Here is a 72,089-nt window from a genome sequence, read left to right as displayed (position 1 = left end):
CTTCATCATGATATATCTATGTGTGTGTGTGTGTGTGTGTGCATGTGTGCGTGCGTGCGTGCATGCGTGCGAGAGAGAGAGAGAGAGAGAGAGAGAGAGAGAGAGAGAGAGAGAGAGCATAACCTAAATTCACCTAGCATGTTTCCCCCCATTTCTCCTTGGATTCACCTAGAGTCAAGAATATGGGAAGAGTTGACTAACATTGAACATAGGATGTAGAGAGTTAGGTTTGGGGTGGTGCTGAAGGAGTCGAATCATGGCAAGAGAAGAGGAGTGGTGGGTAGTTACAACCAAATGAGGTGAATAAAACTTCAAGGACATGGTAGGAAAGATGTGGGAAAGAAGGCTTGCCCTAGGAGACGACATAAGGAGAGTTCCCATATGGCACTACCCTCTATGTGCCATGTGAAACCTCACAAAAAAGGAGATGAGACAAAAGATGAGGTTATGAAACCAATTGAGAAACAACAAAGGAACCTCAACTAACTTCACAATCCACCACAAAGTATTGAAGAAGATAAGAAATATCGGTGGATCTCAAGGCCACACATGCACATCAAAATTGCATAACAGGCTCTCCGTTTGTAATTGCCAACATCATCTTCACCTCATTCCTTTTCACAGGCACAAACCTTGCCCAGTGATATGCCCACATGCTCGAATACTCATAGTGCACCTCTACAAACTTGTCCCCAATGTCAATCATCTCCACATCCTCCATTCACCTACTTAGAATTAGCCACATCCTCTATTCACCACACCATGTCATTGACATTTAGTATATTGATGAATTTAGTGATGCCCTTCACCTCATCATTCCTATCAGATACAATGTAGTAAACAATGATGTAATCCAACATCCACTAAGGAATGCGTTGTCCTTGCTTCATGGAAAGAAAAGGAGAAACTTGTTGAGTAACAAGAAAAAGCCAAAAACTTGTGGAGATCACAATGGAGACGGTTTCCACTAGAAGCTTGTAGAATGCATTGTTGTTTCCCATCATCTACTTCAAATTCATCACCTGCTTTATTCTACTTCAAATCTTCCCCTTGTTTATTTTCACTACCAAGTTACCAAGTAAGCATTGTTTCCTCTCTCATGAATGATGAATAAAGCCAAAACCTCTACACCTATGCCACTATGAATAGAGTGACAACCACAAAGTTATGTGCATGTGAGGATTCAAATGTGTATCCTTGTTGTTTTGCTAAACTTACTATGCGGGACGAGAAAAGGGGAGATGAAATTGCCCAATGTAAGAAGCATAGAAAAGACCTTCTAAAGACCAACTTTTTAGGAAATTTCAAGCTCTTGCAAGCAAGCTCAAGCTTCTTAATATTTATATCATTGTAAATGCAGAGATACTTGTTTGAATTTACTTTACATGTTGAGATGTCTCAATGTAGTCTTGTACAAATATTGAGATCAAAATTCAAAATAACTCTTGAAATTGCTGCGCCAGAGACAATCTCATCCAGCAAACGCATGTACAATCGATGTTTACAATGTATTCAATGTTTTCCTGCAAGTCACAATGTGCTTCGAATGCTTAAGGTCCTTACTGCATCACCTTCACAATGTGTGTCGAATGCTGACGGTCCTTACTGCATACCTTGGCACACCTTGAAATATTTTTGAGCACAGAGATCCCGGGCAAAAGATTTTGGTGTTGGATGCTCCCCCTACTTCTGTTGTAGCTCCAAAAGAAACCTTCTCCAAGGAATCTGCTGCATGCTCCTCTATCCTTTCGGCCTGTTGCCTATCTACCACTCCTCGTGCCTTTGCTACCATGATCGATGCTCATCTTGCACTCTTCAGATCCCTCTAGTGTCTCTCAATCTCTCTTTAAATTCAGTATAAGGCAATCCCCCCCCCCCCCTTGCCTTATTAACTTGGCGCTTGCCCTGCCCTTTGGGCGTTATGAGCCTCCGCAGGTTCTTTTTACTCTGCCTTTTTCATGTAGTCGTGAGTTGCTGCCAACCATGTCCCTTATCTCCTCTGCTCATAGGCCATTTGAAAACTAATTGGATGCTATAGCTTGTGTACTACTCAGGCTTATGCTAACGTTAAGATCCAATTCCATTGAACCGGCCTTAGCTTCTCCAAACCCCTTTCTTCCCAAAATATCAATAGCCTCAACATCATTTCTGATAGTCTCATTTTCTGAGTCAATACTGTTGATTGCTGGCCTAGAATTCATGAAATCATTGGCAGATTGGCTACATACGTTAGTGTGTGGAGCATCAGGGACCCGAACCGACGTATGCATCTCCGTAAAGAGTCACACCAGAGCTACGGCTTACAGGACTCCTACCAGCTACTTGATTCCCACTCCTATTTGTAAAGGTGTGCAAAGGCTGCTGCTGCCATAGATGGGAGAAAAGGTGAGGCTACCCCTCGAGATGGCTACTACCTAAACAGGATCGTAAGGAAATCCTTGCGCAAAGGAGAATGGAGATACCTTGATTTGAGGAAGTGTTGAAAGGAGATGTTCTACTCGTCCAGAAGTTTCCCAAACAAAAGGAGGCAAGTTGAAAAAGTGTCGATGAACAAAAGGAGGCTCAGGCGATGAACTGTTATGTAGGACACCAAGAAGGCCTCCATCCATCGCGCTCTATGCAAGGAGGGCTAACAAACTTGCTTGTAAAGTTCCTCATGAATAGTCCCCATAAACTAGACTTTTGTGAAGCAGGCATGCGCGAGCTTGGCTTCCATCTGATTTCGTCGCTTATCATCATCAGCATGACGGCTCCATGGCCGCTTAATGGCAAGAGATATTACAAATTCGGCACACTATCAGCTCTAAGGACTCATCGGCAGACAAATGCCAAGCCTTTTGTTTTGCGAAGACATATTCGAGAGGAATTGAAGGCAGCTCCAAGATCTCATCAACAGGCAAATACAGGGCTTGCAGCATCTTCTCCAAGAGCTCTTTTGACAGCGTCTTCTTGTTTTTATCACTGATGGTGCCAATCAGAACGGAGATGGAAGGCACACTCCAGGATCTCAATAGGCCAAATCTTACTTCAATTGATGGAGAGACTCCCACTGGAACTCCCCCATGTAGCTTGGCTTAGCACCAAGCATGAATCCTTCAAATTGAGAGAATCCCATGAAGAGATATGCACCCGAGCAAGGTTTCTCTTTCGTCTTTCCATTTCAACCTCCCATCCATGAATTCCAACTCGCCTGCTGGCTTGAGCTCAAAGTCTCGCTACTGACAAAAGTAAACCTCAAAGGAGGAGGATTAACACTCTCTCCAAGGGAGGGAGAGACGATGGAAGCGAGGCTAATTAGCAATTAGCCCAAGTAGAGTATGAAGGAGACTGGGGAGATTTTCATGAGAGAAAGAGAGTCTTGGAGGGCTGTGAGCTTGCATGCGTGAGAGCATGAATTCAAGAGAAAGAGATAGCCATAGAGAGAGAGTGTCTTGGCGGGCAAAGAGAAATTTAAAATGGCACACCACATGGCAATGATGGCACCTCTTTTTGCGCAATCGTGAGCGCTTAAGCGCCTTCTGACTCCTTACGACCCATGGCAGCCTTCTAACAGAGTGACACGTGGTGCTTGGAGGCTCTCCCTTGATGGACATGTGGCAACTTCTTGTGCCCTCCCACCCTCTTTAATATATAGTAAGAAGTAAGATAAGAAGTAAGATAAGATATAAGATAAGATAAGATATAAGATAAGTAAGATAAGAAGTAAGATAAGATAAGATAAGCAGAGGGGTTTGATATGGTGTACACTCTACATAGGAATTTTCTTTTAATAAAGAAGGTATTTTCTTTGGACATTTAATTATTATTTGGGATTTTCAAGAAGAACTCCCTTGAATTAGTTAAGTATCAATAATTTGGGAGGTTGAGAAATTATAAATGCCATGGATATTTATGTTGCCCCATAAAGATTGCACTGTGCTCTCTATGGTTTCCCTTGGCAGAATGTAGATTTGTTACTTTTATGAGGCACTAGGTTTGGCTACTAAGTGCCCTCCTTACTATTTGTGGACTATGGTAACAAGTGCTTTGTCTTATCAAGTGGATCTTGATAAGGCTTCACAAGAAATATTAGAGATTTTGGATAGATGTTTAAATATTTGAAATATCTTTAATTTTTCTTTATTAAAATGGGAGGTCTGCATTTTTAATGCTATGGCATAAATGTTTTCTAACTTAACACTGGTTTGGTAGCACAACAGGACATAAAAGCGTCCTTTTGAGGTTTTGGCAAAAAAATCACAACTTGTTGTAGATGTGTCTTTGGTGATTTTCTCTCTTGAGCTTAAGGTAGACTCATAGGACTATTATCTAAAAATATAAGGAGCATAAAAAACTATTACATGTGATTACAAAATGCTCACAAATGTATGGTAACACAATCTTTCACTGAGACAGTACTCAAATTTGAAATTTTATGTAGCATGCCTGAAAATAAAATTGATTTCAAGGAGCTAGCATTTTTTACAAAGTGTTTATAAGTATATCAAACACCTAAGAGTGACAAACTTTCTTTAAAAATCATTTTGGAAGATTTATTTATCAATTAACAAGAGTGGTTAGCCTAGCAGGTTGCATCATAAGTCGCATTTCATAAATAAGCATCTTTATATACTACACATCAAAGTGACATATCTTAACTATAACAATATTATATCATACGGAAAAGTCACCACATCATAATAAAGGCTAAAACTAAAAGAGATTAAGTGCTCGTAATATCAACTACCAAAACAGGTTCCGCATTAAATCTCACTTTTATTATTTTGAATTATCACGTATTTAAGTGTTCTGCATATAATATTTTAAAATTAGTATCACTCGTTCATGATTAGAGGAACTCTATAAGTATAATTTAAACATATGAAGGTTCTTAAGATATCCTTTAACCCCTGTATCGTTCATAATGTAGATGATTCTCGACAACAAAAACACTTGATCTTGGATGGATTTTTTCTCTCTTTACCATTCTTACCTATGTCCTTCTGCTCAGCGCGTGGTGGCTTACCATTCGGTGGCCAAGCATCAGTTGTCACTTGGTTCATTGACACTTGGTAATTTTTACCATTGAATCAGTCGTCCGAGTCATCATGCCCAAACTTGTTACAGGTATTGCAATACTTAGTTTTGCACTCTTCTTCTAGCTGTCCACGCCTAGAACACTTATTACACCATTTCTCATTATTGCATGGTTTTCCTCGAATGCTCAATTCTTTCAAGACCTTCTTCACCTTGATTTAGAGCTTATCTTTCTTTGCTGGCATCTCCTTGGTGTCACTATAAGCATCTTCTATTGACTATCTCTGGCTTGTGCGTGTCTACCTAAATGCATCTTGTGTGATCAGCCAGGCTTGCATAGACTTATCATCTAGTACAGTATTCAACTAATTGATAAGAGCTTGCATCCTAAGCACAAAGTCTTGGATAGATTCTCCTTTGTTTTTCTTCAGTTCACTTAGCTTTGTATGAACATATTCTTCGTTGATCTCCTGCCTAAACCTCGATAGGAATGCTTTCGACATTGTACACCAATCAAGAAAATACCCAATCGAAACTGGTTGAACCATCTCTAAGAATTTTTTATAAGGGTACACAGAAAATAGTCCATGTATTCCTCATCTGTCATGGCACCATTGATGTGGTAAACTCGCAAGAAACTATGCAAGTGACTGTATGGGTCTTCATCCATCAGTGCCCTTAAAGTTTTAAAATTTTACCTTGATGTTAGTGCCAAACTTAGATTTCTCCACTTGTTCAAAGGTGGTTCCATCCTTGCTACATAGCTCGAGTAGATAGTTCTTCCACTTAGAAGGACCAAGCCACTAGTTCTCCACCTATCATACATGGCTTCATGCACATGAGGTTGTTGTCGACTATCCCGCAATCGGTCCATTACACTACCTTCACACCTTAGAGGTGCTGGTCATTGTATGTTCATAGGCCGAGTAGAAATTATGCCCATGGTAAGAGGAACTCAAGAAAATTGCCTTAGCTTCTCCACATTCACTTTAGGTCTTTGGTGGCATCTCTCTCCATCAGAAGCATGTCGCTCTTCCTCTCGATGGATCCTTTTGTGGTGGCTGGTCTTCTTTCTTCGTATCTTACTCGACGTAATTCCTTTGGAATACCAGCCGAGTATTGTCAAAGTCTTCCTCTTAGCTCCCTAGTGTGGTCCTCACATTCATTTTGATATTCCACAAAGGAAATGGATAACTGCTCAAAATCCAAGCTTTCTGTGGTAAAATGCTTAGACTCCACTTGCTATGACAGACCTTCATCTGCCAATTTTCTGGGACACCTTAGCCCAAGACCGCTAGCGTTCCGTCCTTCTGACTCTGCATAGTAATGAACTTTCACCCCTACAGTAGCGTGGTTGAGTCCTTGTGCTCTTTGCTCCTGCCTCGCTCCTGTTGGATAATTGATGCTTCTACCAGTCTCCTTTGGTCATTGAAGACTACGCTAGTTCTCATTGAAGGATGTAGCTAATTCCTTTAGCGCAGGAACTCTTGGCGTCTGGCCACATATCTTTGTCTTCTTTCCGAGCGTGTGTTAGCCACTGGCTAAGGTAGAAAGTATCCGAGTAGCAATTGAATACTTTGTGTCTCCCACAGGCTGGTCTTCAAGCACACCAAACTAGGCCACTCATCTGGGGTTACTTGGTGAAATTTATTGTAATAGCCAACACTTCCCAGGAACTTTTTCACTTTCTCACTAGTCAACATGAACCTCATTGACCTCTCAATTCTAGGCTTACTACCTCAGTTCTCTAGATCTCCTAGACTAATAACTTTTCAATTTGCAATTCAATTGACCCCTCCCTAATAGGATCGCCAAAATTGTGACGCTTAGGTTCACTCACCCCCAAACTACTAACTTATGGTGCTCGGTGCCATCCTAACCCTGTGCAGTGTTTAATGAAGGTGCTCGCTCTTGCAGTCCTTAGGAAAGCGTTCTTCGATGACAAAACTGATGATAACATTAAACACTCCGAGTTTAGGGTTAGGGGTTGCAAGAAGAACCGTATGGTGATGGGAGAATCTGAGTTCATAACACTTAAGGAAAACAATATAGAGTGCACAACACCATAAATGAATAGACGATATGTATAAAGGAATTCTTGTATTGATATGATCTTACAACCAACCCACCTCAGCTTGCAATGAAAATTCAATAAAGCTTCCTATCTTAGCAAGCTCAAGTGAGAGGGAGAGAACTCAACACACAACTCTCTTGTTCTCTACCCTTCTCCCTCTTACAAAAGCTTTCTACTAACTATGCAAAATCTCCTTTCAAAATAAATCCTACTCGATACGCCACTCTACTACCTACTATTGGTTGAACAATCATCTGCACCTCCAACTGTAAATAGTGCTTGGTCCATAATGTTCTCACCACTTCTGAGAAATTTTGCACTCGATAACTGCACTTAAACTCTGCCCATGTTGTCCTGACCCAAGGGCCAACATACATTACAAAAGAAGTGGCATCCACTTGGTTACTGTCTTGTTCATGCAAACTATCAATCCATACATCACAAAACAGTCGATATCCATGTACTTATATACTCCACACAAGTATGTTTTTAGTCCACACTACCCTCCAATGGAGTTGGGTTGCATCGATATCTTGGCAAATTTGTTGTGCTCTAATCCATACTATCAATGGTGATGCACATGGACTTATTGATATTTGAAATAGCTTCCTCCGTCCAATAAGTATACAACGTTCTAGCATTCTACACCTGATGTAAATGGATTTTTTGCCATTTTATATATCTTCCTCAAAGTTTCTCACATTTACTATCCTCAATGGCATTTTTCAATTCATCACATGTCTTGCACTTTGACATCCTTTTCCTTGACAATCCATGCCAAATTTTATACAAGGTTGACCTGGAAACCATGCTTTCTTCTTTGTCTTATAAACTTTTATTATCAATTTCTAATACAACCTTCTTTGTCATTCCCCAAGGGAGATGATGTTGGCATCCTACGCTTTTATCTGGCATTGTTTGGTGAAGATAAGGCTATGGGAATGCATGTTCTTCAAGGATTTTCTTTAATGCTACAGATGCATTGCTAGTGCTTCCATTGCATTCAGCCATGTACGCATTTCCATGAGTTTTATGGCCCACTTTGTCTTTCACCTCTACCAAAATGCAATTAACCATTGATATCGATGATTGCAATTAAACATCAATATTGATGATTGCAAATGGCTATCCCATTAACCCATGGGTTTCAATATAGGTTTACAATGGCCTATCGTCAAAGGAAGCAAGAGAACTCTTGATGAAGATGGTTATGTTGACTAGGCCCTGTCTTACTCCACATACCTAGGCGTATGGCCTCACAATCCTCTTTTGTAGCCTTTTTAATCCAAAGTTTCTTACAACAAATACGCATAAGATTCCTTTTCATATTCTCATTAGTTAACATTACTTATCTCTTGGGTTATAGAATTGGTGCCATGGTTCATCGCCTCTTGACACGCACATACTTCCTTTTTTAGAATAGTGTCTTGCATTTCTGAGACCATTACCATTGAACCCATTTCTCTTGAATACTCATCTTTGAATTATTTGAATACCCATCTCTCTTGAATACTCATCTTTGAATTCAAATGCTGAGTAGAATCTTGGGAATTATTTGATGCCTTATAATATCTTGGAAATGGAAATCTGGCCCATAAGTTCATTAAAGTCAATCTATTGCCAATGCTTCTTAAATTGTGTAGTTGAACTGTTTCTCCTTCACAATTACACGTTCTGCCATCTATATGCTCCACACCAATAAGAACATTAGCACCAACATCACAAGTCCTACACGTTCTACCATCTCTTCCCTCCACTCAAGTGGGAACATCACAAACATTATCAATAATATCATCAATTCCTCAATTCCATCGATCACTTCATTCATTTTCCTTTGTGGTCCCATCTTGTCATTCTTAACAAAAGACAACTCTTCTATACAAGTGAGCATATTTGAGTCAATTGCAACACAAGGCAAGTCTTCTATAGAATGAGCATATTTGAGTCACTTGCAACACAAGACAAGTCTTCTACACCAGTGAGCATGTTTGAGCCATTTGCCAAACAAGACAAGTCTTCTATACCAATGAGCCTATTGGAGTCACTTATAATACATGCAACGTTTTTTGTGCCAACATCACCTATTATAATGTCCTCAGTACCTGTCAGCATGTCACGATTTTAGCCTTCACAACTGCTACGGTTTCTTGATTTGGAACCCACTTGTATATTACTTTTCTCTTAATAATTCTTTTCTAAAAATTTCACCACATTGAAGGAAACTATCTAAAGGCAAATTTGATTTCAAGAAAGCTAACCCCCATTTGATAATATTATGGATCTATAGATGTGACCTACTATCCATTGCATTTTGAATGATGTGACCTACTATCCATTGCATTTTGAATGATGCCCTCATATGTCAACTTAATTATCTCCACCATACAAAGAAGATTCTGCACATAGCCCTCCAATTAATGCTCCTCTGTGAGCAAATGAAGAAGAGCACTTTCAGATTCCCTACTATCCAATACCAAGGACATGTTGTCCTTACTCTGAAAGAGACAACAGAGTTGCAAAGATCTTTGGAGGTGATGGTGGCTACAATTTAGAACTTTCCCCCAAGTGATTTCAAGGCAATGCAGTATTTCCCTGCTTTAGGAAATATTTACTTTTTTAGGTGTGCACATTTTATGAGTCTTAGTTTGCAGTGTGTTGAAGTATTTAGATGTCCACAAGTCTTGTGCCACTACTTTTTGAGACATGATGGCTGAATTAACTTGTTCCCCCCAATGTCAACCAAGCCTCCTGTCCTTATGACCACATGCGTTGCCAAGGTATCCTTGGTGTCTCAGAAGTAATGTGCTACCACCGAGACATATTTCTAGTATGCACCTTGACATGTACATGATTTGAACCTTTGAGACTTGTATTGATTATCTACCTCTGTCTCTCGCACACTGGTGTCTAGAATGTCCCAATGTTTAACTTTTGCAGTGCCTACAAGATTGGACGGACTTGCTTGCAAGGCATGTTTTCGATGTGTGCAAGGATCTCCACACGTCTTGCACAAGTACTTAGGGAGACAAATAGCTCAATTAACACGATGCCAAAATTTACATGTCTCCCCCAGTGTCATCCATAACATCTATCCCTTGTGTCCATGTCTCACCTTCTCTCACTGGTGTCTACCTACCTTTGAGATATGCATGTCTTGAACGGTTTAGAATCGTCTAACATGTGCATTCCTTTCACGCAACGTCAGCAAGAGAGTGATTTACCTGCTTGCAAGCCATGTTTTTTATGTGCGCCGAAATGTCCACATGCCTTGCACAAGAACTTAAGGAGACATGAATGTTGAATCTAAATAATGCTTGAATTTACAACTTCCCCAGCATCATCAATGGCATTTGACCTTGTGTCTCTCTCTGGTGTTTGAACATTTGAGACTCGTATATGTTAACTACAATATGTCTCCACAATGTGTCTAGCATGTCCATATGTCATTTCACAAAGTGTCTACAAGAGAACATACTTACCTACCTGCAAGCCATGTTTTCAACATGTGCCAAGATGTCCACATATGTGAGTTTCACGAGTACTTAGGGAGACAAGATGGTTGAATTAATAGGATGCCTAAATTTACATGTGCCCCCCCCCCCCCCTCCCCGTGTCATCCGTAACATCTATCCCTAAGTTCATATGGGTGACGAACCTCTAAAGTTGATCCTGTTGCCTATCGTGCTAGTTTTCCTTTCATCTGCTACTTTGGTCGACACAAATTTTCCTCACCTTCACACGTAAACAACTACTTGGTCATTTAAATATCCTAATTAAAACAACTACTTCACTATACGTATCCTAAACATTGCCATAATCATTTTTTAGAATTGCAAGTATATTAGTTGATTACCTTCTTTTGTTGTCCATTGATTTTATGGTACGTGGTGTGAGTGTTTGACACTAACTTAAATTTTTCTTTCTTTACATGCTAGATAATGAAGTCATTAATTGACTAGACTAGACAAATAAGACTTTCTTGATAAGACCTAACCCTACCCAAGCAATGGGGGCTTTGAGTTGGATCATGTTCGCTAACTCTTGGGCGTTTCGGAATAGATGGAGGGCACTCACCACGTTGTAATGATATGAACAGAAAACATAATATGACAAAGAGTCCTTATAATCACAATGCGTTGTAATGTTTTGAATGACAAACATAATACGACGCAAGGGCATTATAATCACAATGCGAACATCCAACCGGTCTCGAAATCATCACAACCCAATAAGGGAGTTTCAAAATTGTCGAAGGGATTTTTAATATTGCCTTCAACTTGGAGTCACTTCATATCAACATGAAATGGACACTTGTTGCTAAAAACTTGTCATTACTAACCTTTGGTAAATGCATTCTTGAAGAGAACTTATCCTTAGATTTTAGTATTGTACATTGTGTGTGTGCACATTCAAGCATGGAGATATAGCTAGCTAACAATGTTAGACTTGGACTCTTTTGATCCAAGCTTTATTGTCCAAGCATCAATCATTTCAAGAAACTAAAAGTAGAGCATGAATTGGCATTCCATTATTTTCAAACAAAGCATCTCCAATGGAGTATCTAACTAGACTAGAGGCAGCTTATAGAAATATACAGAGCAACTCAAACCATGAAACAATAAGGTGCCATGGTTACAAGACATGAAAAACATAAAAGTTCAGGCCAACGCCAGCATACATCATATCAATTTTTCTTCCTATTAACATGTGGCAAGGCATGTTTAGTACAGAGATTAAATAACTAATATATAAACTTGTCGCCGACACACACACAGAAAGTGCGCCAAGGTTGTGCAACCTCCTTTCACTTTTAACAAGATCAAAGGTGATACCATTAACTTTGCCCCCCACAACAAGAGGGAGCAGAAGGGTTTTGCGGAGTTTCAACAGCATATAGCCAAATCAGCCGCAAGGAGACAGAACCCAATGGATTCTCATCTTTGCAATCGAACCATGATCCTGCCTTGTATTTAGTGATTCATCATCACTGTCATTAGCCTTTTTGTCATTGTTTGCCCAAGGGTTTTGGCAGGTTTTAACTCCAACAGCACATAGCAACTCAGCCGCAAGGAGTAAGTTTTTTATTGCCTGAACCACGTGGATTCTCATCTTTCCAATCGTCCCAAGATCTTGCCTTGTATTCAGCTGCTTCATCGTCACTATCATTGCCCTTTTTGTCATCGGTTGCCCAAGATGAGTTCGCTTCTTCTTGAAGCTTGGCATTTCCCTCTGTCCATTTCTTCATTATGTCCATCTCCTTCAACCCAGCCTCTTCGATACTCATCGTTGGAAATCTGAAAGTTGTCACCATGTCAAGACAGTTTTCAAATCCAGATTGCCCCCCCAAAGTAATGTTTTTTATAGAGCCCCTGTTACTAATGCTTCGAGAATGTAAGCAACATCACAGCACATTTTTACTCAATTCAATCCCTAGCTTCACCTTGTCTCGAGATTGCTGCATCATATCCATTGCAAGCATGAAACAATTTTTTTTAAGCCCATAATGAAAAAAAAAAAAAAAAAACCTGTGACTTGGTTGAAACACTTGCGCAGCAATATTTTGCCTTTCTGTTGTAATAGGACCCCCCACAACACTTGCTGGACCGAATAGAGGTTGATTGTTATGTTGATGGCCTTGCCCTACTTTTGCTCTTCCCTCTAGCACATCTTGTGCAAATGTGGCACATGTGATTGGTTCCACAGGTTTAGAAACCTTCGCCTTTACAGCAGCACTTTTGTGCCATGCCTCAGCTTTGGATGTCCTCTCATCCAACATGGCTCGTGTAATTACTTCCTGACCATTCTGTTGCACCAAACTAAGACTTGTGAATCCCTCACATCCCAAAGATAAAGAACTTAAGCAAGTTAGAAAGAGAGAATCTACATCCCCTGGTTGCACAGTGTGAAGAGGAACGATGGGTCCATTCGTAGGTGGCCATGGAGTCTCCTTTTTATCAATTTCAACACTATACTGAAAAGTTCCAATCGCCAACTAGTTCACTTCTGCAGAAATCCAAATCCTACAGCAATGTCTAGAGAAACAAACCTCACTGTGGCTTACACCAAGCAACCCTTCTTCCAACTTCAACATCTCCACAAGGTCTAAAGCCTGTGGCACAATGATCAAAGCTCAAACAAATAAGTAAACCCAATGATTTCAACATTCACAAGGTTTCAATAAAATCTCTTACACCTCAACCACTAGAAAGTAATTTAGTAGCTCACCTTGCATAGAGCCAAGGATATCTGTGTAAGCCATGCCTGCATTCACAGAAAAACACCACATGCAGAAGCAAGGTCACAACAGTTCCCCAAAGATCATACAGCATCATGAGAGAGAAGATTCATCTTTCTAGAATGTCCACCCTCACAATTCGCAAAAAAAAGGAAGAAATTAAAAAGCTACAACATATAAGACAGCAGGATAGCCCTAGCCCTTATTAACTTGGCCCAATCCTGGCCTTCATTACAGGTCTTATGCCTGTGGTGAAGGAATGGGTGTCCAAAGGACTGCTCACGTGTCTATATAGTGTGGGTGCTTGGCACCCTTTGGTCATGAAGGGGTGTGACAAATCATATCAGGTAGGATCTGAAGAGGTTTTTCAGGAGGGAACAGTCCACAAATAAATTTGTTTTTGGGTCTACATATTTCTGTCGTACCTAGTTGCGTTTGTAACATCACAAAGGTGTCCTTTTGCAGGTCAGTTTAGGCTATCGCTAACAATCTTTGCAATTTGGCTGCTAGTTCAGTACCCCTTCTGCAATGGCTTGAAAATTTTACAGTAGCAGCTATCAGCAATATATCCCAGTCAAATTATTTTGCATTTATTTTGTAATTGGAGGTAGATTGATGGCATGGTTGTGCCTTCTCATTTCACTTGTTCAGCTTGCAAGCTGTAAAGGGTATGACTTTTCTGAATACCTCATGGCCAGCATGCTAGCAGAAGCTCATGACAGCATGCTAGGGCATGTTCAGGCCCAGAGAGGGGCAAAAGAGAGAATACCCCACCCTTTGTACAAACCATTTGATGTGACATCTAATCCTATCCTACCCTCCCTCCTCCTCCTTGCCTACTCTCTCTCTCTCTCTCTCTCTCTCTCTTTCCTTCTCCCCCCTCCGCTCATTTTTTACCCCTTTCTCTAATCTGCCCCTACCCCCTTTTCTACATTTGTATCAGAGCATCAGTTCTCATCTTTGCTTCCATTGCCTCCCTTTTGAATTCCAGCAGCACCCAACGCCAACACCAACGGATGACTGCAACAAAGACAACAGCGCAGCTTCCATAAGCAGAACAACAGGCAAAGGACTACAACATGCAGCCAATGCAATAGGCTGACAAAGCTCCAGCGCTGTAGGCAGACAGAGCTCCAGCACCAGCAGTGGAACTCTCATTCACTCCATCCTCCACCCGATCGCTTGTGCTTCTGTACTTCGCTTGCAGCAGTTAGTCCACGGCCTTGGTCACACAAACACGAAGGAGGAGAGGGCGACCAGATGTCATGCCATTTCTGAACTGAGCAAGATCAAGAAATGCAGATGTTTCTGCAGTAAGGGTTCATAGTGCGTGGTACTCTCAAGATTCCAGATCCTTGAGCCATTCATGGCTCTCAAGTCACCATGATTGAAACCTCTGGGGTTGAACACATAGTTCTCATCCTCCACCTCATCATCTCTGAGAACTCCCTACCCACAATCCTAAAACTCCTCTGCACCACTCATACTCAGATTCTGAAGCCTCTATAATCATACTCAATTTACCTAAGACTGATTTCGCTTTGCATACCTTTGTAGCCTATCTCATGGGCTATCCATAGATGCCACTTATACCTTGGTATGAGCCTTGTAGGCCTAGTTATAGTCAGTTAGGACTATTGGTACAGTTAGTTTATGTACCATCTAGGTCAGTTACAACACTTAGTCCAGTTAGGACACTTAGCCCTAGGGTTTTGTTATGTTGGCTCTCCCTTGAGCCTCCACACTTCAGCTTTGCAGCAATCTATTACAGCATCTCGTTTTTCTCCATTGTGCTTCCATTTTTAAGCTTCCATTGCTTCCAACACCGAACAGTGGTATCAGAGCAGGTCGAGAATCTATTCCCTCAGCCATTGACAGCTTTCCCAAGCTGTTTGGCAGCCTCTGGAGCTCTCATTCTTGCTGGTCTTGTTGGTTTTCACACTCCCACGAGTGATTGAGACCTTTCCAAGCACTTACGTCGTGAAAAACCTCATTTTGTCACGAGAAGACCGCACTTTGGAGCAACTCTCGCGAAGGGAACTGTTTTTCGGTGCATTTTCCAGCCTGCTACAGCAAAAAACGACCACACGTGAACATTTACAGCATCTGTACGAAATTCCAAACCTATCAAAAAAAAATCCGTACATGCGTCAAAAATTGTACGGAAATCCACACATGCGTCAGAAATTGTATGGAAATCCGTACATCTGTCAGAAATTGTACAAAAATCCATACTTCTATCCAGTTTGTCAAAATTTTACTACATTCACTGCAGTACGGGCTGCCTCGGGGTGCGCGGTAGTCATCTCTCAAACTTTTCAGCATTTCGGAGCTGCCTCAAGCTGCGTGCCAACATTTCGAAGCTGCCTCGAGCTGCGTGCCGACGTTTGGAACCATTTGGAGCTGTTGAATTGATCCGGAGACTTCTCTTTGAGCCCTTCCCTCCTCATTTGGCATCCCTTTGCCTCGGGCTGCGAGCTTCTCTCCATTTCTACGTGCTCTCCTCCTCGTGGGAGCACTTCTTTTGCTGTAATTCTCATTTCCAGCCCTCATTTGCTCGCTTTCAGAGCCTGTCACTACTGTACATCATTGGGTAAGCCGTTGTTGCATTGGCTTTTTCCAATTTCTGCTTCATTTGCATTTTGGAAAGGCCTCGTGTTGCCTTGGAAGGCCTCGTGTTGCCTTTGGGGATTTTTCTTGCAACAAGTACACCTTGGGACAGCAAAGTCTAGAATAATTTTCAACTTGAAACTTGGATTTCCCTATGATACCTTAGGGCTTTTAATCTACGTAATGATACAAAAATTGTCAAAATCTGAGAGCTTTGGAAATTAGGGTTGTTTCCAAGACGACAAGTGGCAGAACAGAATCCAGGGCACTTCCAGCAAAGAAATTCTACACAGAGGTAACCCTTGGGCTAAAGATAGGATGCTTGAATTTTTGGGACGAGATAATGAATGTTCGCCCACAAATTCCCAAAAAAGGACTCTGATACCAAATGAAACAAGACCTACACTATAACAGCTATCTACCACTAGATTTAGGGTCCATTTTGGCAGAAATAGCAGTAAAGTCAAAAATTGTAGCAAAGGGTAGGGTTAGTGTCACAATCCTATAAAACTTGTATCCACTTGCTTGATAATTTTTCTTGTGAATTTCCATTTATTTCAAAATATGTTTGCATGCTTTGCAAAAGAGGGTGAATGTTTTTCCTACAATTCAGTTAGGTCATGGGGGCTAGGTCTAGTCTAGCATTTGAGGGTGAACCCCTTGCTTAGCGTTATGGGCATTAGTGACCCGCAAGAGTGATGCTCTCTCCTTAAGAGGGAACATCAGGAAATCACACCCCACCTGAGTACCCATTTTTGGGACCAGTCGAATGCACAGATTGTAGACCAACCTAGCAACCATCCAAGAGAATGTTCTCAAGCCTAGGGTGTGAGCCAGGAAACATGCCAAGAGGTATGGAGATATAAGATAAGATGACAAACAAATACTCTATCTGTTGAGGTCAAAATGTCTCAAATATGCTTTTAGAGTGTGTCATTGTATAGGTCTAACTGCTAAGAACCCGTGGGTGCAGTCAGAATTCAATTCCGAGCACTTTTAATTTTAGGTTTTTTGAAATTACACGTGGCAGGATGACGTGTGTTAGCTGAGCTGGCAGCCAGGACAGCTGTCCCACACGTGGCAGCCAGAAGAGCAAGTGGCTAGAGCCAAATCAAGAAGGATTTGGGGCACGTTCTTCTCGCCTCTTTGGTCCAGCCAGCCCACCAACTACTCCAGCCAAGTGTCCACCTTCTATCCTGGCCTGAAAGAGGGGCTCAGCCTATAAAAGAGGGGCTTCCCCCCTCCATTCCTCCATGGAAAAAACTTGCAGCAGCTCCTCTCCTCCTGCTCCCTTGATGCAGCAGCCCTCCTCCACCCTTATGGGTTCAGCCAGCTCCTCTCCAGGCCCTTCTCTCTCTACTGCAGCACATTCCCTCTCTACTGTTCCAGGAGGAATCAGCCTCTTCTTTGCATTTCTGGAACAGCAGCCTCCCCTCTCCTTCTCCTAGCCTGTGAGCAGCCATAGCATCCTCTGCTCTCTTGCTGCAGGCTTTCTCTCTCCTGCTGCAGGCTTTCTCTCTCTACAGCAACATACTCTCTCTCTACTGTTCCAGCCCCTTCTCCATGCAGAAATCAGTCTCTCTCTGCACTTCTGGAACAGCAGCATGCATCTCTTTCAACCTCCTAGCTTGAGAGCAACCATAACACACTCTCTATTACCCCCTTCAGGTTTTCTCTCTCTAGCTTGCACCTCCCATTTCTCAGTTTTCCCCTCTCCCAACCCAAGCTATCATCTATTCCAGCAAGAGGGACTGCAAAGGCATCAAGTATCATAACCAAGGCAGCCAATGAGGGCAGGGAGCCTGAATCTGAGATTTATGGTTTGAAATTCAGTTTCGCATTGTGATTTCTTTTTCCTTCTAGAGATCAAAAGTGTGCAACTAATGTGGGATCAAGTGGTGATTATGCAGGCCTCTTCCTTGCGGATTGTGGTGCCCCTGGAGTACAGTTCTCACTAGTTCCAGCCATTGAGTCATCTCTTGTATAAAGCTCAATTCGAGCATTCTAGTTCTGCAGTTGTGTCTGAGTGTTATCTCTATCTCAAGAGTCTGAGTCTTAAGTTTGTGAGGTGTATTGCACCTCAGTGTTGTATCTCCATTTGAGCAATAAAAGAGTTGGATCTATAGGGGGAGAGGGGGGAGGGGTCTTAGCCCCTCAACCCAAGAACAAATTTGTGTATATCTCTCAAATGTTGTTCTAAAGTTCATTTCGGCATGCAATCTTCCATTCCAACTTGCATCTATGAGCATATTGAAAAGTCTGTAAAAGAAAGACAGCATATAAATTCCTTGGTTTAAAGTGTCGGAAAGCAGAGTGGTTTCAGTTAGATCTCTCTTACAGGCAGAGGACATGAGATCCAACAGCTCTCAGGTGGCTGGCAAGCTGAAAGCTTGATGGTGTCCTCCTTGGCATTAGCAGCTGGTAGGCTGATGCTTAGGAACAATGAAAGCAATGAGTGTACTTTGCATAAGTGTAGAATCAGTGAAGAGTACAGCTGAGCCCCTTTATATATTTTTGGGAAAGTGGGCGAGCACACATATGCTTATGGGATTAGTACACCAGGCTGCCGCGTGGCAAGCCTACAATTAAACCTAGAACCTCTATTAAAAGTACAAGAGAATACTAGAGTATTTACAATGAATGGGACCCCCCTTTTAGGCTAACTGGGCCAATTTAAATGGCTGACTGCTAACCCTAGAGTTTCCTACTGTTACAAACACTTAATTATTACTTGGGATATTACAAATCGATGACATTTGTTGATAATCAACTGTAACATCAGTCAGCCTATTATCAACCAAGCTTACAATGTACAGTCAAGTTGCTTACTGCTTGGATCGATCAAACACCTGAGCTCATTGTCAAAGTAAAATCCATGCTTTCCAGAATTTCCTAGCTGCAAATGGACTATGATAGTGGCTCCTTCCTACTTCGAATTAAGAGTACAGTTGTGTACCTCACGCTCCTCCCCAAACTCATCTATTACTTCTTCCCCATGTTCCACTGAGGTTTCTATTGCAGCAGCTTGCACTGAACGTCCCCGTCTTTCTTTTCTTTCTCTTATCTCTTGTAATTTTGACTCTGCAGCTTTCATCCGTTTGAAACGGGCTATCTATGAAACAGAGGCAAACATGCTTTAGGATATTTTATGAAGATCAGATACATGTGTAAATCTTTTTTAGTTCTAAGCTAGATAAGCTACATACCTTTCTGGCCCTTCGTGCCTCTGCAGTAAGTGGACCTTCTTCGCTCAGAGCCCTCAACTCTGCATCTGGTAAAAGCTCTAATCTTTCACAGGATGATATGAAAACCTGATGGTTTAAAACAACATTCATGTGAGTAATTTGTAGCCCACGTATAAATCCCTTGAAGAATATCTCATGAGTTTATCTCTTTTATAAAAGGTGACTACTATATCTTAACCCTAAATACAACTTTTTTCCGAATCACCTTCAAGTATGATTGTGCAGATTTCAAAGTTTGAAGACGTTCTAGGCTGGCATCTTTTTCAGCAAAGTTTCCCAGAAAGTAGGGGACCTGACAAGACGAGCTTCAGGGTAAGACTATATACAATGTAAGAGTTAGTCAGCATTCAATGCTAAGAAAGCCATGCAAATGAGAAGAAAGAATCATACTCAAGACATGAATGTATGCATACACCAACAGTCATATTTCAACGTGGATATAGAGCTAGGCAGAAAAAGATGCCATCTATAACGAAACCAGAATATACACGACCAAGAGAAAATTCAGTATTATAACCCGAAAGACCTCTGAAATGACGAGGAAATAACCACATCCAGGCCTTGAGCTCAGCAGTCAGATATCCTTGACATGGATCATATGCTTTGCTCAAACGAGTCATAAAGTAAAACCCAACACACCACAGCAGAGACTAACACATGATGGAATACCAAATGCAGCAGAGACTAAGGTTATGGCCTCAACACATAAAAATCACACGCCTCTATACTACCTAAGGTAGCAGAACGGCACAGATTTTATAGAGTGTAGATGATATCTAAAATGGGGGAAGATGTCTGGAATATCTTGCAGCTCTCAAGTCAATACAGCTCAGAAGTGCAAATTTCAGAAATTTTTCAGACCATCAGACTCCAGTACCAGCCCACGTGCTTCTATACCCTACTTGATGCGTACGCTCATTTGTGGAGCAGCAAACTAAATGCCCTTTATCTTCCCTGCAGCCATCATTCCTCAGTCAAGCCATCCTTCATTCATCCATTGGAGATCCTAATAGGTTTAGTTGGATCAGTTTATGCAGCTAGAGGGACAGAAATAATCAAACCTGCAGCCCGTCCATAAGTTCATAGTCTTTCTGTGCTGCAATTCCTTTCTCGACTCTCTTTCCTTTTCGTTTACCTACTATTCGTCGTGCTCATGTAATCTGCAAAAGGGCAATATTCACATCAAGGACAAATTGCCAACTTCTACGCAATGGCCTTGATTTCAAAAGTTTACGATTGAGTCCGTGGTATGGCTTTTGACGGTGGGCGGATTGCTAATCTTCTTCACTAGCCATAGTTCCAGTCCAACAGCTGATTGCGAAGGGAGTTGCTATCTTAAAGGAAGCCTGCTGCATTTGAAAAACAATTCTTTTAAAATGAGATTTCTCGGCATCGATGAAGGGATGTGCCTCAATACACTCGCACTTTTGTCCTCCCAGCAACAACGTTTCTCAACACTGCAGCCTCAAATATGTCTCTATTTTTACTGGCCAATCATACGACTGTTCTATTAGTTTGATAGTTTGCAATAGCAGGGCATAATTTTAAGTGCAACCTGTACATCGGCTTGCTCGCATGCATCGTTGGTGAAGAACGGAAGTCCCCCTGTGTCATCAACAAACCCTCTTTTGGTGACAGCTATGCCCAAGCCAAGCTTACTCGAGAATTCGCCCATAAAGAAATCTATGAAGCAGTCTTGAGAAAAGCTTTTCAGACTGCAGCTGAACAAGCTTATGCAGAAGGCAGATTGTCCTTGAGACTCCACGCTTCAATCTACTTGTGAAAGTTTAGGATAAGCCATGGAAAGGTTACGTGTTCTTCAACAGTAAAAATTTAACGTGCCGACGAGTCAAACATTAAGGTTCGAAGCACCATTCATATTTTACTCGAACGTGTAGTTGCGAAATGCGGCAAGCAACACGAGCAGCCATGAGGAAACATCCATGATGACCGATGTGTTAGAAAATGAAATCCCACCAAAGGGTATCCCGCAGAGCGGAAGACTGATAGATAGCCATAGATAGCCCAAGAATTACACACGGAAGTTTTATGGAATCAAGCTTCATCAACATGTGTGTACTTTGCAACCATTCATACGTGTGCAGACTAGCAAATAGATTGTGCTCAAAGACAATATAGAAGACATATTTATATATTTCCGTCCGTCCACAAACTGGACAAGATACAATACCAAAAGGTTCTCCTACTATATGCCTGGCACCTCTAGATCTCTGAGCCCGCGTGCTCCACTGAGCATATGAAGACTCCCTGTCCAAAGGATCTCTTCCACCTTGCTGTCCGGAAACTCAGCCTACGTGGGCAGCTCTCCCAGCTCTTAGTCTACAGCTCCCTATGCTCCCTTCACCTCCTAAACATAGGCCTAAGGGAAGCTGCTTCTATCTGCTGTATTTGCTGCTGCAAGTGATGATGAAAGAGGCCAAGGGGCCTCCCTTTTATAGGACTTTAGGCCCTCCAAAAATACCGACCAGTAGGGGGATACGGACCGACCCCCTGACACGTCCCAGCACTCCTGAAACCTCTGATCTGCAAACAAACACAACAACACACACAACGTGAGAAACTGAGCAGGCTGCTCACCACCCAACCATGACATCTACGGAATGTGATCCCGAATCAGGAGATGTCCCCTCCGAGCCACGAGCTGAGCTACTGGCACGAACTCCCAATCAGATCCAAACCAGCCTGGTGTCCCATACCACCAGGTGGCGCTGTGAAGCTTGGGATCTGCCACTGGGCCTTGGGCTACGCTAAGATGCAGGCGCGCGTCCGTGACTCAATCCAGGAACAGACCTAGCACCTGGGAGCCAAACTTGCTCCCATCGGCACACTGAGAACTGAACCCCCTGGGCCCCTTTTATAGACTCGGGCCCCGAGCGCCAAAAATAGCGAAGACCTATAAATAGTCCGTACCCTTGCCACTCAACCCGAGAATCAAGCCTGCCTAGCTCTAAGCCTCCCCAGGTTACCTGAGCTAGTCTTGTGTACCCAGTACACGTCAAATACTAATCCGTGCACATGACATACTCCCCCTTCTCTGAGTTCGCTAAAAAACCCGGATATGTTCTCTGGAGGTTTTGTAATGTCTCCCATGTTGCATCCTCCTCAACACGATCCTTCCACTTGATCTTGTATTCCGTGATAGATCGATTACGAATCTGTCTGTCACGAAATTCAAGAATACACTCAGGTTCGTGTGGAATAAAAGTCAAATCTGTAACTTCTATTATCTCGTGAGGAGAAACAAGTTGATCATCTGCACCCAAGACTTCTTTCAGTCTATTGATATGAAAGACTGGATGGACTTTAACATCAGGAGGTAATTCTAGTCGATATGCAACTGGTCCAATTCTTTTAATGACCTTGAATGGACCACAGTATCTGAAGGATAATTTCGGAACCAAACCAGTACTTAAGCTCTTGGATTCCTTAGAAATTCGCAAATATACCATCGTTCCTTCAGAGAACTCTCTAGGTGAACGATGTCTATTAGCATAAAATATGTCCCGATCTTGGGCACTTCTAATAGACTCCTTGGCAAACTGCAACATTTCCTGCATGTCTAGCAAGAAGTTCTTAGCAGCATCATTTTGAATCCCTTTTAACCCAATCATAACTGGTGACTTAGGTTGAAACCCGTACATAAGCATAAAAGGACTGTAACCAGTACTAGAATGCTTTGCACTGTTGTAAGCAAATTCAATCATAGGTAGATAATCCTCCCATGAAGACTGTCTCTTAGATACATATGCCCGGAGCATGTCTTCAACCAACTGGTTAACCTTCTTTGTACTGCCATCGGATTGTGCATGATCCGAGGAACTCATACTTAGAGTAGTTTCTAACTTCTCAAAAACAAGTGTCCAAAAGTTACTTGTAAACTTTGAGTCCCTGTCACTGGCTATGTCAGATGGCAAACCATACAGCTTAAACAAGTGGTCCACAAACTCGTGAGCCAGCTGAACAACTGAAATAGTTGTTCTAGTAGGTAAGAATCTAGCCATTTTTGTCAAACGGTCGACTATGACCCAAATGGAGTCATGACCCTTGCGCGCACAAGGCAAACTAGTAATAAAATCCATGGAAATACTTTCCCATTTATTACCTAGAATCTGTAATGGCTGTAATAAGCCCCTGAAATGATTATCAGTTGCATATAGCCCTCTCAAGGATTGAAATAGGTCTGAGGATATTTCCGTAAATGACAGAGCATTTACAAACTTAACTTGACTTAAGGCATCCGCCACACTATTCAACAAACCTTTACGATAACGTATTTCAAAATCAAAATCTTGCATTAATTCTGCCCATCTAGCTTTCCGTCCCCTCAATTCAGATCCATCACACACATACTTAATTGACTGATGATCAGTCAATACAAGGAACTTTGAACCATACAAGTAGTGTCTCCAAACCTTAAGGGCATACACTACAGCATAAAGTTCCTTTTCTAATGTGGGCCAACGATATTGGATGTCGTCTAGCTTCTTACTCTCGAAAGCTACAGGTCTGCCCTCTTGGAATAGAGCTGCCCCAATCGCATAATCACTCGCATCGGCCTCTAGAACATAAGGCCGGGTAGGATCAGGTAATGCAAGAACGGGTGCTTCCTTAATAGAAAACTTCAAGGTTTCAAAAACCTTGTTCATTGCATCATTCCAAGAGATCGGCTGGGTAGACCTGCGTCCACGACCTTTCAATATGTTTGTCAGGGGTGCCGTGATATGTGAATAATCACGCACAGACTTCCGTAGAAATACCGTAAATCCTAGGAAAGAACGAAGTTGTTTCACAGTCTGAGGAATAGGCCATTCTAAAACCTTCTGGATACGATCCAGATCAATGCTAATACCTTCAGAAGAAATCTTGTGTCCTAAGTAAATGATCTCCTTCATAAAGAAGTCACATTTACTCATCTTGGCATAGAGCTTATTTTGTCTTAGAATTAGTAAGACAATCCTCAGGTGTCTTATGTGATCCTCAAGCGTTCGACTATATACCAAGATGTCATCGAAGAACACTACAATAAATTTGCCCAGAAAATCTCGGAACAAATCGTTCATCATCTGCTGGAAGGTGGCAGGAGCATTGGTCAAACCAAAAGGTAATACAAGAAACTCGTAATGACCATACCTAGTTTGGAATGCGGTTCTATCTTTGTGTTTAGCATAGATACGGATTTGGTGATAACCCGTACGCAAATCAATCTTAGTGAAATACTTCGCTTCGGCCAAACGGTCTATCAAATCATCGGACGAGGTAGAGGGTATCGATTCTTAATTGTCACTTTATTTAATCGTTTATAATCTATACACATTCTCCATCTAGAGTCTTTTTTCTTTCTTAAAAGGACAGGTGCACCCCAAGGTGATTTACTTGGGCGTATATAGCCCATATTCAGGTAATCTTGTAGCTGTGAAGCTAACTCATCCTCCTCTATCTGGCTCATCCTATAAGGTGGTACACTAATAGGTTGAGCCCTTGGTACTAAGTCTATGCGATGATCTACTGCCCGTTCTGGAGGTAAACCTTCCGGCAGTTGAGCAGGGAATACATCCTGAAAATTATCTAACAACATTCTCAATTCACGGTGTTCAAACACACTTAAATCATTTTTGTTTATTACAGAGACAACAAATGAAGAAAGCGGAATCAAAACACACTGATAGACATCATAATGAGAAGTGTTTAATATATTCCGAAGCTGCATCGCAGATACAATAGGTCCCTGAGAAGAGGGAATTTTATCACACTGAATACAAAATTGGGTGTCCTTATCTACAAAAGAAAGGGTATGCTCCGTCCATCCAATCTGAATATTGTATGTTTTAAACCACTCTATTCCGATTAACAAGTCTACATGCTCCAGGTGCATAACATAACACGTAAGAGCCCCTATGTAAGCTTGAATCTGGATAGGAAGCACTTCAACCTTGCGATCCCAAAACTGCTTCCTAGCTGGAAGCTGCACCTCATAGGTGTGATCGCTAGGTACTGTCGACAGCCCCATCTTCTTCACAAATTTGTAATTAACAAAGTTGGAAATAGTTCCTGAAGAAGGAGGACGATTATGATATCGTTGGCAAGCTTAAAGCCCTCGATATGTCAAAGCTGAACTTGTCATTTGAAGTTTATCTTCAAAGGTTTCGAGATCTGCAGACCAGGGCCACAAAGATGGATCCAGTGACCTTGTTAGGTTTCTTTGTGGATGGTTTGCCAGATTCGTACAAGTTGCAAATAAAGAACAACAAATGCACAACGTTGCAAGAGGCCATGAACTACACGCGTATTTATGATGATACCATGGCCGGTGCAAAAGCAACTACAGTTTTTGACACGAGTGGAAAGAACAAACGAAAGTTCTTTCAGCCTACGACTGGTACCGGGGAGACGAAGTCTACGGACAACACCTCTAAGAAAAACTTGACTCAGGCAAAGAATGGTCGAGCTCGTTTCCTTCGCACATTGAAGCTTAAGAAAGAAGGACGTTGCTTCTATTGCGAGGAGCGGGGCCACACCAAGAATGAATGTCCAAAGCGAAAAAATCAAAAGTTAGTACTTGGAACGAAGCTCCAGGCGGGTCCGGGTACCAAAGCCAAGGGAGCGAACCAAGTTTTGATGACAGGTATTTCTGTAAATGTTATTACCTGCCCACTTTCTTGTAATTGCACTTTCAATACTTCGTTGTTTGGTTCCCATGATCTTTTCCGAGTTTATGGAGAAATTATGGACCAACAGGTTCACATTCTCTTTGATCCGGGCAGCCCCCTTCGAAATCTATCCATGTATCCGGCTTAGGTTGGAGTTCCTTCCACCATAGCAAAGCCTTTCTTGACATGAAACCGGCTGCAAGCTGTATTTTCTTCTCATCTGGGTACGGGTGGAACTGGAAGTGTACCTGCCACTTGTGTAACCAACTGTCAACAACCTCCTTTGTTCGAGACTTTTGATCTCCCGGAAAAGGGTCTGGAGTTATGTTCGGACCTAGCACTGAAGCCATGGCATCCACATGCGTGAGTGCCTGCACGGTGCTAGCCAGAAGGGTGAGAGTCGCCTGAATCCCTTGGAGTTGCGGTGTCAACCCCGTTTGATTCGCATTAACCTGCTCGAATTTTCCATCCAGAGCAGTAGTGAATTCACTGAAGGCCTTCTTCGTAATCAGATCGTCATAAAGACCCTGATCTTCCTCTCCCACAGGAGTGTAATCCAAATCCTGCTCTCCCATGGTGAACTCGGGATTTGCAGAATCAGACATATCTGAAATCTGATTTGAAACGAATATAGACTGAGAGAAATAACTGAGGGAATCGAGGCTGAAAGAGTGGAGCAGAGAAAAACCGTCCCAAGAGATGCTTACGGAAGAAGATGCTAGAAACTGGCGAACCGCAGGCGCAATAAACCCGGAGTCTTGCTGAATTCGATGCAGGCTGCAGTGTACGGATTCCTGCAGCAAACCGTACTGTACGGTACCCTCCTACTGACCGTACATGTGACGCAGATTGTACGGCTGCTGACGTAATCTGTACGGACGCTGACGCAGTCCGTACAGTTGCTGACGTGGACGTACGGTGGCTGATGCAGGTGTACGGCCGATGACGCAGGCTGTACGGCAGCCTGGCGCAGGCTGTCCCGAATCCCGATGGCGCAATCAAGTCGTTGGGCAAAGAGGGCTCCTCGCAAGGTTGTGGTTGAGCTTGGAACCTTGTCCAACTATATAGGGAACAGGGCAGCCAGATTAGGAAGCCCTGCTTCCAAAAAAGGCTCACCCTCCCAACTTTGGAGGGTGGTGCTTTTTCGAAAAAAGCAGCACCTCCCACAGGGTGGCCGCACCCTGTTCCAGCTCCTTGCGCCTCTCCCTGCCCTGGCCGAAAATCCTTCCAGCCATGGCGCACCAACACAGCCTCCATCTCTGCGTTCTTGACCCCCACGCAGCCCCGATCAGCCTCGAACTGCTTGCCTGCCACTCAGCTACCCTATCGCCTCTCCTTCCTACACCTCTGCTCTCTCCCTGCTACGCTCATCCCTTTCTCACATCAACCCTTCAGGAATTTCGAAATCTAGACTCTCTTTCTCCTACCTTTTCCCTACATCCTTACCACCCCTGATAACCCAGGAGCCAACCAGAATTTGCAGCAGCAAATTTCAAAATTTAGGGCATACCTGGAGGAAGAAATCGTCCAAAGTACTCGCATCAGAAATTCCTACCTCAGGAGCTGGCTCTGATACCAACTGACACGTCCCAGCACTCCTGAAACCTCTGATCTGCAAACAAACACAAGAACACACACAACGTGAGAAACTGAGCACGCTGCTCACCACCCAACCATGACATCTACGGGATGTGATCCCGAATCAGGAGATGTCCCCTCCGAGCCACGAGCTGAGCTACTGGCACGAACTCCCAATCAGATCCAAACCAGCCTGGTGTCCCATACCACCAGGTGGCACTGTGAAGCCTGGGATCTGCCACTGGGCCTTGGGCTACGCTAAGATGCAGGCGCGCGTCCGCGACTCAATCCAGGAACAGACCTAGCACCTGGGAACGAAACTTGCTCCCATCGGCACACTGAGAACTGAACCCCCTAGGCCACTTTTATAGACTTGGGCCCCGAACGCCAAAAATAGCGAAGACCTATAAATAGTCCGTACCCTTGCCACTCAACCCGAGAATCAAGCCTGCCTAGCTCTAAGCCTCCCCAGGTTACCTGAGCTAGTCTTGTGTACCCAGTACACGTCAGATACTAATCCATGCACATGACACCCCCTGTGCCCAACTTTTGCAGACTGCTCAGCAGACTAGCAGCCCTGACCAGCTGACCTATAGGCCGGCCTGGCTGGCTGCCTCTCCTGCCCTCTTGGGCTGCTGCCAGGCCCCAAGGACAGCCGATATTGGGCCCCACCCTTGAGTACTTCTCTGGCCAGGTGGCTGGCCATCCAAGGGCACCTGAAACCAGCCTCAAGGCTAACAAGAGGGAGGTAAAACACTAACCAAACAAAATCCTTCACAATAAAGTGGATTTGACCACACCCACATCATTCAACCTATAATATGCATCAAAAGAAAAACGGTGTCAGGGCCAAACACTCCACAGACAGATAGGGGGGAGCTAGAGCGCTCCTGCTCAAAATACAAAGACACAGACTAGCCCCAAAGCACCCCTTTTGGTATTTCTTTATAAATTGAAGAGTGCCACAAAGGGATTACATATTGAGTACCAACTCACATGCATTCAATGCTCTTCTCTGACTCAAAGGCATTAATATCACAGCACATTAGCCCTGCGGGGCTCTGCTATCACACCCATGTGACCATAGGCATACATACTCAGTGCAAACACCTGCATTTTAACATGAGAGCTGTTATTAACAGCCCAAGCAAGGCCACGCGCTCCCTCAACAGTTACAAGTGTTCACTGATCCACTGGGATTCCCAAACAATGGGTGAAAGCATCACTGAGCTACCCCCGGTACTTAGAAGTACAAGCAATGTCTGCAAGCATACATTGTGTTCACCCTGCCAAGCAAGTCTCTTCAAAACACAACCCAATGCTCACGAGCAAACACAAGAAGGGATGGATGCGCCCTTCATCTGTAGCTCCCACTTGAGCCTAGGCACAGAACCAATAATCAACCGTGAAGGGGCCAACCTCAGCTTGTAAACCTCTTACAAAAGCAGCCCGTGCATTCACTGTGACCAGCCATATAGCAACCGTACGGATTGTACGTCACCCATACACTCAAGTCACTACAACCGTACACAGGCCTTACGAAGGCCGTACACACAAGCATATGCGAGGAAACCTGCACGTGTGGGTGTCCATACCTGACAGTCCGCACATCAGACGTACGGCCATCCATACACGCAGGTCGTACGTAGGCACCGTACTACCAGCCCACTCCAGCAGTCCATACAAAACCATACACGCAATTCATGTCAGCCCATACCAACCCGTTCCAGCAGACCGTACACAGATCATACGAAATCCGTACTCCGGGTGCAATATTGCAAGAAAGTTAAATAGTGTAGTACCTTATGTTTAGGAAAACGGTAGGAGAGGAAGATCATGGGCTGGATCTTCAACAAGGACTTGTGAGGGGCTGCACAAGGACAGGAGGAAGTCAATCCTTTTTAGAATTCAGCCAAGTATTGAACTCTTGCTGTATATTCTATTTCAGTAATGAAGTACAAGTCATGAATGAATATGCCAAGTACAACTAGAGCCCTTATATAGGTATGGCCCAGGGAAGTACAAAGCAGTATTGCTTATGGGATTACCTCCTAGGATGCCACGTGGCAACTTATGGTATCCCCTAAAGAAAGGGAAAAAACACTTACAAGCCAATAAAGGCCTTTCGACTAACTTTAGCCTAAGTAAAAAGTAGCCCTCTGTTACAATCCTCCCTCCTCAAATAGAAATTTGTCCTCAAATTTGAAAAGGCTATAACCTGGACATACAATGCTCCTTGTAAACCTGAATAGCTCAATTCTGGTCATATCAGCTGAACAATGAAGTTTCTCAGTCAAATACCTCCCTGTAGGCATGCTGATCTGTAAATGGATCATATAATATTCCCAAGAAATCAAGCAACCGGGTGGAAGAGCTAAGCTGTCCAATATGACAGATCTGATCATATAATCCAGTGAGAGACATGCTGATCTGAGAAAGGATAGTGAATGCTGGCTGCAACATGTCCATATATGCCATATAGCAAGAGAAAATCAGATCTGCTCATAAGGATGCAATTTTGGCCATAGAATTCAGCTAAGCAATTGAGGGTACTGCTCCACAATTGTAGATGGCTGCCAAGAAGACTCCTCATCAGGTAGACCTCTCCATTTGATAAGATATACCATGTAGGACTGTTTCCTCAACAAATTATCTCTAAATCCAAGGATCTTCTCACGTATATACTCAATCTGGCCCTCTTCATCCATAGGAGGTAGCTCTTCCATAACTTGCTCCTTAGGCCCCAAATACTTCTTGAGAAGTGATACATGGAATACTTTGTGTATTCTAGAGGATGATGGAAGCTCCAACTAGTAAGCCACTTCCCCAACTTTCCTCAAAACCTTGTAAATAATACCTATAAGCAAGTTTAACATTGGTATTACCTTTCAAAGAAGCATGCCTGGACTTATGTAATCTGAGAAACACATAATCCCCTTCTTCAAAATGAAGATCTCTCCTATGCTCATCAGCATAATCCTTCATCCTTGCTTGGGCCCTTACCATATTATCTTTACATTGCTGTAATAGAGCAGTCATGTGAGCCAAATCATCCTTGGCTTGCTGGCTGGTCAATGCTTGATCAATAATGGTTGATGGAACACGAGCTTTACAGCCAAGCATGGCTTCAAAAGGGCTCATACCAATTGAAGTGTGCTTGGTGGTATTATAACAAAACTCAGCTAGATGCAACCATTGGTCCCACGATGCTTGGGTCTCAAAGAAAAAATGCCTTAGATACTCTTCCAACCAGCGGTTAACCCTCTCTGTTTGTCCATCAGTTTGAGGGTGATCTGCTGTACTTGGGGTAAGAAGTGTTCCCATAGAACTGAAAAGCTCTTGCCAAAAATGCCCCATGAACTCAGCATCACGATCACTCACAATTTCCTGAGGAAGTCCATGTAATTTAAACACATTCTCCATGAATTGCTTAGCCACCTTGGAAGCTGTAAATTGTGTCTTAGTAGGAATGAAGTGGGCAGCTTTAGTAAGTCTATCAACAACCACAAAAATGCTGTTCCAACCCTTAGAGGTCACTGGTAGACCTGTAATAAAGTCCATGCTCATATGTGTCCATTTACCTTGAGGTATAGGCAGAGGTTGTAGTAGACCAGCTGGTCTCAGATTCGACTCCCTGTTTTGTTGACAGGGCTTACAGCTTTGTACATAAGCAAGAACATCCTTCCAAAGCCCCTTCTAGTAAAAACTCTGTTTTACCTTATCATACGTCTTGTTGAGGCCTATATGCCCAGCCATAGGAGATGAGTGAAATTCCTGCAAGATTAGCAGCTTATAGGAGGAATTTTCAGTAAGAAATATTCTATCATTATACCACAAGAGCCCATTGTGCAACTTGAAATTGGGATATTGTTGACAGTCAGGATCTTGCAAGTCTTGAAACATAGCAGCTGCTTGAGGATCATTGAGATACTCTTCTTAAATGCCATGGATCCAATCTTTATAAACCTCAGTAATAGATGATAAAGTACAAGCCCATATCCTGGAAAGAGAATCTGCCACAATATTTTCTTTGCCCATCTTGTAATCTATATCAAAGTCCTAGTTTTGCACAATGGATAGCCATCTCCTTTGCTTGGGTGATAGAGAAGACTGAGATAGAAAATATCTGAGAGTCTTATGATCAGTCTTGACCTTGAAATGGCTGCCATAAATGTAGTGGTGCCACTTTTTGATTGCATGAAGTTTTGCCAACATCTCTTGGTCATAAATGTGGAAACTTGACTCCTTGTCATCCAATTTCTGACTTTCAAAGGCAATAACTCCATGACTCTGCTTTAGGACAGCTGCAATGCCCCTTCCACTAGCATCAGCCTCAATTATAAAAGGTTGAGAGAAATCAGGACATACCAAGATAGGTGCTGAAGTTAATGCCTCCTTTAATCCTTCAAAGCTCTTATTGGCACTGTCAGACCATTGGAAAGCATTCTTTTTTAGAAGATTAGTGAGGGAAGCTGCCAATTTGGCAAAATGCCTTATAAATCTTCTATAAAATGATGCTAGACCAAGGAAACCTCTCAGCTGGGTGATATTCTGAGGTATAGGCCAATCCTTTACACACTTTACCTTGCTAGGATCCACCTTAATGCCACTACTACTCTCAATATGGCCCAAATATTCCACTTCTTCAGCCATGAAAGTGCATTTACTTGATTTGGCATACAACTGGTGTGTCCTCAATACTTCCAATACTTGCTGGACATGCAATAAATGCTCTTCTTTTGTTTTGTTGTAGATCAATATATCATCAAAGAATACCAGCACAAATTTATAGAGGAAAAGCTGCAATACCTTATTCATTAGGGCCTGGAAAGTTGCAAGTGCATTGGTTAAATCAAATGCCATCACTTTGAATTGATAAAGCCCACGTTCAGTCCTGAAGGCAGTTTTATGTTCATCTCCCCCCTCCATTCTTATTTGATGATAGCCTGACCTTAAGTCAATCTTTGTTAAGTACTTTGCCCCTCTAAGCTCATCCAATAGATCATCAATTCTAGGGATAGGAAACCTGTTCTTAATTGTCATTTTGTTCAAATCCCTATAATCAATACACATTCTAAATGAGCTGTCCTTCTTCTTAACCAATAACATAGGAGAGGCAAAGGGTGACTGACTGTGTGTAATAAATTCCTTGTCAAGGAGTTCCTTTATTTGCCTTGCCACCTCTTCCCTTTCAGCTCTAGAAAGTCTCTATGGAGCTTTGTTGATTGGCTTAGATCCTGGCTCCAACACAATTGCATGATCCACATCTCTCATGGGAGAAAGATGGTTGGGGAGATCAGCAAATACATCAGAGTATTGCTGTAATAGGGACTGCATGTCTTTATCCTCCACCAACAACCCATTACCCTCTTGAGACTTGGTCAACTGAATAGCATAGACTCCACAAACACTTTTGAGGTCTCTAGCCATTCTTCTTGCAAAAATTAAGGACAATTTAGGAGATTGGTGACCCATCAAAGTGATGTGCTTACCTTCATGCATAAACTTCATATACAGCCTGTTAAGGTCCATAGAGTTTGTTAAGTACACTAAGTACGGTGTACTTAGTGTTGTAAGTACACTAAGTACGGTGTACTTAGTGTTGTAACCTTATCCTTTCATATAAAAGGTTGACTGTGTGCTTGGGGAGGTACACACATATTTTTATCCCCACACTCTTGTGTTCATCCTGATTGTGTGTCGGTGTGCTCTTTCTCTCCCTCGCCACAAGTGGCATCAGAGCCTACCTACCTTCCTCTCCCGTCCGTCCAGCAACAACGCCAGTAGCAACATCGATCTGCTGCTTTCAGCAGGGGCCGACAGCATTCAGCGCTGCCAGCGCCATCAGCCATCGAGGCTATCCGTCGCCAGCAGCAACGCTACCAGCGACGCCATAAGTGGCGACGCCAGCAGCATCACCACCACCAGCGACGCTAATATAGGCGACGCCAGCAGCGACGCCACCAGCGACGCCCACATAGGCGACGCCACCAGCGACGCTACCAACGACACCCACATAGGCGACGCCAGCAGCCAAGCCACCAGCGACGCCCACATAGGCGACGCCAACAGCGGCGTCGCCAGCTGCAACGCCACATATAGGCGACGCATTCAGGACCTAGCGTCGCCCATACAGGCGACGCCTTCAACGGGTCGCAAATTTGTGGCACAGGTGCAATTTCTGAGCTCATCGTGAGCATTGTTGGTCAAATGCACTCTCAATACGTAGATCTACTGTTTATGCCTACTGTGTGAGAGAAAATCTCAACATTGAACTGCAGAATCAAGGGGCTTTTGTAGCCACAGCCAAGCATTGGCTTGTATACGCATGTGTTTACATTTATCCTCCTGTTTGGAGTTGATTCTTGCAAGATTTGGATGCATTTTGTGACCTACGGGACAATGGAAGATGCATATAGTACACTAAGTACTACATTGTAGAATTGAGCACTGATTGTGCAAGATAAATTGGGGATTTTGCAATTGGAATGCATATCAGTGGTGGGGAAGCAACTGAATGCCTTACAGTGATCAGTGAAGCGGGCTGCGGTACATGCACTAAATTCTCAGAATTTTGCTTCCAGTCAAGGGGCTTTTGCCTAATTCTTGTTCTACACTGTGTTACACAGTTTTAGGGGCAACTGGAAGCTTGATGTTGACAGTTTTGAACAGTTAAACGGTCAATTTACTGAAGTACAGAGTGCACAAACTACTGCGGTTTTTTTTAACTGTAATAGCAGGGCAGATGCTGTTGAAAATCAGGGTACTGCTGGATTGTACAACAGAGCATTTATTGATGCATACAGTTCTGCTGTTCTGAATCTGCAGCAAGCAAACAGTCAGAATTCTCTGATTAAGTGGGAGAAAAGTTGCAGGTGCAGGTCCTGTTTTTCGTTGCAGGATTTTTTTTTTTTTTTTTTTGAGCACAGTACAAGTGCCTGTGTGCACTTTGTTTGCAAGGAGTCAGGCACCCAAGTGTGGGTTATATTTCTTGCTGATTGTAATGGCTTCATCCTCGGAATCTTCTCTTCTCAATATTAAAAAGTTGCAGGGTGCTGCTAACTACCCAATGTGGAAAAAGATGGTCCTGAATGTGCTAATTCTCAGGCAGTTTCATGCTCCTATTATACACAAAGGTGTGAAGCCCACTGGCACAACTGATGATGCTTGGGCACTAGCTGATCTGTCAGCAAAGTCCATAATTGAATTGTCACTCCAGAGTGTTGTTTGGAATGTGGATGGTGAAAAAACAGCCTGGGGTGTGTGGAAAAAGCTACAGGACACATATGAGCAGCAAAGTGTAGCCACAAAGATATATTGGTTGCGCAAGTTCTTCAATCTGAAAATGAAGGAAGGGACCTCCATGGATGCACATCTCAATGAGTTTAATTCAATTGTCACTCAACTTGCAAATCAAAAGTATGTGGTGGATGAGGAAACCAAGGGTATGGCACTCTTGATCTCTCTTCCTGAAAGTTGGGATACATTCACCACAGCTGTAACAAATGCAAACACTTTCATAAGTTTTTCAGATATCACAGGGCTGATTTTGCAAGAAGAGCAGAAGCTGAAAGCTCAAGATGCAGTAAAGCCTAACAATGCCTTAAATGCAAGGGGGAGAAGTCAGCAAAGAGGCAAATCTCAGGAAAGGGGAAACGGGAGGAGCAAGTCCCGCTCCAACAAAGATGTTGAGTGCTAATACTGTGGCAAAAAGGGACATACCAAAAAGCAATGCTTTAAACTGAAAAATGATAAGAGAGACAAAGCCAAAAACACTGATGCGTCAAATGCAAAGGCAATTGTACCAGTAAGCAATGGCAAGAGCAGTGTGAAGATTGAAGAGCTTCATTCTACACACGGTTATGACAGTGAGGGAGAGGTTCTATTTCTCTCTACTTTGGATGCTCATTCTCTCCATGCAGGAAATTTTGCAGACATGCACTCTTGGATCATTGACTCAGGTGCCTCATTCCATGTTACACCTTACAAAGAATTGTTTGTAAGGTATGCAGCAGGCAGTAATGGAGTCGTTTTTCTAGGGGATAATCATGCATGCAGTATTGTCGGTGTTGGAGATGTCAAGCTTGTATTTGCTGATGGTACTCAGCTTATGCTTCACAATGTCAGGCATGTACCCGAAGTCAAGAAAAATCTGATTTCTACTGGCATGTTGGATGACGAAGGTTTTGTGACCAGCTTTGGTCATGGTTTCTGGAAGGTCACCAAAGGTGCCCTGGTTGTTGCCAGAGGCTCTAAGGTTGACACAATGTATACTCTCCATGCTAAAGTATGTAATCATGCTGATATTCATGCCACCGAGCTGCCGAATATTTCTATGTGGCATAGCCGGATGGGACATATGAGCATAAGTGGAATGGAGCAATTGGCTCGCCTTGGCTACTTACCGTCTCTTAAATTTTCTGATTTAAAGTTTTGTGAGCACTGCATATATGGTAGATAGTTACAGTGTCCTCATAAAAGGAGATTAGGACATTGTGCATAGACGTGTGTGAGATGCCTAGTCCTTCACTTGGAGGTGCACGGTACTTTGTCACATTTATAGATGATTCCACAAGGAAGGTATGGGTGTATCCTCTTCGATTGAAGAGTGATGTCTTTCCAGTGTTCCAAAAATGGCTTGCTATGGTTGAGAACCAAACAGGCGGAACACTGAAGGCTTTGCGGTCAGATAACGGTGGGGAGTATATGCCTAATGCATTCAATGCATTTTGTGATGCTAGAGGTATTAAAAGAGAACTCACTGCTCCTTACAGTCCAGCGCAAAACGGCACTGCAGAGCGTATGAATAGAACCATACAGGAAAAGTCCCGCTCTATGATGTCACATGCTGCTTTACCTCATGGATTTTGGGCTGAGGCTGTAAAAACAGCAGTACACCTCATCAATAGGTCACCAAATAAAAGACTAGATGGCAGAGTGCCAGAGGAGCTTTGGACAGGAAAACCTCCTTCCTATAAGCACTTGAGGGTCTTTGGCTGCACTGCGTACGTGCATATACGCAGAGAAGATCGCAGCAAGCTTGATCCTAAGTCTCTTAAATGCATTTTTCTTGGATATGGTGACAGTGGTGAGATGGGTTACCGCCTATGGGATCCTGTGAATAAGAAGCTAATACGCAGCAATGATGTCTTATTTGATGAGTCATGTATGTTTATGTCATGTGCACGGATTGGAATCTGACGTGTACTGGGTACACAGAACTAGCTCAGGTTAGCCTGGGGAGGCTTAGAGCTAGGCAGGCTTGATTCTCGGGTTGAGTGGCAAGGGTACGAACTATTTTTAGGTCTTCGCTATTTTTGGCGCCGGGGCCCGAGTCTATAAAAGAGGCCCAGGAGGTTCAGTTCTCAGTGTGCAGTGGGGAGCAAGTCTCGTTCCCAGGTGCAAGGTCTGATCCTGGATTGTGTCGCGGACGCGCGCCTGCATCTTAGCGTAGCCCAAGGTCCAGTGGCAGATCCAGGGCTTCACAGCGCCACCTGGTGGTATGGGACACCAGGCTGGTTGGGATCTGATTGGGAGTTCGTGCCAGTAGCTCAGCTCGTGGCTCGGAGGGGACATCTTCTGATTCGGGATCTCATCCCGTAGATGTCACGGTTGGGTGGTGAGCAGCCTGCTCAGTTCTGATGTTGTGTGTGGTTATTTTGCAGATCAGGGGTTTCAGGAGTGCTGGGACGTGTCAGTTTAAGGCAGCAGATAAGCCTTCTGATGCTTCAGAGGTTGACATTGATGACTCAGGACATCCTGTACAATTCAGGCAGGCTGCGAATCAGCCACAACAGCAGCGTAATCAGCCAATGCATGATGCTGCAGCAGGTCCAAATGAACAGCCCGCAGTGGCGGAAGATGTACTACGGGACATGCCACCTTTGGAAGACCTCCCAGGCATAATTCTGCAGCCTGATCTACTGGAACAGCCACCTGTTTTAGGTGAGCAGCAAGTTGGACAGCAAGACCAATGGGTCCGAAGGTCCACTCGACAAATGAAACCGCCAGACAGATTTGTTCCAGGAGCAGATTTTATTATGCTTACAGACTGTGGAGAACCTTCCTGTTACAAGGAAGCCGTGCAAATGCATGATAAAAGGCTATGGGAACTAGCCATGAAGTCTGAAATGGACAGTCTCCATAAAAATGGTACTTGGGAATTGGTGCAGTTGCCTAAGGGCATGAAAGTACTGCCATGCAAGTGGGTGTATAAATTGAAAGTCACACTTGGAGCTAAGCCAAGGTATAAAGCCAGGTTGGTTGCCAAGGGCTTTAAGTAGGAGTATGGTGTCGATTTTGATGAGATCTTTTCTCCAGTGGTTAAGATGACCACACTCAGGATTGTACTTGCTTTGGTTGCATGTGAGAATTTGGAATTATGCCAAATGGATGTGAAGACAGCCTTTCTTCACGGTGATCTTCATGAGGAGATCTACATGCAGCAGCCAAAAGGATTTGCAGTCAAGGGCAAGGAGTCACTTGTATGCAAGCTTAAAAAGAGCCTTTACGGGCTGAAACAGGCACCAAGGGAATGGTATAAGAAATTTGATACCTTCATGAAGTCCCAAGGTTTCAGGAGAAGTGATGACGATCACTGCTTATATACCAAAAGGGCTGCAAATGGCAGCTTAATCATTCTCATTTTATATGTGGATGACATGCTTATTGCTGGTAAAGCTCGTAAGGAGCTTGATGACCTTAAGAAAAGATTGCATGAGGCCTTTGATATGAAGGACCTTAGTGATGCAAATCACATACTGGGAATGCGGATACGGAGAGACAGGGGACAGTGTTTGTTGTATTTGTCTCAGACCGAAAGTATTGCACAGGTTTCATATGGAGGGGGGGAAGACCCTTAGTTCTCCATTGCCTCCATATGTGAAACTCAGTGCAATGGACAGCCCACACTCAGATGTTGATAGGGCTGAAATGGCCAAGATTCCGTATGCTTCAGCTTGTGGCAGTCTCATGTATGCCATGGTTGCTACCAGACCTAATATTGCGTTTGCAGTGGGAGTGGTTAGCAGATATATGGCAAATCCAGGCAAGAAGCATTGGAATGAAGTGAAAGGTATCATGAGATACATGAAGGGCACACAGGAGTTGTGCATATGCTTTGGCAAGCGAGATGCAAAGGTGCATGGTTATGTGGATTCAGATTTCGCTGGTCATCCAGATAACCGGAAGTCTACTACCGGTTATGTTTATACATTCACTGGAGGTGCAGTGTCATGGATGTCAAGAATGCAGCAGTGCATAGCCTTGTCTACCACGGAAGCTGAATATATTGCAGCCACAAAGGCATGCAAGGAGGCCTTATGGTTATCTCGGCTAGTGGGAGACTTGGGTATTACAGGTGATATTCCATTGTTGCATTGTGACAGTCAGAGTGCTATTCAGTTGGCACACAATCCTGTCTTTCATGCAAAGACAAAGCACATTGATGTGAAGTATCACTTCATCAGGGAGGTAATAGATGATAAGCTGATTCAGCTTGTCAAGATTCACACAGATGATAATCCAGCAGATTTGTTGACAAAAGGCTTGCCTGCAGAGCGGTTTGCACATTGCCGACAGTTGATGGGTATAGGTTGAGCCTCATTTATTTTTACTTGAGGGCATATTGCCTTTAAGTGGGAGGTTGTTGGGGCACTCTGGCCACCCAAGTACAATTAGTACACTTAAGTACAGTTAGTACTTTTATTTGTTAAGTACACTAAGTACGGTGTACTTAGTGTTGTAACCTTATCCTTTCATATAAAAGGTTGACTGTGTGCTTGGGGAGGTACACACATTTTTTTATCCCCACACTCTGGTGTTCATCCTGCTTGTGTGTCGGTGTGCTCTTTCTCTCCCTCGCCACATAAGGTTTTGTCACTAGGACAAAACCTTATCTCTCACTCCTTTCAGTTGTACTCTTACACTCTTCATTGCAACTAAGCTTTCAAGCTTTCAGCTCTCAGCTCACTCTCTTGCTCTCTCTCTCCCCCAAATCTTAAATTTGATATCAGAGCAGGTTCAAGAGCTCCGTGCTCCCTGCTCCCTTCAGCTCCTGCTTTCTGTCTCCAGCTCCAGCCCAACATCTCCCTGCTCCATCTACGTTGTCCGTACTGATCATGATCGTCGGCCGTACCGCACATGTGGTCGCCATCCGTACCATTTTTTCATCAGTTTCGTACAGCCAGTCGAAGCTGCTTCACACGACCGTACAGCTGTAGCGCTAGTCACGTCCGTACATCGTCGACCGTACGATCTGCCGTCACCGTACAGCCTGCATCAGCGTCGTACGTACATACGCATACCTGCCGTACCCTGCATCATTTCGTACCTGCCATACGTGCTGTACCTGCTTGCACCTACAATCAATTTGCCGTACCAGTCGTACCTACAATCAGTTCGCCGTACAGCTGCTCTGTAAGGAACTCCCGTACAACATACAATTCCTGCAGCCAGTCCGCACAGTTGCCGTACAAGGTCGTCCGTACACAGCAAAGCGCTCATCCGTACAGCTTGATCATACAATCGTACAGTTGTAAACGCTGTCATCCGTACAACCGCACCAGCAGGCCCGTACATAGATTCTCCTGCATCAATTGTTTTCTTTGCAGGGTCTTTTTCAACAAAGGTTTCTTTGCAAGGGTCAATTTGCATGTGTTGAAGAAATTTGGGGCTGCACTTGGAGCAAACATTGCAGACAGATCTGCAGATTTGGTCTGAAATTTGGGGCTTTTGTTCAGAAATTGCAAATTTGGGGCTTTTAGTAAATTTGCCCCTTTCTGGTTGCAATTTCAAGCTCGAAATTTGGGGCTTTCAGTTTTGCAGTACAATTTCTTGAAGAAATTTGAGGATTTTGTGATTACACTGCAATTTCGCAGTGAAATTTGGGACTTTTGCAGACAAAGCGCAATTCTTGCAACATTTGGGGCTTTTGATCAATTTGCCCCTTTCTGGTTGCAATTCCGGGCCTATTTTGGGGCTTACGTGTTGGAAGAGCAATTTTGGAGATTTCAGTTCATACTGCCTTTCTTGAAGTGTTTTGCAACACTTTTGGCAGATTCTGGAGAGTTTTTTGATGCTTGGACAGATTTCTGACAGTGCAAGTGCACAAATCTGAGTTGCATTTACAGCCAGTGCTTGGCTGTGTTTTTTGGGAGTTGTGCATTTCATTCCCAGTAAGGGAATTCAGTCTTGTATCTGCTAACATCTCTTTCTCAGATATGGCCCAACAAAATCAGAATGATTTCCAGTTCGGTGGTCTTTCACGGGAAGACAAGTTGGATGGTACCAACTACTCCCTCTGGAGTTTTATGGTACGCAATATTCTGATTTCTCGCAATTTATGGGATTATGTGAATGGGGGTGAGATCCGACCAGCAGGTATGGCACCTAATACCCCTCCCCAGCAAGGAGGTGGGAGAGGTCGTGCATAGGGTGCAGCTGCAGAACAAGTTGTTGGTGCAGCTATAGCCACTACTCCAGAGCATAAGAGATGGGATTCACGGGATGCCTTAGCTTTGTCATGCATCTCTCTTTCAGTGAAAAGATTTATCATTCTGCATATCCGATCGTGTAAGACCTCGAAGGTAGCGTGGGATATCTTAGAAAGCATGTATGCAGCCCGGAATGATGCAAGGGTATCTTTCTTGAAAAGAGAGTTAAGTAATACACATATGGAGGAGGGTGACTCCATGTCAGTCCACCTTACAAAGCTACAGGATCTCAGAGAGCAATTATTAAACATAGATGAGATTATTCCTGATTCAAAGATGATTACCACCACTCTGAATTCTCTTCCTGAGTCTTATCTCAGCTTTCATACCTCGCTGAACTTATCATTGAGGGGGGGTGCAAATCCTCTCACTTTTCATGAGTTGATAGGACTTCTGCTTCAGGAAGAGCAGACCAGGAAAAACTTGGCTTCACGTGCAGGTGAACAAGCTATGCTCTCAAAGTTCAAGTCAAAAACAAAGGGACAGACAAAGACATCAGTAAATCAGCCTTCCAGTGGGTCAGGACAGCCTTCACAAAAGGCTAAAAATGATGCAAGTAAGCCCAAGAAGAAGGGTTTTTGTCATTACTACAAAAAGCCACGTCATCACATTGCAGAATGCAGGAAAAGGCTTGCAAAAGAGAAGAAAAACAGCTCCAGTATGGCTGTTTCAGATTCAGCTCCTCATGCATCTGACAGTGGAGATGCTGCAGCCAACTTTGTTGGACAGGATTATGCCTTTTTATCTTGCATTTCAGATTCTAGGCTGGCTGCTCCAGATGCTCGGGATAGTACAGCCACTTGTAATGATGATACATATGCCTTTTTGACTTGTAGTTATGACCCCTCTATGGATGCATCAGCTTTCACTATCAATGAAACACTGAATACTTGGTATTTTGATAGCGGTGCCGCCAAGCATATCACTTCTAGGAAGTGTCTCTTTACTTCCTTGCATCCACCTCCCGTTGGTAAGAAAGTCACTTGTGCCAACAACTCGTCATATTCAGTACGTGGCACAGGAGAAGTTGAGCTTACCGCCATTGATGGCTCAGTTTTCAGACTTTCAGATGTCTTGTATGTGCCTGGTATCACCAAAAATCTCCTTTCAATGTCCACTCTTAACAGGACTGGATTTCAGGTCATCTTTGAGGATGACAAATGTGCTGTCCAAGACAGGGAAAATGATTATGCCTTGAGATTATCTGGTACTCTGCTGCGTGGGCTTTTTCAGCTTGATCTTTTTGAGAAACGAGCAGCCCATGCTCTTGCAGTTTCTACTCCTACTGCTGCCATGCAGAATGCAGAATTATGGCATGCCCAATATGGCCACATGCATTACAACAGCTTGATGACACTTCAGAAGCACTCTATGGTTGATGCATTGCCACCTCTTGAGATACCTCCTCCACATGCCTGTGAAGGGTGCATTTTAGGCAAGATGCATAGATTCCCCTTCAAAAAGGATGGTTCAGTTAAAGCTGTCCGCAAATTACAGCTTATACACAGTGATGTCTATGGTCCCATGAGGACTCCATCATTGGGTGGTCATCTCTACTTTGTTACTTTTATTGATGATTACTCCAATTTCACTTGGGTCTTTGGGCTGAAGCGCAAATCAGAAGTGTTCATGGTGTTTAAAAACTTTTCAGCCATGGTTGAAAATGAAATTGGACTCAAGATACAGACATTGCGCACAGATAGAGGTGGGGAATACTTGTCTGCAGATTTTGATTCTTTTCTAAAAGGCAAGGGTATTGTGCATCAGCTCACAGTGAGACTGACCCCTCAGCAAAATGGCAAAGCTGAGAGGAAAAATAGAACTCTTATGGAGATGGACAGATGTATGCTGAAAAGCAAACACATGCCTCACAAATTCTGGCTTGAAGGTCTTATGTGTGCCAACTACATCTTAAATCGGGCTCCCACTAAGGCTTTGAAAACAAAAACTCCTTATGAGGTCTGGAATGGGAGAAAGCCTTCAGTGGATCATTTTCGAGTCTTTGGATGCCTTGCATATGCTCATGTGCCAATTGAATTTCGGCATAAGTTGTCAGATAAGGCAATTAAGTGCATATTTGTTGGGTACAGTGCAGAAAGCAAGGGGTACCGTCTCTACAATCTTGCTACACACAAGATCATTGTCAGTAGAGATGTGATATTTGTAGAAAATTCAGCTCACTCAGGCTGAATTTCATTTGCCTTCTTCTTCAGAGGATGTTTTTGAGGGGTTGCTACCCATTGCCTTGGGTTCCCCAGCTGATATTTCTGATGCAAATCAGAATTTACAGCCACCTCCCGATGCTCCAGTTCAGCCACAAGATGTCTTTCCCCCTCCACAGGCAGTGGAACAGGTGGTTCAGCAAGAAATTGCTGACATACATGCAGCAAAAACAGTCCCAAACTGGCTGTTGCAGACTCTCAAAGAGAGTAAGATTGATGCTCCATTACCTGGCAGGACTCGCAGTGCAGCAAGGCACATGGAAGGTGCTAATTCAGTAGAATCAGCATATGCAGGTACTCTTCTCGATGAGGAGGAGCCTGCAACATTCGAAGAAGCAAAGGACAATGTGCATTGGATGAATGCCATGCACGATGAGTTGCAGTCCATTAAGAAAAATCAGACTTGGGATGTTGTAGACTTGCCACCAGGTAAACATGCCATTGGCACACAATGGGTTTTCAAGGTGAAACGGAACCCAGATGGCTACATTGACAGATACAAGGCAAGGCTGGTTGCTAAAGGCTATGCTCAGAAAAAGGGCATAGATTATGAGGAGACTTTTGCTCCTACATCCCGGATGACCACCATCCGATCTGTTATTGCAATGGCTGCACATTTTGAGTGGAATGTTCATCAGTTGGACATAAAAACAGCCTTCTTAAATGGAGACTTGTTGGAAGAGGTTTATGTCAAACAACCTCCACGCTTTGAAATTACAGCAAATGCACTTCACGTATGCAAGCTAAACAAAGCTTTGTATGGGCTGAAACAGGCCCCTCGTGCATGGTATGCCAAGATTCATGCCTTTTTGACCAGCAAGGGGCTGCACAATAGTCCTACTAAGAGCACTCTCTACATCAAGATGGATGGGGGGGAAATTTTAGTCATCCTTCTTTATGTCAATGACTTACTGCTCACAGGGTCCAATGAAGACAATATTGCAGATTTCAAAGCTGATTTGCAGACCAACTTTGACATGTCAGATTTGGGACTACTTCACTTTTATTTGGGGATCCAATTCTCTCAAGAGAGACGTGGCACTGTTATGTCTCAGTCCAAGTATGTGCAAAAACTCTTGGACACATTTAACATGCATGATTGTAAGCCCATAGCCACTCCCATGGAGCCGGGGCTGAAACTCACAATGCATGATGCAGGAGAATTAGTTGATGCCACACTTTACAGTCAGGCTATTGGATGCCTCATATATCTCTACAACACTAGACCTGATATTCAGTTTGCAGTATCTCAAGTGAGCAGGTATATGCACAGCCCAAAAACTATGCATTGGCAGGCAGTTAAGCGCATCTTCCGTTATTTGCAGGGCACGAAGTCTTTTGGCTTGTTATTTCCCAAGGGGGGTGACTTGCAGATGCATGCCTACAGTGATTCAGATTGGGCTGGTGATTATGACACTAGGCAGTCCACTAGTGGCAATTGTTTCTTTTTGGGTAAATCTTGCATTTCCTCGTTGAGCAAGAAACAATCTACAGTGGCTACCTCATCATGTGAAGCTGAGTACAGGGCAGCTTTCACAACAACAGTTGAATGTGTCTGGCTGCCACGTCTATTTGCTGATCTTCATCTGTCATTGGAGGGTCCTTCTCCTATTCTCACTGATAGTCAGAGTGCCATTGCAGTGGCAAAGAATTCAGTGTTTCATGCTCGCACGAAGCACATTGAGGTTCACTATCACTACATTAGAGAGAAGTTGCATGCAGGAGAGATCAGTATGATCTTTGTGTCCACACATGACAACGTTGCAGATTCACCAAAGCACCACGTGAAAAGTTTGAGGCATTTCGCCGTGCCCTGAACTTATATCCGTTTGGTGATTAATCAACCTTGTACATGACATTGGCACTGCAGGGGGGGGTTAGAATTATAGATATAATTCAGCAGTGACCAATGTAATTTAATGAGCTAGTTAGGGGAACTTTTCCCTACTCTTTAAGAGGTTTTTTCCCCTAACTGCAATTAGTTCACTAACTATGGTTAGTGACTACTAAGGTTTTGTCACTAGGACAAAACCTTCTCTCTCACTCCTTTCAGTTGTACTCTTACACTCTTCATTGCAACTAAGCTTTCAAGCTTTCAGCTCTCAGCTCACTCTCTTGCTCTCTCTCTCCCCCAAATCTTACAAACTTTGCTCCTGTTTTTGCTTTGCACACATTCCTATGTTCAGGGGTCCACTTCTCACCACAAAGGTAGCACAAATTCTTTTTCTTCTTATCATCAATAATTGCTTGAGATAACGGCTTAACCAACTTGTTTCTTTTATCACCCAGATCATCCTTTGGAGTGGGTTTAAAGGATGGCTTAAAATCTGTAGCCTTGTAAGCCTTAGGTTGTCCCATGCCACTGCCATACACTGTGGGGAACCTAGAAATAGAAGAAGTTGTAGCAGGTGCAAGAGGTTTGTTTTAATCATTGGAAACCCCTTTGACCATAGACTTAGTCCCAAAGTGACCAATACCCAAAGTCTTCTCCTTCCAATTGTATTTGGGTTCATAAAGCTCTGCCAACTGCATGGCCTCTTTAAGAGAATTGGACTTTTGAGCTGCAACATCTGAAGCAATACTAGGGTGAAAACCATGGATGAATTCTAACTCTTTCATCAATACCATGAACAAATAGAGCCAATTTCCAAAACTGTTTGATATAATTTTTCACTAATCCTTGCTGAGTAAGATCATACCACTTACAAATATATTGATCTCTAGTAATTTCAGCCTTGAATTCATCCCAAGCATTAAAAGTTAACCCTTCTTGCTGTAGGTGCCTCCACCAAACGTGGGCATAATCTTTCAGATGAAGAACAGCAAATCTGATTTTACCTTGATCACCCTTTGGATATAGAAGGAACTAGTCATCCATCTTGCTGAGCCATTCCTCCAATTCCTTAGGAGAGGTAGAATCACTTTGAACTTAGGATGTATAATCTTGTCTTTCATATCTTTGTCTTGATGAACAGGTCCTTTTGGTTCAATAGATTTAACTGTTTGTATATATTGCTGGAATGTCATTGCTGCCCTAAGCTCTGCTAGTAGCAACTTATATTCATGAAATTTTTGACACAACTCTTTAGCTGCTGAACTGTTATTATTAGTCTTACCATGTGCTGAATCCTTATCCATATGAGCTGTAACTCCACTAGAGTGATAGGTCCTTCGGGCAGAAGCCATAAAACCAACCGGTTCAGTTACATGTATAGGATCATCATCATCATCATCATCATAATCTGAACCTAAGTCTCCATCGATTTGGGGATCCACAGGTCTCTTCCCATCATAAATTTGGCTTCTCTTGTTCTGGTCAAACCTTTTATTAAAAGTGGCAGACATGTTCTACATCCTTTGGTTCATCCTATGATTATTGGTCTTAATCTCATTAGTTAACTCCTTGTATTTTGTTGCATTGGGTCCATACAACTCTTTATGATCTGCTCTTGGTTAATGGATGCTTGTACTTGAGGAGTTGCTGCTAATTCCCCTGCAGGAAAACAGCAGATCGTCGCTTTCTTCAGTCTCTTGCGCCAGAGAGAAAATTCACTTCAATGTTGACTAAATACTCCACCATTTTAGGATTCTCACACATAGTAATGATCAGGGAAGCAAGGGCTTTCCACTGATGCAAGAAGCCCCAAATTCTGAGCACTTTGAAAATCAGGGTTTCTCAAAGCCTGCCATGTGGCAGCTCACAACAGAGAGCACTTCTGGCACTGAATTTTTGCACAAAGGTAGGCCCTAGGCTCAAGAGTAGATGCTCCAAATTTCAAAGTAATTGGATAAAGAATTTCCCACAAATTTCCACGAAAAGGGCTCTGATACCAATGCAACAGGACTGCTCCTAACTAACAGTAAACACTACTAAGTTTAGTAGAATTTGCAGGAAAGTTAAAGTAGTGTAGTATTTTATGTTTAGGAAAAGAGTAGGAGAGGAAGATCATGGGCTGGATCTCCAACACGGACTTGTGAGGGGCTGCACAAGGACAGGAGGAAGTCAATCCTTTTTAGAATTCAGCTGAGTATTGAACTCTTGGCCCTAAACCTTTCACTTGCCCCCAAGGCACAATTGCCTAGGGGGAACTTGCACACCCACATCCTGTGCCCTCGTCATTTGATTACCGGGGTCAAGGCCACAAGTGAGCATCAAAACCCACGCCCTCGTGATAGCACCATCCCTGCCTATCCTACAGCGCCTCTTCCAAACCCCGCCTTGTGTCGCCATGATGCAACCAATCCTGGCCCATGCTCAAGGGCCCAACACTGCCCCAAGCTGCTACCATCTGCTGTGACTATGAGGTGCTGCCCAAATGGCAAGTGTTGCCCACATGGCATCCAATCAGATGCCCATGTGGCAACCCTAACCCCAGATCCACCTCCCCCACACTCTCCTCATTTGGAGACTTACAAATGGGGGAGGTGACCACGGTATTTCCAACACAATAACCTTTACTACAATGTTGTTATAGGATGTGGAGAAGTTTGAAAAGTGTCTTTTTAATCACATATTTTTGTTTGCATTGGTGTTCATTGGTTGCCCATTAACATTACTTGCGAAAATCTTGCAGATTAATTCATATTTTTGCAAGTTATGATATTTTAATTTGGGGAAGGCCAACATATTTTTGAGCATACTACTTAAATATACCTTTGTAAGACTAGAATATGTCCAATCATACAAATTTAGATTTTTTGTTGTTCTAAAGACCAAAAATCTACACAAAAAATAAAAGAGAAAATGAAAGAGAAGAAAAAAGAGGTAAACAAAAACTTTTATGAAAAACAAAAGGAAGACATACTTAGCAAGCAAAGCAATACTTATGTCGTCATCAATGCCCAAGCATAAGCAGCCATGCTACTTAAACACCAAAGCAAGGAACATAACAACATTAAGATGAAGGTAAAGCAATGCATTCTCATGTTCTTTCAAGAGTAGGACTGGAAGAAAGGACAATTTTGTTTTTTTTAAGATTACATGGTTTCAATTGTGTGTTGGTTAGCATAGCATAGACTAGGCAATCATTAGACCAAAGAGTGCTTCAAGAAGAAGTATCACCACCAACTGTCTCTCTCACTTGAATATGCAAATGATGAAGAGCTTTTATTATTACATATTACTTATTATCAAAAAGAGTGTTTCAAAAAGCAAAGTCACCACACCTTATGTTGCAACTCTTTCTGTCACTCAAATGCAAATAACTCTCTCTCTCTCACTTGAATGCAAATGTCTAAAATGCTTTGAAAGAACCTTTTGTATTCAACACCTACTAACACAATGAATGGCAAATAAGTTACTAAGGCTTCAACAAAATCTCCCTTTCCTTTCACAAGTACTTATATATATACCTAGATGAGTCCAGGCACATGCCCAAACTCATCCTTTAAAAACACAACATAGTGCAGTTTCAATCTCATGGCAGTCACTCAAAAGGTTGAAAACCATAAACTCCATCACGCGTAGCAGAGACTAGTTACTATGACATCCCCACAGCAACCAACAGTGGGTGTAGACCATAGTATAAGCATATGCTCTCACACATTCAAATCCACACACGCACACATACTTGAGCATCCATTTATACAAAGTCTTCGTACTGAGTTTCTGTCAAGCTGCAACTCCTTGTGAAGACTAAACGATCTCATTTTAGTCTTTGCTAGACGAGCATCTAAATCTAGCTGATAGGGCAACACACCACTTAAGATAGAAAGAAATATCACAAAACCAACAGGCCGCAACATGGACAAAATCTTCACAAGGTGCAATTTGCATGTCCGCTAATACTTCATGAGTATTAGTCATTCCAAGGCCACTTCTTCAAGGCAGGCCTCATGAATGTCATTCATCCTGTTCTAAATCCAGTTCCCTTAATCATCCCTACTTGTAAAGTGCTATCATGAATTGGAGAAACCTTTCCCTAAGACTTGTAACTTAGGGGTTGGACAATGCTACCCTCAGACATGTATTTACAATTTCCAGAGAAGATCAAACACCTCGAAGAAACACAATGTCCAATCTCAGTTTCAGCTTACCAATAGGTATTTCAGGTCAGCAGTGCTGATGTCCTCCTTTTCTTCATTAGCAGAGAAAAGACCAAGCTTATCAATCATTGCCTCACATCGTTGAAGTAGTTGGCAACCTTTCTTCACTTCATACTGTAAAATAGAGAAAACAGATTTATCCACTTGCACCTTACTTGTACTGAAAAGGAGCATAACATCTTAAGAGTCAAGTCAGCCGGGAAAAGCATGCCATGCCGTTAATAATCTAACGAAATTGCCAGCTAACATAAGTATATGTAAATAAGGAACATCGCTATCAGAGAAAAAGCATTCTGCAGAGAAACATGCATCCCAAGCAAACAACAGTTTACAATACATATCATAGAATAAAACATCTGAAATTACCACCAAGTTGCTGACTTTCGACAAAGCCAGTCTGAAACCCGCGCCCCCCCCCCGGGTCCAGAACATCCAGATAAATTACAAAAGCTTAAAAGAAGTTTGCTTTAACTGGCAGCCAGCTTCTCTTTTTTTGGAAAACCATATATCAACAACTGTTGGATGCGGGGAGCAATGAAAGGAAGTTGGAACTTGGAATGCAAGAAGACAACAAGCTGAAGGAACTGAAGTGTACTGCAATTGCAAATGGATAATGAGAAAGTACACATGGTGGCCTATATAGGGCCAAAATTCAATTTAGGACTAGATATCCCAATAGGACCTAACTAGTCCTAACTAGCCTGCAAGGTCTTCCAGGGCTTAAGTGGCAACAAACCCCCCTCCATCATATGGCTGAAGTATCCTAGAGACATCTCAGGTATACCTGGAAGCTATATCATGGTTGCACATATTCATCCGTGATGAATAGGTTGGAAAGGCCAACTCCCCACCTGTAAGCCCCCAAATGAGGAGAGCATGGGGAAGGGAGACCTAGGGCAAGAACTGCCCAGAGAAAAGATGATGTTCACAGAATTGGCGTCGGCATATGCACAGCATGTGGCAGCATGTCATGGCAGGACAGGGGCCTAGGACATGGGCCAGGGAGGCGCTGGTGGATGGCGACACATGGCAGGGGTGCTGCAGCAGGAAAGGCGCCTGCCTATGGACAGGGTTGTGGGCAGATCTATGGCCTGCAATAGGCCTGGCAGGAGGGCAGGTATGCAGGGCACCCAAGGTGGTCAGGTGGAGCAGCAAGAGAGCTGCAAAAGGCGCAGTGCCCTGCCTTAAATAGGACTGGGCTGGCTGGCCAACCAGGTCAGCCAGCATACAGCCCCAAAAAGGGTTCCAAAGCCCCATAAAATAGTGCTGGCTGGCTAGTTGGTCAGTTTAAAGGGGGGGCTTTGCCCCTATAAAAGGAGGAACTTGTGGCCTCATTTCATATCCAGCAGTTCAGCAAGCAGAGGAGCAGAAAGGAGCAGCAAGTGCCTCATCCTTGGGATTACATCCATGAGGCAAAGGAGGACCAGAGGTGCTGCAGACTTAGCTCACTTGAGGCTGAAGCCTAGGCTGTCTACCAGGGCAGTAAGGTGTTGAGATCACGACGGAGAGTCTACATAAGCTTGAGGTGGAGCACGTGGGCTTAGAGATCTAGACGTACCAGACAGATAGTAGGAGAACCTTTTGGTAAGATCAGAGGACCACAATTTGGTGGAACTCTGTATCTGTCTTTTGTATTGTGTCCATAGCTTTGGACAGAAATATATTGTTGTTTTGGTGGATTCTATATCTGGCTTGGATAACTGTCTATTTGCTAGTCCGCATAACACATCTATGTGAAGCACATTAAGTAAAGAAGTTTGTGATTCCACCCACACCACACACTGTGTGAGCTCCTGGCTATTTCTATCAGTCTTCCGCTGTGCGTAACCTCTGTTGGTTGACTTCTAACATGGTATCAGAGCCCAAATAGGAGACTACCAAGAGTGGGAGCTTGAAGGTAGGGACCTTGCTGAAGGACGACCTTGATTTAGGGAATTGACTTCACGACTCGACGACTGAGCCCTTGTGAGAAAGAGGGCGACTCAGGTTTAGTCGGGTGTGTAAAGAGTTTTTATCTATAGACGTGGTGTTTGCTTTTTGATTTTTTCAGTGTGGTATAGCAGCAGAGATGTCGATTTCAGAAGCAAAAGCCTCTTCAGCCACTGCTCTTCCTTCCTCCTCCTCCATTCGAGTTCCTTCTTTCACCATTGATGTTGTTGGTGTTCTCCTTAGGGAGGAAATGTGACAGAAGAGCACACATGAAACATTAGGTAATGCTTTGACTCTTGAGAACAGGGGAAGACAAAAGGAGAGAGGAAAAAGCCTAGGAAATCGTGACAAGTCAAGAAGAAGCAGATCCAAATCCAAAGGAGGTTCCGGGAAACTGGAGGGGACATCTAAAAGGTGAAGATTCGGAGTCATTTAGTGGCTTGGAAACTATGGAAGCTAACAACAGGAACGGAGGCGAAGCCGGAGATGGCTGGATAAAAAGGGGAGGATACTTGTGCCAGTAGATGGAGATGAACTCGAAGCGTGGGAGGATAGAGATGCCCAAGCCTTGGCCTTGATCATTGGGACAACGGCGTGCTCGGTAATTCCTCATATCCAAATGACTGACACGTAGAGGCGTGGGCCATTCTGAAGGATCTGTATGAGAGAGAGAATACATCCCAGATCTTGACTCTTCAGCATCAATCTCTATAACATGGATATGGATGAGGAGATTCGGGTCATGACTACTTGACGAAAGTCAAGGTGGTGAGGGATCAACTAGCATCGGTTGGTCAAAAGATAGACTCAAGCCAGTTGGCCTGATGGTACTTGGGATGCTACACGAAATTTCAAGAGCTTCGTTACAACTGTGACAACAGGACAGACGACCCAACCTCTGACCTTTGAGGAGTTGGGTCCTTTACTGCTACAAGAAGAGGCTCGAGAGAAGCTCTATAATAAAAACAACGATGACAAGGCATTGCTGGCAAAGGACAAAGCTGGCAACGGACAGGGCAAGGCTAGCGGTGGCAAGCCCAAGAAGGATGATTTTGGAGAAGTGTCCATCCAATAAGAAAAAAAAAGAGGAAGCAGAAGAAGTGCTTCTATTGTGATGAGCCAGGCCATTTTTGCGAAGGATTGTAGAAAAAAGAAGGCAAATCAAAAGAACAAGGAGGAGTCGTCCGACTCACATTTAGATGGTGAGACAAAAGCTTTGGCTGATGTGGTAGTCAAAGAACTATTATTGATGACATCTCCATGTGTTACTAAGGTCAGATATGCAGGCAACACACCTAGAAGTCATAGTGAAGATGTCTGATGTTGAGATGTGGGCTGACGGGGAGTCAGAAACCTTTGTGAAGGTGAAGGACAGCAAGGAGTGCTTAGACTCTTCCAGGTGCTTGGCTGTTGATACTTAACATGAGGGTGGATTCCATGGAGTACCCTAGTGTTCAAGTTCAAATGGATGCTGTAATTCAGAAGGGGGCATTACAGGACTACACAGGTCATTGGTATGTGCCTCAATGAGGTGCATGGTTTGCTTTTAGGGCAAGCACACAAGCACGACGACATTTTCACGTACTTGATGTCATTAATTTGAGCTTTTATAACATGCTATGGAGAGGACCTGCTCTTCATGTGTCTCAGGCAATGCGAGATTGGAAGGAATGTGCCTTCCTGGAAGGAAAAGGGGAAGTGTGGGTGCTTCTTCAATCTCGGAAGCAGATTGTTGGAAGGTGATTATGAACAGGGTGTACTAAAGCCAGAAAAGTACTTGCTTGAGAACTCACTGAGAGTTCATGGTCCAGGTTATCTAGAGATAATCTTTGGATTTCATTTCTCGAGATAGTTATTTTGTGCGGACCTTACCAGAGGGAGGACGGGTTGAAACAGACCCTGAGAACATGGCGCCTAGAAGACTCCAGGAAGATGGTGGCATGTGGATTGCTCGAGTTCGAAGGCGGGAACATGACTAAAGATGGTGGTGCCATATGGTGCTACCTCGGATGGACCTGTGTACCAAGATGGTTTGTTTGTGCAGGACCAGGACCCAGAAGAGCAAGAGCCACTGATTGAAAAGCCAGGAATTGGAATCGACACCAGCTTGTTCCATAGAGGTGCTGCAGACTTAGCTCACTTGGGGCTGAAGCCTAGGCTGCCTACCAAGGCAATAAGATGTTGAGATCACGGACGGAGAGTCTACATAAGCTCGAGGTGGAGCACGCGGGCTCAAAGTTCTAGAGGTACCAGAGAGATAGTAGGAGAAACTTTTGGTAAGATAAGAGGGCCACGATTTGGTGGAACCCTAGACCTGTGTTTTGTATTGTGTCCATAGCTTTGGACGGAAATATATTATTTTGGTAGATTCTATATCTTGCTTGGATCACTCTCTATTTGCTAGTCTACATAACACATCTATGTGAAGCACATTACGTAAAGAAGCTTGTGATTCCACCCACACCACACATAGTGTGAGCTCCTGGGCTATTCTATCAGTCTTCCACTGTGAGTACCCTCAGTTGGTTGATTCTAACAGGTCCTAATTGGGGTCAAAGGATGTGTGGTGACTAACTCACCCACATACTCACCTCTGATTGAGGTTAGGGTAAAAAACCTTAATGAAGGGAAAAAATCCCCTTAACCCCTTAATACATAACATTGGCCACTGCCTCAAGAAATATAAATATTTCAAACACCCCTTGTAGTGACAATGTCACAATGTACAACGAAAAGATCAATCACCAAAAGGATAGAAGTTCAAAGCTTTGTGAAAAGCCTCAAACTTTGGATGAGGTAAATCTTTGGGTGAAAGATCCACCACATTCTGCTATGTAGGGCAGAAGACCAAGCTGATATCCTGTGCATGTAGGCACTCCCTGACATAATGATAATGAATGTCAATGTGTTCTGTACGAGCAATGTGTTTCATGTCTATTGTAATTTGGCCTTAAAATCTGCAATTTTTGCAGCATTAGTACCAGTGATCAGCATGTCATCAACATAGAGAAGAATGATGAGAAAATCCCCCCCTTCTTTCCTGACATAGAGGGTGCTCTCATGTGGACTATTCTGCAATCCATGGCTGGTCAAAAAGGCATCTATCTTTGCATACCAAGCACGAGGAGACCATACAAGGCCTTTCTCAGCTTGCATACTTTGTCTTCCTTGCCAGGTTTGACAAATCCAATAAGCTGAGAAACATAGGCCTCCTCCTAAGGGTTTCCATTCAAGATGTTACGTGATTCTACTTCCCAACTATCTTCACATTTGCAGCCTCATATTCCAGATGGAGAACTTCCGCTTGCTTCCAAAAATGCTCGTATTCGGCAATCTATTGAAGATGGCAAAAAAAGGGAGGGAAATACCGAGGTGCTACAAGAAACTATCTAGGACAACCATGCACAACATACTTCGAGTACAACCACCAAGCATATCAATGCTGAGGAGAGCCTCCAAGTTCTTCATAGAATGCCTTCTTATGTGTCCCATTGATGGGAGAGGAAGAAGAGGGAAATACAAAAATGACAAGAACATGTAAATCCTTCATGACAGCCGGCATTCAATGATTTCTATGATTGACTAGGCACATGATCTAGGCGTTCCACTTTATGCTAGTTGTTTCAAGCTTGGAGTAAGTTGCATTTGTTGGATCAGCCAAAAACATCTTGCAATAGCACTACACGTGTGCACCCCAAGGCAAGACGTGTGTGGCCAGATGAGACATGATTCAGGGCCATTGCGGCAACCCATAGAGGACTTTCATATCCTGTGAAGGGTAGTCTGCCCTAGCTGACCCAGCCCTATACATGAAGGCCTTTGCCCCATCTTTTAACGCACTGAAGTTCTTTGGAGGAGGGTATGGTTGGAGAGAACCTTCATGTGTATTCAACTTAACATCACCCATATTTCTGTCAGCCGCAGCAAGATCAGTTTCATAATGTTGCTCCACTCTTGTACAAATTCTATCTTGGTCTTGTCTTAATCTAGCCTTGCAGCCTAAAGCTTTGGCAGGTCTTGACAGCACATATAATGAATGTGACATTGCTTTCTACACAGCAAGCTACCCTGTAACTTGATAGACTTCAAAACAACTATGTCAACACAAGTCTTTTTCACAACCCTCCCCACCTAACAGAAACCTGCTAGTATGCATAGTTGAAAATGTAACAGAAGAAATGGGTCTACAAAACAGAAACAATAATTATCGTAGTGAGCTTACAGATGAAAGTTGAGAATCCAAAGCACGAGAGTGCAATTGAAAAGCCTTGTCAAATAGGGCAGGCAAGGGTATATCCTCCATTTGCTCTTGATTTCTCTCCAAACGTGGCAGTTGATCTTCCATACTAAATAATCTGCACTAACACAAATATTCAGATGACATGCCTTTTACTTAATTATATTTGCAAGCTATGAAACAAAGCACTGTTAATGAAAGTGAAAGGAGCATGTGAACACACACAAAGAGAATCCAAGGACAATGGAAGCAAGCACACTAAAAAGAGTGTATGTAACGCTGCATAAGCCCAGCTCCAGCTGCAACCCTATAGCATGTTCAAGCTCTAGCAAAACTCCGAATGAGACCTACGAGAGGACGACTACTCTTAATTGTACAAACGAATGAAATGGAAACCACACCACAGGTCAGCAGCCAATCACTAAAGAGAGAGAAAAAGAGAGAGAGAGAGAGAGAGGAGGGGGCCCAGGGGGGGGATTTAGGAGCAGGGCGTGAGTTGTGGGGGAGAGGGGGTGTGGACTTCAATTTGAAGTCAATTAGGCAATAAGTGTACAAGTTAGCTTGCTCCCTTTTGAGAAGACCAGACTTAGCATCCATGAAGTGCATTTGCACCCACGATATGCAAGGTAATAACCATCCTAATACTTGCAATTTTCGATAGAGGAAAAGGTCTTCTGATGTGTTGGCTAACCTCCGTCTCTCAGAGCCCTAAATAAAAGCCACAAAGGTGAAAACCTTTGAAAGGAGATCTCAGTTCAAATCCGTGGAATCATCTGAAGGACACGTACCTATGCGAGAAGGAAGGTGACCAAGAGTGAGGAATTGGTTAGTTAACTAGAAGATGAAGCTATGGAGCAATGGCAAGGAAGATGTAGAAAACGAGGATCAAAGCAAAGATGGGTATGGAAAAACCGTCGACGAGAAGCAAGAAATGGACGGAAGAATCCAAAAGGAAGCGAATGGGAAGGGAAGCAGAAAGACGTACCTGTTTTTGGGGTTGGATTTGCAAGCCCAAAAGATTGGAGCTGCGCGAGGTAGTATGTCCAGCACGGAAATAGGATTAGGCGCTTATATACTCCTTAAATCAGGTCAAACGTGCCTCTAGAATATGGGTGGATTCAGACCGACATGGCTCCCCGTGGTGGCCGTGAGGCAGCTCGACACGTACCGCACATCCGGCCGCTTGGATGTCCATGTGAGGGTACACGAGAAGCGCCACTATCCCTCGGCCGTAGGATCTAAGTTTTGGCGTCGCCGTGCGGCTACCGTTCGATCACGAAGCTGATCCAATGCTCCACGCAGAGCACCTAATCTCGACCGTAGGATCGACGATAAGATATGATGGCCTAAGATTCGTGGTGTTTTCATTGCTTCTGCCAGTTCGCGTCATACCCGGTCAAACGTGACGTGTCAGTGGAGTTTGGAAAAATAGCCATCACGCATTTCGGTTCAACTTTTGAGATCCAACGGCTGAGATCGACGCTCCATCGAGCCCAACCATTGACGGAGTAGGGAAATTGGACTTGGAAAATGGCGAGCGAGCGGGCAGCCTAGTGAGCCATTTTCCAAGTGGGAAAGGAGGACTTCCCCTGCTTTCCCAGCCATCAAAGACTTGGGGAGCTCCACGTGTGCAATTAAGCCAATTCAGGAAGGTATATTCAGAGGAGGCGGGTTTCCATTATGAAGATTAATTGATCCACGGTCATGATTTAAATTCTCGCGACTCAAGCCTTTGACAGAGGAAATAGAATTTGAGGATGGCCTCGTCATTGAGACCACCCACCTTTTCATCGAAGAGCACCCACCTAAGCAAATAGAATCAGAGGATGGCCTCTTGTGGTTCACACACCCGCCCCTTCATGGAGGAGGAAATAGAATTGGAGGATGGCCTCTTATGGTTCACACCACCCAACCAATTGTGTAGTAGTTGGAGGAGTTGGCCATCGAGTGGGCGGCCTTTATGGACCAGACACAAATCTTTTGTGTTAGTGTCTAGGCCCGTTCCTCCTATTGGGCCAGCTAGGACAGCAACCCTTTACACCACCTTTTGGAGGATGGCCGCTGGGTGGTGTGGACCCAACCTTCACATTAGGCTAGCTAGGACAGCAGCCCTTTACACCACCTTTTGGAGGATATCCGCTAGGTGGTGTGAACTCAACCTTACGCTCGTACAAAAGGCATGTACTCCTTAAATGAGGTCAAAACTGCATCTAGAATATGTTGGAAAATAGTCTTTCAGTGCTTCCACGGAACCAAATGATGACAAAGTCATCAATCGTGATTGATGGTGGAGGAGGGAATGCAAGATCAGACAACATACACCGATCACGACATTTTGGTTTAAACTACTTGACACATTCAAAGGAAACTTGGTTGCAAGATGCATTGGCAGGTGGACATTAGACAAGCTGACACAAGGCAACAGAGGTGATGGTGACATGTTTGAAACTTCCACATGGCATTACAATTATTAAAATTACATGTAGCAAAATGATGCATGGCATTTAAAGGCCATATGGATTTTTAAATTAAATATATCCACCACACCCACCCCCCAAAAAAAATTAAAAAAACTTGCCACATGGCATTTTAGCAATCGAAATGCCATGTGGCAAGTTTTTTTGGCTCTTTTCTTTGTCTTTTTTTGGAAGGTAAACTTATTTGCTTTCAACCGATTGGATTAAATGGATAGTCATTCGTACTTGCGTAATTAATCATCACACTCATAAACCTTAGTGATTATTTCAATCTCTTAAGCAAATGGCTTTGTTGCTACCATGGTCATTTTTGCAAATATCCTAAGCTAGAACTTGATATACTTCACAAGATAAATCTTCAAGCAATTTCTTGCACCCTTCTCTATCATGTTATGTATTAGAGCAAGCTTCACTTTGTGTAGCAATGTGTCAATGGGAGTGAAACATTAATGTTTTTAATTCTAAAGATTAAATGGTGTTCTATAAAAGTGTCAAGATTGGTAGAATGTTCAAGCACTATGTGTGCTTGATAAAAAGAAAATTCCAAGCCCATACTACTTGGTGAATAGAAGTCCTACTATTGCTGTGATAAATAGAAGTCCTACTACTAGATGAATACAAGTCATACATGATGAATAGAAGCCCTGTTACTATTTTGTAGAACTTGATACTATCAAGAGGAATTCACAATAATTGATCCCTAAATTGATCATTTGAGAGTATTTGGCTCCCTAGCTTAGGCACATGTTCCAGATGAACTCTAGAAGAAACTTGATGTCAACTTTATCATATGTGTCTTCACATGATATTCAATGGAATCCAAAGTATATATATTGTATGATCCAATCAAGGAATGGTTGATATTCTTTAGAAACATAGTTATTTATAAAACTTCATTATACTTGAATCAACCTACAATCATACTTCAAAAAGTTACCTTGCCAATAGAATCATATGGCAAATATTTATATATCAAAATATCTTGGTGGACGTGGCTCCATAGGATTTGGCAGACCCTCCTTTCCCGGTAGAGGAGGAAGCTTTACAGGAAGAGGTACAATGCGACCCAATAATAACAGTGGACATAACAGAACACTTTCTGCTAGTAAGGCAATATAAGACACTAAACCCCACACCTCTTACACAGGGGTGCTATAGCAGACAAAGGGAGGCTTCTTCAGCATCCCCAAAAGACTGTCTATTATGGAAGCTACCGGACTAGCAAAGCTACATGAAGAGAGACAAGAACAACAGAGAGAAGGTGAGCAGGCCAATGCTGAAAAGTTGCAAGAAAAGAATGGCACACCGCCATGCAAGGCTAGCAAACAACCATCAGGCACCACCAATCCCAATGGAGCAGAACGAACACCTGAAGATACACGAGTGTTTCATGCTAAGGGTAGCCTAGTTGCAAGAGTAGATAATGCTCGTCAAGCAGGTAAGTCGGTTGCAGTAGTCATCGACGAGGAGGATCTACAAGATAGAGAAGATTTTCTTTTTGATCACGCACTCATTGGATTCTTGCATAGTTCTCATCCCCTTGTAGCCTACTTAAAAGGGTGTTTTCAAAACAATTGGGTGAAAAAGGGACCACGTGTTATCAATGTACACTTCTTATAAAGGGGGTATTTCATATTCCTCTTTGATAGTCTTGAAAGCACCTCCAAGGTTCTCTAGCATGGTCTCTAGAGCATAAGGAATTAACCTCTATACCTAGAGAGGTGGTTGCCTTTCTTCAACCCTAACATGCCTAAGTCTACTAAACTTCTGATCTGGGTCAAGCTCCTGGATCAGCCTTTCTCTCTTTTTAATCAAGCTGCTACGCTTTGTGGGTCTTTGGGCAAAGTATTGAGTGTTGAGCATGAACAATTCATCAATCCAAGGGGCAAACACTAGGCTTTGAGGATCTTGTGATGGAGACAGAGGATGATGGAGACAACGATAGAGGCCATGAGGGGGATGTTAGATCCTTCTGCTCGTACACCTCCACCTCCATCAACCCTCTAAACATCGCCTTTGACTTGCCTATTTGACCCTTTGAGAGCGACTTCTTATCGGGTTTCACAAATGTAGATGCACGCTTACCTCAGCTGCTAGAATGCCTCAATCTAGTTGATGATACCCGCTTCCCTACTCTTGTTGGCAAATAGACTCTAGAACAAGAGGCGCCACCTTTGCGACATGGAACTAGCTCGATTTCCTATTGTTGCAAAGGAAGAGGAGGACGAGGAGGAGCTGTGTGCTCCTCTTATGCGCATGCAGCTCAGAAGCCACAAAGCAGCTTCTTTAGCCTCCCCTTGAGATCACGTTCTTTTGCTGGCCCTTCTAGTTCAGATGGGTCCGTGGTGGCTAGAGATATCCACAAAGAACATCTCATGCAGTCCCTCCAGCGAAGAGAGGTTGACGATAAAGTTGAAGGAGGAGCTACAGGCACTGACACCAGCTATCCCTCTAAGCATGCACATGAAAATTGAACCATGCGAGAAGATAAAGTAGGAGACAGCGGACCCCTTCCAAGGACAGCAGACCACGAGCTCCCTCCCTCAGTGGAGGCTCCTCAGGCCAAGACACAAGAGGAGATAGAGAAGATTTTAGGCAGATTGCGAGAGGCAAGAGGATACCCATAGCCTATGAGAAAGAAGTTGAAGACCACTTGTCATCGGGCATCCCAAAACCCCGACATGCTTCACAACCAAATGAGGACGGAACACAACATCCTGATGGAGAGGATACATTAGATGGAGAAGGTAAGGCAGTCAAAGCTTTTCTTGATGACAACCTTCTACAGGACTCCCTAATCTGGCTTAAAACACATGCATTAGAAGGTTTTTTGCCTGGAGCAAGACCCCCTCTCACTTTTATTGAATCCTGGATCAGGATGAATTGGATTAGAAGAGGGATAAATGTTTTAAATGTAAGATTTCTCAAAAAAGGTTTTTTTGTCTTTCTTTTTGAGAAACCAAAAATGGCTTCTAGAGCCATACAAAACAGCCTTTGGACTATTAGAAATCAATCATTATATCTTGAGTGGTGGTCCAAAGACTTTTCTCCTGACTCTCGTAGATCTACTAAGATTCCTGTATGGGTAGAGCTTCCAGAATTACCTTTATACTTATGTAACCAGCTCCCCTCACTATGCAGAGGGCTAGGTGAAGTTCTTGGTGTAGAACAGGAAAACTTTATTAACCCCAGGGGGAATCCTCAAATTTGCATCAAAATGGACATAACAGAAGAGATGCCAGCTACACTTACCATTCTTAATAGGAATGGTAGTATATTCAGGGAACAACCCCTTTCTTATAAAAATCTCCCTCACTCTTGCTTTTTGTGTGGTCTATCCACACATGTGGTCAAGCAATGTCCTTCAAAGAGACCAAAGCTAAGGAGCCAGAAGCTAATGCTTCAAAATAGCATTCCCCTACTGAAAAGTGGGTTCCTAAAGCACAAAAACCTCCTCCTAAGGGCCAGTCTACTGGGCAAGTTTGTAACATGAGGAATGAAAAGGAGAACAAGCAAACATATACAGCTAACAAGAACTTCTTTGATCCACTCAAGGAGCAAGAAGAAATTGTGGATAAGGAAGCCACTATCAATCAAGAGGACAATATGGTTATAGAGGCTAGCTGGTCAAAGGAATTTGAAGAGGATGTTGACAAGGAAGATGCCATGGAAGAGCCAGAAGCTAGTGAAGAAGACTCAGAGGATGATCCACGAAAGTCCACTCAGGATACTATACCTTCTTAGGATGTCAGTAGTCAAGACAAAGCCTTCATAGTAGTTCAACATAAGAGAAGACAGTCTAAGGTAACTTCAGTGCCAGTGAACAGCCCCAACCCCAAGGCTAAAAAGGGGCAGAAAAAGAATGTTAGATAAATCATTAACTTTCTTGACTCTCAATGTCAGAGGCTTAATGGATCTAGGTAGGAGTGAAGAATTAGCTTTTTGGCTAAAAGCTAATTCACTCTCACCTCTTTTTTTAGCATTGCAAGAAGTCAAGGCAAGTAGGTCTACTCTTAAAGATAGGCTTCAAGTCATAGACAGAAGAAGGACTTGGTTTTCTACTGCTCATGAGGATGGTAAAGGAGATACAACTATAGGTATTTTGTCTTTTATAAGGATTGTATTTCTCAAGTCATAACAGATGTTCACAATAGATGGTTAATGTTACAGTGTTGTGTCAAAGATATTGATTTTTTTGTCATTTCTATTTATGCTCCCAATTCAGCTCCAGAGAGGAGGGAGTTATGGGAATCCTTATAATACCCAGATGGCAATTGCATAATAATGGGAGATTTCAATATGGTAGAGACCAAATCAAACAGATGGAAGGGTATGGGCACATACATCAGAGGAACCGAATTACTTGCTTGGGAAGAATGTAAAGAGCACTGGCAAATGGTGGATGTCAGTAATAACATAGAGTTTACTTGGTGCAATAGTCAAATAGGGGATTGCAAAGGGAGGCTAGACTTGAAAGATTTTATATTTCCTAGAATCTCTTGAATAGACAGCTTTCTCTAAGAGTTGTAACATACTCCTCTCTCAGCTTGTCTGACCACAAGCCTATCTCATTAAGATGTAATTTTGGAAATGGGGAGAGGAGCCCATCCTGGTTCAAAGCTGACAAACTTCCAGAATCATCAGAAGGAAAAGGTGTCAAGAGGAGATTCCTCTACTTAAAGGACCAAATGGCTCTCATCTAATCAACCCTGAGGAAAATATTGAGTGTATTCAAAATCACTTCAAGGATTTACTTTCTAACACCTCCCCCCCTAATGAGGACACCCAAAGGGCAACACAACTCTGCCAAATATTAAGGGATAAAGCTGTTAAATCCTTTGACCTCCTTATTTAGAAAGACCCTTCAATCTTGAAGAGTTGAAAGAAGCTGTAAATGTTATGGCTGATGGGAAGACTCCATGGTTAGATGGTCTTCCCATTGAGTTTTACAAATCCTTTTGGGATTTAATTGGGCCTTACCTTCTACTCCTATGGCAGGAAAGTGTCAGAGAAGGTTGTCTTCCTCTTTGCATAAATGGAGGAATTATAAAGCTGATCCCTAAGGAAGGCTCTAAGGATGAATTAAAACATTGGAGACCCCTCACAATGTTAAACTGCAGTTATAAGATTTTTGCCAAAGTTTTAGCCTTAAGGATTCAAAACAAAATGAAGATTGGATACTACCAGAACAAAAAGGGTTCATCAAGGGACGTCACCTTTTGGAAGCTATCATCAACATCCGGGAAGGGTGTGAGTATGCTAAAGAGACTAAACAGGATATATGCTTCCTTAAGGTGGATTTTGATAAAGCTTATGACAGATTGGAATGGGAGTTTATCCTACAATCTCTACAAGATATGGGTATGGGCCCCTCATTTATTTCTAGTGTTAAGGTGTTACTCACCAATGCTACTACTAGGGTCAATGTTAATGGCATTATGTGACAAAATATGAAGAGGGGAGAGCAGAAGAGTGGAGATGAGGAGAGAGGGCACAGCTAGAGAGCACACCACAAATGAATAATTGTACACAAGATTTAGTTGAAAATGTAGAATATATACAAACCCATTTAGGGTTAGGGTTAAGGGATATAACCCTTTCCTTTATAGCACTCTATTGGGTTAGTGCTATGCACATATGATCACATGATGGTGCTATGCACATGTGATCACATGATGTTGAGTGTGAACTCTCAACACCTTCCCTCAAGATCAACATCATGAAGTAGGCCTTCCCTCAAGATGATGATTCTGGGGAATCGAAGAAGGACTAAGCATTACATTCCATCACACCCCTTTAATGAGAATGTCCTTCCTCTGCATCAAACCAAGAACTAGTCGGTGTTTCTCGAAAAGCTCTTTACCGAGTGGTTTGGTAAAAATGTCTGCAACATTCTCTTTGCTATCACAATGCTGCAGTGTGATGTCACCAAGTAACACTCTTTCTCTGATGAAGTGCTCTCTGACATCAATGTGCTTTGTCCTGGAGTGATATACTGGATTCTTGGTCGATTGATTATCACAGTATATTGTTGTTGGCTTTGACTCATCATAGTAATTTGTTTCTGACAATAGTCTTCTGGGCCATATAGCCTCACATGCACCTGTAGTGAGTGCTCTATATTCTACTTCTGTTGAAGATAAAGAAACAGTTGGCTCTTTGTTTGACATCCATGATATAGCACCTTGACCAAGGAAAAATGCATATCCTTGTGTCGATCTCTAGTCTCATGATCTCCGACATAGTCACTATCATAGTATCCATGCAACTGTGGATGACTTCCTCTCAATTCTATTCCAAATTGTCTTATATCTTAGATGTATCTCAAGGCTCTTTTGGCTGCATTCTAGTGAGATTGATTTGCCATAAACTGTGCAAGTAAGCTTACTGCATAACAAATATCTGGCCATGTGATAGATATATAAGAGATCCAATGAGCTGCTTGTAGTATTTGTCATTGACTATAGGCTTTTTTGAATCTTTAGTAAGTTTCAAACTCTGTTCCATGAGTGGCTACAATCTTGCAATTTTCCATATGAAACTTCTTCAGGAGATTGTCAACATACTTGACCTGACTCATGAATGTGTTATCTGAATCTCTCTAGAACTCAATTCCAAGACAATAATGCATAAGTCCAAGATCTTTCATGTCAAACTCTGCAGGTAAGTCTTGTTTTAGTTTTCTGATGAAGCTATCCTTGCTTCCTGTCACAATCAGATCATCTATGTACAAAAGTGCAATAGTAATGTCTTCCCCTTGAACTTTGTAGTAGAGAGTATGACCTGCATTGGACTTCATGTATCCCAGATCAGTAAAATACTTGTCGATTCTGCTGTACCAACTTCTGGGTGCTTGCTTTAAGCCGTAGAAACTCTTTTTGAGATGGCAAACCTTATTCTCTTTTCCTGGTTCAACATAACCTGCTGGTTGTTGCATGTAGACTTCCTCGTCTAGGTGACCATTGAGAAATGCATTCTTGACATCGAGCTGATACACATTCCATCTGCTGAGTACTACTAGTGATATCAAGAACCGTATGGAATCCATCTTTGCTACTGGAGCATAAGTCTCATCATAATCTTGACCATATTGTTGTGCAAATCCTTTTGCAACTAGTCTGGCTTTGTATCTTTGAATTTTGCCATCTAGATTGTACTTCCCTTTGTATACCCAGTTGTTTGCTATGGCCTTCTTTCCTATTGGAAGGTCGTATAATTCCCAAGTATTATTCTTATACAAAGCATCCATTTCTTCATTCATAGCAGTTTGCCATTTTGGCTTGTCTATTGCATCTTCGAAGTACGTTGGCTCTTTTGTAAAAATGATGGTAGTCATAAGAAGATAGTTGGTCATTTCAACTTGAATTGCTTTGCCTTTCTGAGCATATGTCAATCTAGCTGGAGGTCTGCTCTCCCTAGTAGACCATCTGAGTTGCTATGGCTCTGCCTGGGGTGTTTCTGGCAATTCTTGCTCTTCTTCATCACCTTGTTCTGTAGATGATTGTGAAGTTGATGTTTCCATCTCTTGTGTATTTGAGGTCTTTCATTCTGATTCCTCATCGAAGATTACATCTCTGGAAATATTGACTTTGCGGTTGATGGGATCATACAACTTGTATGCTTTTCTTTCTTCACTGTAGCCAACCATGATGCATTTGTGTGACTTCGCATCTAATTTCCCTTCAATGATCATCATGTATGTGGGCATATGCTATGCAACCAAATATGTGAAGATGCCCAACGTGTGGCTTGTGTCCAGTGAATGCTTCATAAGGAGTCATACCCTATATCGGTTTGGTAGGAAGCCGATTAAGCAAATAGTTTGCAGTGGGGCTATTGCTTCTACCCAATACTGATTCGGAAGATGCTTCTCACTAAGCATTGCTCTAGCACTGTCTGCTACTAAAGTCCCATTCTTCAATTCAGCTCTTACATTCTGCTGAGGAGTATCTACACATGTGAATTGCCTTCGAATGCCGTGATTTTTGCAAAAGTTCATGAATGCTGAAGACATGTATTCACCTCCTCTATCTGATTTCATGACTTTGATCTTTCTGCTTGTCTGGATTGCTACCATGGCTTTGAATTCTTGAAATCTAGAAAACACTTCATATTTCTCTTTCATATCTGTTGTAGTTGTCGATGAAAGTCAAGTAGTAAAGTGAACCATTGATGTTGCGGGTTTGGGCATAACCCCATACATCTGTATGAATAAAATCGAGAATATCTCGTGCATGAGAGGTACTTCTGACAAAGTTGGTTTGCTTTTGTTTGCCGAAATAGCATGCTTCGCAAGCTTTTCCAAGAAACTGTAGCTTTGGAATCCCAATTGCCATATTCTAATTCCTGAGATCTAACAAGTACTTGAAGTTGACATGACCATATCTCTTGTGCCATTTTGCAGATAGTGGCATCTGTTGTGGTTGAGCTGACATGGCATGCTTTTCTGGTACTGTAGCTAGCATTTTGTATAAGCGTCCTTCCTTGGCACCTTTTGCTACTAGTTGACATCTTTTGGATTTATCTCTGATAGTGCATTCATCTCTGTCGAAGATGACTCGATAATTGTGTTTCGTCATTTGACCTATTAACAAAAGGTTCTTGCTGAGCTTTGGAACATAGAGCACATCTTTCACCAATCCTTTCGTACCAGTGAAATTGTTCATAGGGATAACACCTGTCCCTTGAACTAGATTCGGTGTATTGTCTGCTGTGTAGATGACATTTTTCTGACCTTCTAATGGTTTCATCTCTGTGAACCATTCCTAATGATTTGTCATGTGAGATGATGCAACGTTGTTGATATACCAAGGATCCTGTTCTACTTGGTCGACTTGATAGCTGTAATCCTCTTTGGGATTGAAATCAGTGTCTAGGTAACCTGTATCAGTTTGTTGCATTTCCTTGCTTACAAGAAACATATTCCCATGTTCATTTGCAAAATGACTGTGACTAGAATGTCCACCACGATGATTTCATCTGCCTCAGAAATTCCCTCGATTATTGTTGGGTTGACCACCTTGGTTGTACTACTTCTTGCAGCAATCTCTTTCATAGTGTCCAAACTTGTGACAGTAGTTGCACTGGATGTTTGACACATTGGTGGATACATTCTCTCGTCCTTGGAATCTTCCTCGATTGGAATGATTTCCTCTTTGCTAATTCTGATGTTGTTGAGGATGATGCTGATGTTGATTTTGCTGATGATGACCTTGTTGCTGCTGATGATTACCACTTCTCTGATATGATCTGCTTTTGCCTCTACCTCTGCCTTTGCTTTTGTCTGAAGCTCTGAATGTCTGATCATTAGAATGACCTTTTCGTGCTTGAATTGCTGCGTCCTAAGTTCTTCACCAAGTAAGACTAACTGGAGCTGTTTGAGTGTTGGAGTTTGCCATTGGATGGCAATACTCTGGACTAGATTCTCGTATCCCTCTCCTAGTCCATTCAGGATTACTTGAACCATTTTTGCGGGGTTCATAGTCTCTCCTACTGCTGCTGCAAGTTGATTGTTGTAGTCTTTTTTCTGGAATACATAAGCATGACCGGTTTTGCTGCTATTGCGGAAACTTTGGTTGATTTGGTTTCTCAGTGTGAGAATCTTGGAAGTGTTCTTGGACTCGTAGAGAGCTGCGAACATATCCCATGCTTCTTTTAATGTTTTGAATGTGTTGAGCTATCCTAGCATGACATCTTGCACATTTTGCTTGATTTGATGATAGGCGTAGTTGTCTTTCTTATCCCATTCTGCTTGAGCTCAAGCAATGGCAGGATCTGCTACAGGTGTGGAAACTATTTGTGTAGCTGTAGATCCCACTGTTGGTGCTGTGACAATAGGTGGACTAGAGCTACCGCTAGCTGGATCGTCCAATGGTCTAGGTGTAGATCCATTGACATACTCCCATTTGTCCTGAAGTACTAGAATGGTCTCCATTCAGTATTTCCATGTAATGTAATTGGAGTTGTCTAGCTTAGCAGATGCCTTCAGATTGAGGTTGCTAGTTGTAGACATGGTGCAAGAAAATGTACCCAAAGTGTTGTGAAAAATCTATGTATGAATCAACTGCAAAAAAAACACTGACTGTGGTAAGTGAAATCTATGAACTGTCGGTGAAGATAGAACTGCAATATATAAAATATGATCTGTGTTACAAGGTTGTGGCAGATGATGTCGGGAATAGCCAAGAGGCTTTACAAGGCTGAAATGATGTGCACAATGCCATGAAATAGCCGTGTAGGCTTTACAATGGTGGCATGTGTGTGTGAAATCAAATGCTATCTACCCATTGAACAATCAGTAATGCCTCTGGAAAAACTCTGAAGTTTGCTTACTAAACTGATGTATGTCAGGTTTCAGGTAATGTGATGATGTGAAAGTGTATGGACTGATTCCGAGTAGGTACTAGTCGGGAATTTCAGGCATGGCTTAGATTGGCAACTTGGGGAAATTTAAAGCATCACCTCTATGGCGATCTAGTTTACTCTGATCTGGATCTATATACCAATCATCGATCAATGAAAGAACAACAAATAATTCCTTTTCTTTTGTTCTTTTTAAGTGCTAGGTCAGATGCGTCGATGTAGAGGCGAATGTGCATGTAGGAAGTGGAGTTGTAGGCAAAGCTTAAATGTGAGTGTAGCTTGCACCAAAATGTGTGTGTGATGTGACGAGCATGTAGAGCATGAAAAAATGAGCGACTTTCCCTTTTGGAGCACCCTCAAATTCTTCCTGGATCAAGAGATACGACTTGATCTAGGTGGAGGGGCAAAAGGAGTGCAAATGGTGCTCAATGATGATGTGTCATTGTGGGTCACATGCAATTGATGATGTGGCACTGTGCCTAGCAAGAGGTGTGCCAGTGGAGCCCTGTGTTGAGGTGGTAGGAGTGGTCACATGCAGTGATTGTGAAGCACTGTGTGTGCCTGCAGAGAGTTAGTGTGCCACATGGCATTGGATGTGGCAGATGATGTCAACAAAGGTGATGTGGCAACTGATGTGGCAAATGATGATGTGGCATGGGTGATGTGGTAGCTGAGTTGGCAAGGCTGATGTGTCACTAAGTATCAAGTTCCTGACATGGCAGTTGTGGCTAAGGTGATGATGTGGCCTATGTGATAAGGTGCCACATGGATCGAGCCAATTGTGCCACATGTCAATAGGTTTGACCAACCCTTGGTGATAAGGTTGGGTGACCTTGGGGATAAGACTAAGGCCACCTATCGGCGGGCACCAGAATCTTGATGTTTCCAATGGAATCTTGAAGATTCTATTGTCTGGAGCATTTGAACGTGGAGGCGATGGTGGAGATAGTCACGATGGAGTGTTTGCTACGTGCATTGCTTTGCATGGAGGCTGTCTTAGCTACTAGTCAGGTTGGCCGGGTCCAAGATATGCATGTGAGAAGGGCGTTGTAGAAGGCCTTTGCAGTCCCGTTTGGTTGGAGGCATTGAAGCGTCACTTGCAAAGAGGAGCTCGTTGAGAGAGGCAGTCGGTGGGCATCATTTCTCCTGCTGAAGTTCCTATAACTTGTTGATGTGGTCCCGCATCGATGAAGACTTCTTGGGATCCAACAACCTCATCTTGACATCCATTGAAACCCTCTTCATGGGAGAGGTTGGATTATATATGGATTCCAAATGCTCCCATATACTTTTGGTCACAATCATGTGCTTCATATGATTATTTACATGAGGAGTACAGTTAAGAAATATAAATGATCTTACCCTGGAATTGACATAGTCCCAGAGCTGAGACAAGGTCTCGGACTCCTTCTGCTGGAGGATGCCAAGGTCCTTCACCATAGTGGATTTGGTCGGGCAACACCGATTAAGATGAGATTTGTCAAGTCATATGACTGTAATACAGACTCCATCATCACCTGCCAGACATTGTAATTGACCCCATCCAACTACTGATCAACCGGGAATGTGGGCAACACTAGAATTCTAGTCTTGTTCTCTTCCATCTCGATCAAAGTTGCCATATTGGAGTGAAGAGGATGATGAATTGAAAGAGAAGGTGGATGGGATAGAATAAAGCTGAGGGTTGAAGAAAGGAGAAGGCTGAAGAAGAGGATGAAGGGGCTGATAGCCCAATGTAACTTCACACCTCGCTCTCTGTCCCTCGAGAACACCTCCTCTTTGATTTGAAAACACCCTTCAAAGTCACACTTTGCTAGTCACCCAAATAGTACACTCCTTGCACACGCTCCTCCTCAAAGACAACTTCGAGCAACACCCTAATCCTCCTCTCTATGTGTTGTCTCAACTCTCCCTTTGCTCCTCGGTTCTCAAGCCAATTGTGGCTCTAATACCATGTGAGAAGTGCAATGGAAATGAATGGGAGAGAGAGAGATAGCACGCCTCTCACACACACCACACTAAGGAGGAGAGAGAAAGGCATAGGATAACTGCAAGTGATCTCTGGAGAAAACCCCGCTACAACTAGGGAAAACCTTAGAACAAAAGGGTTACTCGAGAGCTCAGACACAGCTCGTCCCCCAACCAAGAGAATAGGAGCACATGGGAGTGGGTGAATTGCTCCACTACCCTACTCTTGTGGGCTCTGCATCTCTGCCAAGCACCAAACTAAACTCAACTGAACTGCTCAAATGAGGGGAGGGGGAGGCATATATATAGCCCAGCCCCCTTAGCTAGCCAGCATAGTAGGGCACCAACCTGCTCTCATGAGGGCCTACCCTCACCCCTAGGGGACGACCCCTAAGAGAGGGCACAAACCTTCCCAAAACAAGGGCTATAGCTAGCTAAGGTGGCCGACCTGCAGGTCAGCCCACCCTTGCCCTATAGCCCACAAAAAGGGGCCCATAGGAGGTACCTAATGGCAACAAGGTTAGACACACCCGCTCAACAACCCTGCACCCCACTTGGGAACCCCTGTGGCCCATGTGGCACCACATGAGGCACTAGAAACCACACCTACGCTCTCGGGGGGCAAGCACACCCACAATCAAGGCCATCTCTCTCTAGGTGACATCAAGAGATTTTGACTCTAATAGTAATCACCAAGAAAGTCTTGGCTTGGTACGATTTGTCTTAGCTTTTGTTAAATAGTTCTAGGTCCCTAGAGGTTAGCCAATTGAATTGTCAAATATTTCAATAAGCCTGTATGGTCCATTCTATTGGCATAAAGCTTCATGGGGGGGCTCCCTCAAAGGGGTGCACTGTGTTGCACAAGGTTCACGTGATGCATGGAGTGTCGTTGGCTTGAATTTGTGGCAGATGTATATAGCATGGTTTCAAAGTTACAACATAAGGCAAGCTTTGAATGGACATGGAACGTGGTTGACCAATCACTTGAGGCACTTTTAACATGGAGATATGGTAGCTTGATGCCATGCTTGATCTTTGAGTCCAAGCTCTCCTTGATGAGAGTCTTGTCATCTTCTTCCATCTCTTTTTAATACAATAGTTATTTTTGCCTTTTTCTTTATTGCCAATCTATTTTAGTTGAGTGTCTGAGAGAAACAATAAACCATGCCCGAGGGATCACTCAAAAACATTTAACGTATCACGTTAGTGCACAGAGGGGTGTTTTTTAAATATGTGGACTTACATGTTGTTTTTAATGTGTGGACTTACATGTTGCTAGCATGCATGATGGGATTTATTAAATAGAAACTTAATGAGATTTATATGTGTAGGTTTAAGGAGGGGTGTCTAAATTGTAAGAGTCAAAATGTGTATAAATGCAAGAGGCTCTTAAATAATTCATGAGAAAATGTAAAACTGAAAGAATAGGGGTATTTTCAATGCACACATGCTATATGGGATTTATGTAGAGTGACCGCGCCCCCACCACCCCAAGAAACCATGAATGTTCTCCAAGTTACTTTTGTTATGAATTTCATGCTGTAAATTTAACATTAGTATTTGAGCAATATCACTTGATGTTTCAGGTGTATATTTTCTCTGTCCCCCTCCATTTTTTTAAAAAGGTGGAATGTTGGCAAAAAGATTGAAGGGGGGCGGGGGGGGGCTCAAGTTCAAAGGGGTAAATTTTGTGGCACAAAGTTCACATGATGCATGGAGTGTGATTGGCTAGGATTCATAACAGATTCATTTAGCATGGTTTCCATGTGACAATACAAGGAAAGCTTTGGTTGGATGTAGAATGTGGCTAATCAATCTATTGAGATGGGTTTGAATGTATAGTCAGTGAGAAACCTCTATAGATACGGCAACTTGATGCTATGTGTGGTCTCTCGATCTAGGCTCTCCTCGATGAGTCCATCTCTCTCTA

The 72,089-nt window shown here is 43.1% G+C and overlaps 1 protein-coding gene across 2 annotated transcripts; it reads right to left on the bottom strand.

Moving 5' to 3' along the window:
• Positions 1 to 11,682: 11,682 nt before the first annotated feature.
• TAP46 (2A phosphatase associated protein of 46 kD) lies at positions 11,683 to 56,658 on the bottom strand. Of its 2 annotated transcripts, XM_087379365.1 has the most exons (11): positions 56,338 to 56,658; positions 55,338 to 55,470; positions 49,178 to 49,300; positions 19,386 to 19,472; positions 19,142 to 19,246; positions 18,892 to 19,047; positions 13,316 to 13,351; positions 13,137 to 13,199; positions 12,616 to 12,893; positions 12,131 to 12,384; positions 11,683 to 12,049 (listed from the first exon to the last, which is right to left on the bottom strand). In XM_087379365.1, the coding sequence occupies exons 2-10, from the start codon at positions 55,458 to 55,460 to the stop codon at positions 12,150 to 12,152; spliced, it is 1,206 nt and encodes a 401-aa protein (XP_087235491.1). In that variant the 5' UTR covers positions 55,461 to 55,470; positions 56,338 to 56,658; the 3' UTR covers positions 11,683 to 12,049; positions 12,131 to 12,149. The 2 variants fall into 2 exon arrangements, with proteins under 2 accessions (XP_087235491.1, XP_087235490.1); XM_087379364.1 differs by having other exon boundaries at positions 11,683 to 12,384.
• Positions 56,659 to 72,089: the final 15,431 nt, after the last annotated feature.

Source organism: Dipteris shenzhenensis, chromosome 9 (assembly GCF_047967505.1).
Source record: "Dipteris shenzhenensis isolate YYH24624 ecotype China chromosome 9, Dip_SZ_1.0, whole genome shotgun sequence".
NCBI classification, from domain to species: Eukaryota; Viridiplantae; Streptophyta; class Polypodiopsida; order Gleicheniales; family Dipteridaceae; genus Dipteris; species Dipteris shenzhenensis.
This window is presented reverse-complemented; position numbering and strand designations above follow the sequence as displayed.

Coding starts and splice junctions, on each gene's coding strand:
- TAP46 (XM_087379364.1), bottom strand. CDS start 55,460: ATGGAAGATCAACTGCCACGTTTGGAGAGAAATCAAGAGCAAATGGAG. Junction 19,247..19,385: donor CTGCACAATCATACTTGAAG/GTGATTCGGAAA, acceptor TTAAACCATCAG/GTTTTCATATCATCCTGTGA. Junction 13,200..13,315: donor TATCCTTGGCTCTATGCAAG/GTGAGCTACTAA, acceptor ATTGTGCCACAG/GCTTTAGACCTTGTGGAGAT.